This window comes from Candoia aspera, chromosome 8 (assembly GCF_035149785.1).
Source record: "Candoia aspera isolate rCanAsp1 chromosome 8, rCanAsp1.hap2, whole genome shotgun sequence".
NCBI lineage: Eukaryota > Metazoa > Chordata > Lepidosauria > Squamata > Boidae > Candoia > Candoia aspera.
In genome coordinates this window covers 28285878-28347474 of record NC_086160.1, presented here as the reverse complement: position 1 = coordinate 28347474, position 61597 = coordinate 28285878, and the positions used below count along the sequence as shown (strand labels likewise).

Below are 61597 nucleotides of genomic sequence, written 5' to 3'. Positions count from 1 at the left end.
ATTTTCTATTGTCAAAAATGTAAATAACCCAGATGGCCATTGGTGTATGATATAAAGTATTCCTAAAAAGACTAGCTTTAGTATTTTCCTGAATATTAATTCAGAAAATGAACATGAGTTGTAAAATTTCTTATTGAACAAATGCATGCTGAACAATGTTAGCACAGTGAAAATAAAGTGTGGCTGTAGACCCTACCATTCTCTTGCATATTTGCAGAAGACTAGTTTAAATATGCCCATATGACCCTGGCAGTCTTTCAGAAGAAAGAATGTTGTTGTTGTTGTTGTTAGTTTCCATCGAGTCATTTACAACTCATGGCGACCCTATGTATAATGGAATGAAATGCTGTTTGGTCTTGCACCATATGCCTGACTGTTCCAATGTTTGCATCCATTGTTGCGGTAATTGTATCAATCCATTGCATTGAAGGTCTTCCTCTTTTCCGCTGGCCCTTGATTTTACCAAACATGATGTCCTTTTCAAGCGATCGGTCTTTCCTGACAATGTGCCCAAAGTATGAGAGTCTAAGCCTAGTTATCTTCACCTCTAGGGAGCATTCTGGTTGTATTCTTTCTAAAACTGTTTGTTCTTGGCAGTCCATGGTATTTTCAACAATCTTCACCAACACCACAATTTGAATGCATCAATTCTTCTTCTATCTTCCTTTTTTAATGTCCAACTTTCACGGGCATATGTGGCAATTGAGAAGACCATGACATGAGTCAGACACACCTTTGTTTTTAAACTGACATCTTTTCTTCTGAAAACTTTAGATAGGTCTTTGATGGCAGATTTTCCCAGCATGATACGTCATTTGATTTCTTGATTACTACTTCCCTTGGCATTGATCGTTGATTTGAGTAGACTGAAATTGTTGATGACTTCAATTTCTTCTCCATTTATTGTGACATACTGTATGCAGATGATACAACTTTGCTTGCTGGAAGTGAAGAAGACTTGAAGTACTTGCTGATGATCAAAGATTGTAGTCAGCAATATGGACTACACCTGAATGTGAAGAAATGGACCAATAAGCAATGTTACAATAAATGGAGGAGAGAATACCCTGCCCCAAATGCTATTTAATGGAGTAAAAGGTCTTGATCTCTTGCTTGTGTGAATCATATTCATAGGAGAAATTTTCAGGCAGAATACAATTTGGAAGTGAACCAGCAGCTGGTTGAAGATAACACAAAAGAGACACAAGTCCCAGTCTCTGGATTTAAATTTGATAATCGTATATACTTGTTGATAAACTGAGAATTTTAGATTCCAAAATATACCCCCCAAAATTGGGTTCAGCTTATCCACAGATGGGCTTATCCATGAGTGTATATGGTAATACTTTTTTAAAGTACTTGTAGATACTCGCTGATAAGCTCATCTGCAAAGCAGCTGACCCTTAAATGTTTAACCAAAACACCATGAAAAATGCACCACCTGCGGTTAAGCCAATTGTGAAAACTAAAACGTACAAAGATTTTGATGGTTGGCTTATCCACAGGTAGCACATTTTTTCATGGTATTTTGGTTAAAAATTCAAGGTTTGTCTTACCTGCAGATGGGCTGATCCATGAGTACATATGGTAATTGCAGTTATGAAATGATCAGACAAGATTAGTGTGTATAGCACAGGAGGGGGTCATTTATTTCTCTTTGTAGCTGCCTCACCTTTATCTGTGCAGTTGCAATTAGCCTACCAGTTCTACAGGCCATAAGTAAGCCAACTGATTGCGTTGCTGCTTTATGCCTAGCCATATGGGTAATCAGAAAGGTAGGATTTATTCTCAGTAAAGTTGGATCATCCTCTGCTGTTTTATAAAGCTGCTGATTCCTGGAGCCATCTCACTTTGGGTAGCTTCCATTGGTTCTGGCTATGTCTGCCCTGGACAAGATCAGGACTGGAACTTTGACAATCTCTAGGTCTTCCTTCTCCCAGTGTTACTGTTTCACTTGCCATGGGAGTTGGTTTAGTATGACTAAAGAAAGGGAATTCTAATTGTCACAATCTTTAGGTAGAGGCTTCATCTTATCCATTCTGATTTTTCCATGTTTCTATCATGATCAAACAGTTCATTCACAAATGTAAGCCTTATTTGAAGATATTAAGGGCTGCTACCTCCATGCCTCTGAAATACTTTTGCGCAAGGTTACATCCCATAATCATCACTTCCTCCTGATCTGCAAGCCACACATGGCAAATATTCAAAACACTGAATATTTCACAGCCATGTTGCAGTTCAACTGATTAGCATAATAGTGTTTACCATGTAGGTGAATTAAAGCAACAGCTCATGGTGTAGCTTCCTGAATTGCTGCACTGAAATAGCAAAAGCAGGTGATGATCAGGTAATCTGATGGATTACGCTGCTCCAGCAAAACAATTAAATGCTTACTAAGTGCCAAACAGATTAAAGACACAGATGTATGCATTTATTGGACTCAGCATTCTGTTTCATAGGACTCTGTCAGGAAGAAATACACGGAGAACAAAATGGGAAATAATGACTTTGTAATTAATTCTAAACTACCAGTTTTTAAAGAAGTTTTGACTTACTTTTTTTCTGACCTAATATTTAGAGACAGCCTTGCAGGTAATCAATCAGCTCAAACCCATGAGCCACATATGACAGGATCTTGACAAGGTGACATAGTAAGGAAATACTGATTGGCACTTTTTCTTTGAAGCAATATAATAATAATAATAAGCCAATCATGATCATCATCCTGCTTTTTCTCTCGGAGCTAAGCAGGTATTTCTTTCCTCACAACAATCTTGCAAGGTAGGTTAGTCTGAAAGATTATGACCTGCTCAGAGTTACCCAGTGAACTCCCTGGTCAATTGAGGACTTGAACCTGAGTCTCCTAGTCTCAGTCTAACACCTTAACCAGTGTGCTACACTGCCTCTTAGCTTATCAGTTTATCATACAGTGAAGACAAATATATGCACATTCCAATTGACATAAACACAGCATACTGTATGTAGTTCATAGTTGCTCTTAACAATAAATATGGGAGTTACAGTACAAGTGATATAATAAATAAAATAAACACAACAAAAAAATGTACTTTGTATGTCTGTTTAAAAGTGAATGGGATTCTTAGGCCTAATGATAAATATGTCTGCCTATAAGCACAGCTACATTCTTGGAATTTTTAGAAAAGAATGAGCTTTACTTCCACATAAATGGGACTTATGAACAAGTGCCAGTCAGTTCCATAAATTTAAGCATAAAGAACTTTAATTGGAAGAAGTACCATTGACTGATAAGTCAGTCTCTTAGAAAAAGCAAAAATAACCCTGCAACTGCAGTACAAACCATATTTACACCCTATCAAAATCAATCAGATCTTTTCCCAAGGTTATTTAAGATCCAAGTGCCAGTTTAAAGCATTGTCAGAATAAGGTTATGCTGGCAAAATTTCACTATACAGGACTACAGTAAACTGTATGTTTGGATGGCAGTTCGCAAACTGAATGTTCTGTCTAAGTGCAGGCTTGGTGAAAAGTTATTTGGATGACAGGAAAACAGGGTGTGTATATCAGTGTGTGTTACTGACTCATCCCAAAATATGACATTTTAATAGAGTACAAATTGATGTGCTTACAGCAAATCAAAGAGGTATGTCACTCAAAAAATACAAAACTTGAGACAGCATGTTCTATGGTCCAGTTATACTACCAATATATTAATGCTACCAATGGAAAAACTGGTTGGTATCAGGTTATCCTTTAGCAGCAATGCCAGCACTAAAGGGAAGAGGGGACATAACAGTAAGGACAGCTGCTCTCATAGCTTCTTTACCATCAGAAAGACAATCAATCCTGTGGCATTCTTACTCCCAAGTATACAGTACATGAGAAAAGCAAGGGAGAACAAGTAACAAACATGCATCCCAATTTCACAATGCAAACTCCACCCCAACATATTTAGTGCCCTGTTGCAATTCAACTATAAAAGGGTGGAGTTTGTGTCATGATGTCACTGTGCACATTTCATAATCAGTGTGTCTACCTATGTCCTGTACCAATTCTGTTGCACAGTTCTTATTTCTAAGAAAAGGTAGAAAGTATACTTGGTTCCCCTTGAAGACAATCTATCTGAGTCTGGGCATATCCTTTTGCTCAGTAAAAATGTTATCAGCAAGAGGAAATGGAGGGAAAGGTTGGGCCCAAGATAAGTGAGATAACCAATGAAAAGTAAGAATCTGGCATGTACACAGCATAAACGTAATATGTGTGTAGTAAGGATGACCCCTGGGAAGATTTTAAACCAAAACAAGCTCCCATTTTATGGAGAAACAAGAGAATACTTCATCTGCAACATCTATCTGGGCTAGATTCCATTTTTACAGCCCAACACAGTTCAGCATAATTCAAATCTTGCCTATAAGTTGCACGTTATGTATGCAATAGGAGAAGAATAGGCAACTGCTTAAATAATACTTTCCTTTCTGTTATTAAGTTGCAGTTAATACATGAATTACCTCTCCTCCAGTCAAAAAAACTCTTTCTATTACACAATGTGGTATAGTTACATCCACAGAACCTTGGAATGAGGAAACAATCACTTTCTCTTTTATCTTGAAGAACAGATAAGCTTATCAGCTATAGCCCCTTGTCCTTTTTTCCTCATCGTACGTACTATAGTCCTCTTATTTCCAGCAGAGAAAGAGGAAACCTGAATTAGTATGCTAATTACTCATACTTCATGCTATGGAAGCTGATAAAAGACAGAACACCCCCCCCCAAGAGTCTACAGGTAGATAAAAGAGCTAGAGCTAAGTGCCAAAAAGGACCATGTATCAAGTAATTTAGTATTCTCATCTTATTTCAATCATACACGTGCTCTACTAGGAGAACTCTTTGTGTGTCAGTATTTTTCCTCTGTGTAAAATGAAGATGATAACATTCTACTCTCCACTATTGAGATTGAATTCATTAATACTTGCAGAACTTATTTGAGCTCTGCAAATGGAAGGCAGCATTGAAGTGCAAATCATATAATCTTAACAAAAGATGCCATCATTAGAATAATGGAAGCTAAAATGAAAGCCATACAAACTTTTTTTCATTCATTAGTACGTTGAAATTAGTATAATGTTTATGTCAAAGCATGGGAAACAATAATAATGAAAGATGGGTGATGCTAATTGTTAGGGAGAAAGAATAGCAAAATCAGCTGCACAGAAAAACAGATCTAACAGTTGGCAATTGCTCACTTGTGTTATGTTAAAACAGATTAAATTCAGTTATGCACCATCATAGTATGCTATTTGCTAAATAGGTTTGGAGAAAAAACCAAGAGAAAAGAAAGAAAATATACTTTGGCTCCAGAATTTTTCTATTCTGCTCTGAACATATTGCTGTTCACATCACTAATTTAAGATGCTTCATTCTGAACTAGATGATGTTGTTTACATCAACAAACTATGTTCTGGGAATATAGAGGCTTTCTTTTATAGAGTCACACCATTGCCCACCTAGCCCAGGAATGTACAGCTTCTGATGGCTTGAGGGATACACCAGGCTTTGCATGGCATGTCAAAGGACACACTTCAAAAGTAGATGGGAGCAGGATACAGAGAAGGATGGAAAGTCTGTGGATTTTAAGGAACGAACTGATTGACTGATTAATTGCCAACTCATGTCAACTCTTAACATCCACATAGGTAGATTTTCTCCATGATGATCTGTCACTTACCTTTCAGGTCTTCCAAAGGTGCACTCATCACTGCTGTAACTAAGCCTATCCATCTTGCTGTTGGTTATCCACTTCTCTTTCCTTCTACCTTTCCCAACATTTCCCAAGTCTTCTCCTGAGAGTAATGTCCAAAATAAGATAATTTGAGCTTGGTCATTTGTGCCTCGAATGAGAATTCTGGATTGATTTGTTCTATCATCCATTTGTTTGTTTTCTTGGCTATCAACCTGGGTAACCCTGCTGGGAATATATACTCTTGGCATACACTCCTGATGTTCTTCACTCATCCTTCCCAGGAACACACCCTATCATACAGCACAGCTCAACAGGTCTTGGAGGAGCAGAGGTTAAGGGATGAAATGGGCATCTTAAATCTCTGAAAAACTTTATTTTGTTCTTAAAACCCCACACAGATTTTCCCCAATATATAAGGTTAAAATGATTATAAGGATCTAAGAGACTTCCCCACCAAATACTGTAGATGCATATATAACAAAGCACACACCTGATCTAACTCAACATTGTTAACAGTGTCAGCAGCTCTCCATAGTAGCAGATGCCAGAATTTTGCATGCAAAACATGTGCTCTCTCCCTGGCCCTTGTTATACTCATGACAATTGCACTTTCATAAGGTTCTAATACTTTTACACCAAAACAGCTGAACATTAACAATATACTAATATTATCAAACTGTGCCATGACTGGTAATTTCACAAATCCTAACATTATTAGATATGGTTTTGGGTGAAAAAAAAAAGACTTAAAACAAAAGTCCACAAAACAAATGAATTAAATAGACTGAAATCTAAATAATAAATGAATTTACCATAGGAAAAAAAAATACTTTGCTTGGTTCGTGAAAAAATGATTTGGAAATACACTTCTTATCTGAACAAAAATAATGCCATAGGGTAAGAAGAATTATTCATTTTCTATGTTCCAAACCTAACCATGTATTTAGTTAGTGAAGCATTATTGTGAAGTAGCTATCTTCAGACTACAAAAGATAGATCTGCTCTATTCTTTATTTCCCAAATTCAAATATCACAAGTGGCAAAACACATATATGTAAATAAATCCATCTGTGGGTGTTTAGTGTTTGATCCATTAAATATTACTGAACCATAACTCCCAGAAACTCCAAACATCCATGACCCATATTTCAGATTCTTTAAACACACACACACAGACTTAACATTTCAATATTCAGTCTCCTCTTCAGAACATGTTTTGGTAAGACCCAAACAGTTCTTTTTGGTAATTTTCCGGCTTGCCCAGGAACTAAACCAGCTCAAGTTTACCAGCCCATATTGGATTGTACTAAAACCAACAACCCAACTTCAGCAGCCAGTTGCTGTCTATGCCCATTTCAGCTATTTTAGCTGTCAACACTCACCTTAATTTACAGCCTTCCCAAGCTTTTTCTTCCCAGTTTTTCTGAATGGCATGGCATCCAATTATCATATCAGTCTACCTGCAGTCTCTCCTTCTCCTATGAGAGCATTTCTGAAAGAATTTAAACTAACCCTACTCTAAACTCCTCATCAGAGAAAATAGAAACAGTTTTGCTTGGTTGTCTGCATGGATGCATAGATATAACAAAAGTCACTGAGGTGCTATGATGGAGAGCTGGCTTACCACAAATAGCTATTTATGCTGAGGTTCTTGTTTAATGTTTGTCGAATAAGGAGCAGAGCCTGTTGCTGGACCTCTGCTATAAACACCATCCTTCTAAACAAAATTCATCTGAATGGCTTGTGGAATTGCTAATGACTTCATTACAAAATTACAATGGATCAGGAGTTGAGTCTTTTGAGGTGGTAGGTAAGGAATGACAGACATTCACTGAAAATGGTTTTTTTTAAAAAACTTGAATGTTTGCAAGATTATAAAATTTTATACAATTTTGCAATCTCATCTCCAATGATTTCATGAAGAAATCCTGAAGTCTTTCAAAATTTCAACATTCTAATGCAAGATCTTATAAGACTTCATGGAACAACATTGAGGTTTTGTAAGATTTGGGCCATTTTACTTATTTAAATTAATACTGTGGTCCTGTGGATATTGTCTAAGGCTATTTCAGCAACATTATCATCTATGTGTACCATGACAGTTGATTTACAACAGATCACACCTTCTGTGGCTATCAACTGCAATACCAACTGAAAATGATTCAATGACAATCCAATCAGCCAACAAAAACTCAAAACCTTTTAGTACAGAGTTTCTGGTTTAGCAACTGTTTTTATAGCAGCAGGGGCAGAAGAAACATACGATCTATTTATTTTTTGTTCCTCAGTAAATCTTCTTCAAGTATACATAAACCAGTCCAACTTGATATTCAACCAGTATTTGTACCAATCATATCCAGCATCAGATTTCTATCTCATGGTTTGTATGATGCCTTGGGACCAAAATGCTGGTAAAAGTTACACAACTACAGCAAATGTTAAAGTGATATGAGTAAACACAAGGATACTGTATGCATGATGAGAATCTGATGTGAACTCTATTAATAAGACTTCTTTATTCAACATGTTTTAGAAGGACTATGGTTAGGCATTACTGATTGTTTGGATTAGGCTAAAGGGTTTCATTCAAGTTTCTCTATTTTGTTTTAATTACATAATTCCTAATATCCATACACATATACCTGTAATGGTATGTGGAAATGACCTTGGGAGACAGGAGGAAGAGCCACAGCCTAGACAACAATTTGATAAAGAAAATTTGACTCTGAAAGAGGAGGGGTGGAGAAAAAGTCTCAGAAGGAACCCTCTCTAGTTTTGGGGAGAGTAAAGGGACCGGAAGGTACAGTACTTTCAGACTTACCAGATTCTTTTAATGTAACCTTAAAATAAAGATATAGATAGTACTTTTGCTTTTTGTCTGGACTACCTTGAAGGGCTGTTTTGTTGTTTATTAGTTCAGTTGCTTCCGACTCTTCATGACTTCCTTGAAGGGCTAATTACCCTATCTTATCTTGAAAAAGAGAATGAACAAATTAATTAGTTTACAAGACAACTATTCAACTTAAAACACATTTCCTTGAAAGTAAATGTCTTTAACAAGTAGTCACTTTTTAAAAAAATGGAATGAGGCTGCTTGGATACCAAGGCATCATTCCTCTTATATAAAAAATCTCTTTGAGAACTGTGAAGATGGCATGATTTCATGTCACTAATTTTACAAGCAGACTTTTTCCCCCAAATGCCTCTAGCTTGGTTATAAACTGCAGTCGCAGTTAGATTAAAACTAATTATGTTAAATATGGTCCGTCATATCTTCCAGTCCCAGACTAATGGTTACCTGATGATTAGAAAGCTATTCTTCTTCCAGGGAAACAAAGATGCATCAGTGTCTCTGCTGCTCCTTTTTTGTTTTGGTTGCTTTGCTTTTTGAATGAAAGAGGTTGTGGAAAGAATTAGTCCTTTCTCATCACGTGCAGGAGATATTGACATTGTTTACACAATTTTCATTTATATGTTTTCAAACATTTTTAAAATATCAACAATTAAATTGTTGATCAATCAGCACTAATATTGTTGAGAGACTGTTAAACTACAGCTGGGTATGATTTGCTATGTTGCTTGGAGAACATTTTCTGAGTAAAATCTTTAATTATGGTTAAATGTAAGCCTGGCTTTATGTGTTACACAGTCACACCTCTAATTACTATTACAACTTTGCCCTCTTCCTGTGTTTGTGCTCCACTTAACTATTCTCAGATACAACTGCATGTGAACCCTAGGTTGATTTTTAAAATATTTTCGTACAAAGTCTTCTACATTTCAGTACAGCAATGACAACCTACATCTGAACAGAAATTATTATTTGGAGAGGAACTTTAGTTTTATTTTAAACTAAGTGGCACTCAATCACCTGAATTTAATATCAGAGATATCTGCAATAAAAAATATCCTGTAATTATAACTTCTTAATAACAAAGCTGTTCAGCTTCCCTTTTTGCTTTTCCAACTGCTACTCAAAATTCTATGGCTCCTGAGCATGGCCAGTCATCACTGGGTTATGCCTTTTTTTACGCTTTTTAAAAACTGCTTTTTTTCCTTTTGCATCTTAGCATTTCCCATAGCACGTCAAGATCTTGGTCCTGCTTTTCTGAGGCCTCATTCTGGCTATAGTCCTTTCACTGCCTGACTTTACTTTTCAGAGAAGTGATGTTACGGGAGTTGCTCCTACAAACAAGTAGCCAATGCATCAGAGAAAAGAGATTTTTTTAGCTTAATATCTCACTAACACAATGTAATCATCATTTCACAGCAATGCAGTTTAGAAGTTTTGATGCTGTGAATTTCCATAGCAAAAGCATTTACAGAAAGCATCCAAAAGTTCTTTAATAAATTTATCTGCTGAATATTTTCTACTTTCACAGCAGAACTCACATTACAAACCCCACAGTTAGTAACAGCACAGTCCTTAAGCCAAAACTATCAAAAAGCTATATGAACTCATCAATCCATTAATCTGTAATATAGCCCTGAACTTTCAAATAAAAAAACAAAAAATGGCAAAGGTTATATAATATTGCATCTGCTTTCTAAAAGTTGTATTTGTTTATTCATGTACATATTGTAAGTTTCAAGAATACTTATTATGGGTTAGCAATCACAGTTATAGTGTGAAAAACAGAATTAAAAATAATTTGATGTACATTTCCCTGTTAACACACATCTAAGTTTAAGCAAGTCACATTACTTATCCTGGGGTTTACATGATAGAAGAGTGCTTAAGACTGTGGGCCCCACCATGTGTTATCTTTGAATCAGGTCAATAAAGGTGTACAATTTTATTAACTTTCTAGTAATTCTTTGTATTCTTAGTGAGCTTCCATTAGGCTTAGCTCTTGAAAAACCTCTAGTACCTACCTTTCTTTCTTTCTTTCTTTTCCTCTTTCTTTCTTTATTGGATTAATATGGACACCCAATTTGAGCATTGTGACTAAGGTAGCTAACAACAAATTCCAGTGAAAAACTATTTATGGAGAACTTTATAATAGCATGTATGTTTTATGAAGGTTATTTCATATAGCAATTATTGTAAAGAAAAGAAATTGCCCATTATGCTGGCAAAGCTCAACAAGACGTAGAAGCAAATTAAAATTCTGCTGTCTGGATATGTCAAGTTTAACCTGTTGTCAATATTGAATTAATTTTAATTTATGATGCATATTGTTCTTCATATTTTATTTTAGAAGTAAAATAAACATTGTATCAATATGAAATTTTCATTATCAGGTACAGTGGATTTTTTTGCAACTTGTCTTGCTTGAAAAGCAGAGGATATTCTATCATAAGCTAAATATATAATGTGGAAATAGGGCAACAACAGAACAGTAGAATAATAAGATGGCATAGCTATATTTCTGATAACAGATCAATCTGACACACTGCTTCCTTATTATTGTAAAATTTGCTGCAAACCCCTTTCCCCCCAAATATCAGCTTGATTTAGAATAGAAAAAAGTAATAAAACAGGAACAATGTTTACTTTGGCAATTGCTAAGTTTTTATAAACCACTGACAATCTCTTTGATTGGTACCACTGATATTGCTACCCCACTGCTGCATTGTAAAGATCATAAATTGTAAATAACTAGGTAGAGATTCAAATGAAACCACAAGTCCATCAAAGCAGAAAAATGAAATGTTGGTTGACTTTTTAAATAAGTAGCACCATGGTACAGAACAATCAGCACCATCTCTGCTTCTAACACCATAAAATCACTGCCACACTGGCTACATTTATTTATAATTTATAGATGTAGATATTTATCTAGATCTATTGAATGTATGACTGTGTCATAGAACAGAGACCATACTGTACAGTGGAGAAAGGCAGTTGTGAAACATGTTGTTGATACCCTCACAAAATAGCTAAAGTGTAGGGAAAGGAGTCTTACCTATTCAAGAAATTTCTACTGTGACATGGATTATCACAAAACTGTCATGGCTTGGGACCAGGTTACTTGTATGACCATCACTCCCTGGTTTATCTACCTGTCCTGTTAGATCTGGCAGGACAGGCATGTTCTGGGTCCTGTGCATTGCAGTGTGGTATTTGGCAGGACCCAGGAAGAGGCCCTTTTCTGTTGTGGTGCCCGCCCTCTGGAACATCATTCCCCTGGAGATTATATTTGCCATAACCCTGCTGGCATTTCATAAGGCCTTGAAGACCTGAGTTTGTTCTCAAGCCTAGGCCGTGTGTGTGTGTGTGGTTGAGCCCTTATCATAGTTAATTGCTGTTGGTTGATTTTTATCTTGGTTGCCTAATATATTATTAGTTTTTTTTATCTTATTTGAAATATTCGTTAGCCAACCAGAGTCATGTATTTAAGATGGATGACTGTATACAATGAATAAATAAATGAAAGTTTGCTTGAAGGCAAACTAGTAATGTTGCTGCCTGCTGTCCTTTCTAGCTGCTTGGAAAGCTCAGTAATATTCTGGTTTAATTGGTATATGTAAATAAAGATGATCTGGTAGATCATCTTTGCTTTGCGGTATAACAGCTTTTTTATTTTTATTTTTTATTAATAAAATAAAAAACAAATGTAGTCATTTAGGGCTCTATATTCTTCCTGTATGAGATGGCTATGCCCTTTACACCTATGAACTATTAAATAGATTATTACAGCAATGCCCATAGGATATTTCTAAAATAAAAGGCAAACAATACATACTATAAGAATAACAAAAAGAAAGGGACTTTCAGTGGCAGCTCACAAATATTCTAAGGACTTGCCCAAAAAACAGTACCACCCCCCCCCAAAAAGGGAACAAAGAGGAGGAACTAAATTGTCAGGATTCTCCTTGATACTTTTAAGCCCCAGATGTCACTTTTATTATGAAAGATCAGTGGGCCTAAGTAGATGGTTAAACCTCTGAAGATCAAACAACACCTTCACTTGCATTCTCCCCCGCACCCCAGGAAGCTATCAACGCAATGCTTTGATTAGGGCTTTTCATTCTGCAGGCTCGAAAGACAATATGGACAGGAGGATCCCGAGTTCGCAGAGCAGAATTTGCCCATGAGAGAACTACCAGGACACTCATGTTCAGAGGTGAGTAACAATTCCTTCTAAATAATCGTTTGGGGCCTGTTTGTTTGGATAGTTCCATCATTGGCATTCTGTGTGCTGAGGCGGAAGTGCATCTGAGCTGGTACGAAGCAAGGTGAGCCGATTAGCTTGCTCCTTTCTTTCAGACAGCTACATTTACTTTTCTTCCCTCATCCTTTCCCCAATTCCTCTCCTAGGATATTAATCTCTGACAGTCTAGTAATGCTTGAACACCAGGAACATTGCGAGTCCTTTTTATGATTTCTCGGACACAGCTTTTCTTTTTGGTCGAATTTTCTCCCGTGTCAGTCCAAAGGAAGACAAAGGCGAGTTCCTAAAGAATAGGCCGACATGCTGTTCCTCCTTCCCACCTCGCCAGAGCTGGGAGAAGGAGTCCGGCATTTACACAGCTTTTGTGAGGTTACAAATCCACCTCCATTAAGGCGACGTGTCGAAGAGGAAAAAAAAGGGGCAGGAGGCAGCCTCGAGTTGTGTAGTCAACCTAAATCAAGCCCGCGGGCTGTAAACGAGCCACGTGGAGCCTTTGCTCTGGAGGTGACTTCCTGCTTCGCTTCAACAAGCTGGCCTGAAAGACTAACAAGGAAGACAGAAGGAACGAGAGCTACAGCGTATTCAAAGAGAACAGGAAAAAACCAGGCACAGCGTAGTCGGGGAGAGGAGCAAAAAAAAGTTTGCGCTTTTGCAGGGAGGGAAGCGGGCGCACAGCAAGAGGCCGGCAAGGAGAGGCGGCAACAATTGGAGAAGACTGAGGAAGGCCGAGGAGGAGGAGGAGAAGCGAAGCTGCAGGGGAGGCGAGCGAGAGCGACGACGGGGCTCGGCGCCAGGCGCCTGCCTGAGAGGGGGAGGAGAGGCAGCAGCAGCCGCTAAAGGAGGAGGGAAAGAGGAACCACGCAAAGCTCAGCTCGCAAGTGAAGAGCCTCAGCAGCAGCAGCAGCAGCAGCCGCCGGGAGGGGGGCGAAAGCGGGATCCCGGCGGCGGCGGCGGCTCGGGGAGGTGGTGTGGCCGGGGCTGAAGATGCGGCTGAAGCTGGGCTTCCTCTTGCGCGCCGTTCTCCTGCTCGGTTCCTTCCTGGGGCTGTTGCTGCTCTGGTCTTCGCTTTCCCTCCGAGCCGAGGAGCCGAGCCCGGGAGACAGGATTCGGGTAAGCGGCTGCCGCGAAAAGGAAGGGGTGTGTGCCTGCGCGGGGAAAAGTGGAGTGTGGCTCCGCGGACCGGCCGGCGGCCCTCTCCCGCTGGATGCCTAGGCGTCGGGCCGGAGCCCTCTTTTGATCTGGGTCCGGCCGAGAGGGGGCGGCGGCGGCGGCGGCTTCGGCTGGCGTTTGTGCTGTTGCCCAGGCTGCGGCCTGTGGCGTTGGCAAGGCCTGCGAAAGGGACGGCCGCGGCTTTGGACGGGGTCTGCTGCGAGCTCCCCTTGCCATTGGCGGTGGGCAAGGGGCCGCCCAGTCGTGGCAGTGGGCGGGCGGCGTTTCTCGACGCTGCCGGGCTCTTACTAGTGCATTGCCTGCTTAAGTGCTTTTCCTGCTGTATGTGAAGCGGGACTTTGCCCGTAGCAACCATCTAGTATGTCCGGAAGGGTGGGGAAACGCCGTAGGTAATATTGTAATTTGAAGGGCAGGTGTAAGATGCCTCTTCCCCCAGGTTGTGGGAATAAGTGGCATGCTTGAAGATAGATTCTTCTGACAGGTGCTTCCATCTGAAACAATGACATACAGAGATTCATAAAATATTTTTGCTCTTTAAGCATTTCTAAGTATCTTGCTATAGAGAGATACATGCACTTTAATACTTATCATCCATTAGAGGCTATTTTTGATCCACTGGAATGTGCTAGAAATTTAGAGGGATACTTGTGTCTTTAGCACTTTGTCCTTCACCCCCAAGATGGAATGCATTTAATACTTTGTCCTCTATTATCCCCACCCCAAACCATGTAAGTAGGTTGGGCTGTGAGTCAGTGACTACAAAAGTCACCACTTGATTTTCTGTGGTCAAAGGTGGACTTGAACCTGGGCCTCCCTGTTTCATCCCAGTGCAAAATTTCAAATGTAGGCAGAAAAGAAAACCTTACCCGTAGGGCTTTGCATTGTATCTCATTTAAACCAGTCAGCCTACTTCCATGTGTACTCTTACCTTACCAGGAACTTGTAGTCCAGCAGGTGGTGCATTGGTGTGCTGCCTTGCACACTTGTAGTCCAGTGCTATGTTCTTCAGTTCACTGGAGCTTATTTCTAAAAAAAGTACATGTAAAGGAGGTTCAAGGATGATGAAGCTAAAGAAATATATTCTGTGAAACTAATGGACCATGTCAGAGTGCCTGTTTTTTGTTTGTTTGTTTACTAGTCCTGCTTTTACAAGTTCTCACACAAAAAGTCTGTGGGTGGGTGTGTTTTTAAAATCTTCTTCCAAACCAAAGAAGGCTTTGCTACTAATATTTCTTTTGTCAGTTTGCTGTTAGAGATACAAGAATAGGGCTATTAATTTGGCTACCAGTTATACCTAAACTTGGCAAGGTTGGCGATTTGTCCCTATACTGTATTTGGATAAAATGTCACTTGTGTCTTTTTGAACTCAGAAGTGCATGCCTACATTTTCTTCACTCCCTTAGCTGTTCTTGAAGGCTTGAACATCAGCTGTTCAAGCCATCTATTTCTGGTAGTGTGTTTTTTTATAGTGTATATAGTGTATATAAGTAGTTTTGAGAGCCAGTTTGGTTTGGTGGTTAAGGCATCAGGCGAGAAACTGGGAGACCATGACTTCTACTCCTGCCTTAGGCACGAAGCCAGCAGGGTGACCTTGGGCCAGTCACTTTCTCTCAGCTCTAGGAAGGAGGCAATGGCAAACCACTTCTGAAAAACCTTGCCAAGAAAACTGCAGGGACTTGTCCATGCAGTCTCTGATAATTGGACACAATTGAGCAGATTAAAAAAATGTGTTTTTAATTTTAAATGTAATGGCAAAGCTTTGTCTCAAGTATATGCAAACAGCATATTAGCACTTTTAATTGCTAATAGTACGCCCACTGATCTGTGCTCCATCAACCTTAGGGTTTCTTTTGGTACTGATCTAGTACTTCCAGAATTCTGTCTGTCTAGAAATGAATCCAGAGATCCAAGTATGCAGTTGAATGGTGTAAATACAGGTAGTCCTCGCTTGATGACCATTCATTTGGCAACTGTTCAAAGTTACAGCAGCTCTGAACAAATGGTACTTACACATGGTTTCTGAAGTTATGGTTGTTGCAATGCCCCCGTGGTAAAAATTTGGGTGCTTGGTAGCTTGCCTGCACTTCCAACCTCAGGGGTGCTTCAACTCCCATCACCTGCCTATCTCCCCCACACTTCTGCCCTTTTGGCCACCCTGCACAGCAGCACTCCTCAGTGGCATCACTGGGGCTGAAGTAGCAGTGCAGGGGTGGCCAGCTGAGACTGCTGAAGACCCTGGGCCTCTACTTCAACCCCAGTGCTGCTGCCAAGGAGTGCCACTGTGCAGGGCAGCCAAAAGGGCAGATATGGGGGGGAGATAGGCAGATGGGGGAGTTGAAAAGGAGGCAGTCCCTTGCCTAATGACCAGTGGGATTTAGTTAACGACAGCAATAGGGACTGTCGGAATTGCCATCACTAAGCAATGCAGTCATACAACGTCACTCTTTACAACGGAGAAATGGAAATTCTGGTCCCAATTACTGTTGTAACTTGAAGACTACCTGTACCATGATTTGTTTGTTCTTTTTCCAGTTGAGTCTTTGCTAATTCTGTATAAGAAGCAGATTAAAATTTAAATACTGCCTTGATTTAGATTAGTCTGATGTCTAAATAAAGGATGTATGTCAAAACTATAACAAATTAGGTAAGGTGTTTCTTACTGAGAACCATCTAAAACAGTGGTGTTAGCCAAACTATTAAAGCAATTTGTGTTTAAATTATGTACATATAAGAAAGACATTTTTAATGAAAATCCGGAAGATTAACTGCAGCACTCTTGACACTATATAAACCAGAATGCTTTGACTATACAGTATCTTGTGAGATATTTTAATAGTTCTTCCTGACATATCAGGAGTCACAAATTCCTTTTCACCAAATATTCCAGCATCTTGCAGCAATAAAAAAAGTATAGATGAGCCCCCGTATTAATTAGTATAAGGCAGTTTTGCCCTAAACTGAGCTTGTAATAAGATTGAAAACAAGTTATATATTAGAATTTTTGCCCCTTGGCTTAAAAGAATTTTAAACAGATTGAATTCCTACAATAATGACATACAGTAATGATAATAATAAGACAATAATGAGCTCCACAAACTTATATTTTTAAAAATCTAAAATCTTGGAATATTAGGATGCCAGCAACACTGCAAGTTCCACAGCCTGTACTGATATGAACAGTTTTAAAATGTGTTAATGCAATTTATCTTCAGATAGAGAAATTAAGCAAGGAGGTAAATGCATATAAATTATTCTTTGATGTTAATTATGCATACACATTATTATTTGTTCATATACTGCTCCCAGATTGCTCCTGCCTGTTATGAAAAGCTGCTTCTTCAACAGCAAACAGCTTGGAGGACAGGGTTGAAGACATTTTCATATCACACATCTTAAATATGAACTTACTGGTTCTGGAAAAAGGCTCTAATCTGTATATGAAGACTATAGAAATAAAAGTTATATTGGTTTAGAACATGAATCTGTCCATCCAGTGCTATCTAATTTCCATGTCCACATTTGTTTGTTTCTTTATTTTTTAATTTATCAAGTTTATGGCAAGCGTAGATTCATTCCTATCACATGGTATGTGACCCTTCCAATTCAAAGAACAAGTGCCCCCAGAGGTGAGGCAGGTCCCTTAGCTCCCGGCCTTCTGGAAGAACTTGAAAACCTGGTTCTGCCGCCTTGTCTGTGGTGGGAGGGGCACCAGTTCTTCTTGGGGGTGGCTACTACCATAGATCTCTCCCCAGCGAATAAGATCTTTGCCTCTTGGATTTTATATCTATTTTCTCTTTATTTATTGGGTTGTGCTATTGTAATTTATATGCTTTTAAAAATTTTGATTTTATTGTAAACCGCCCAGAGTCCCCATTTTGGGAGAGATGGGTGGTAATAGAAAATTGAAAAATAAATAAATAGATAAATAAATAAAGTGACCTAACCTGAAATTCTGCATGTAAAACATGTGTACTTCCACTGAATCTCTTTCAAATAATCAAATAATCTCTTTCAAATATCCCTAGATAAGCAGCAGGGTATGTGTTTTGCATGTGAATTCATCCAAAATCTGTCACTGGTGTTTTCTTTCCTGAAGGGTAGTATAGAAGTAGAACTTCATGAATTCTCAACCCCAAAATAGTATGTACATCATTTTCTAGAGAAAATTACATGTCGTGTAAAATACTGTATTCTATGCCATTGTGCTTTTTGTCCTCTTCTGTACTATGGTAATTTGGCCATTAAAAGTAATTGGATCATTTATCACTTGAAAAGTGTCACAACACTTTAATGGAACTAGTGGCATAAAAAGGTAAGATTCTGAAGAAAACAATTACATCTGTTTTTTATGAAAATCAAAAATTGTAGACCATCAACATTGGAAAATGTGATTTTGGGTGATCTTTTCTGCTGTCTTCACTATGCTAAAGATAGCGCTGAAGAAAGAAATAGTGGAGATCAAAGCTTGAATTGCTATCATGCACCATAGCCTTCTGCTTTGTCTAATATAGGTGCTAAAAAAGCCACCCTGATTAATCATGAGCCTTCTAAAACAATTTGATGATGCTACAGAGAAACCTTTGGATTTCTATGAATAATCATAGAAATGATTTTTCTGTAGCATCTTCAAATAGTCTGTTTTAGAAGGCTCATGATTAATCAGGGTGGTGGAGTTCTTTTTAGCACCATGAATTAGACAAAGCAATCCCATGAAAAAGAATATAGCTAGACTGGTCTTTGTTGGATAATGCACAATGTGTTTAAATAAGCATTCAGTACAATACTGTTTTCTAAAAGTAATTGTTTATCAGTGAACGATCTGCTTTTGGAGCAGTGTGCCATGAAATTAGTTTGCAGTTATTTCACTGAAAAAAATAACATCCTCACCAATGTGTTGTACATAAGGGCAGAACATTGTGATACATGAGAGGTCCAATTCTAGCTATCTGGGGTAAAATTTCTGTTGATATAAGGAATATGAAGGAAGAGCAGTCCTCAAAAAGGCCATGAATCACAGCTTTTCAATACTATAGAGCTTGTGAAATCCTGGAACTCTGGATATCTTGACTGCAAAAGTCCTTCCTAAATTTGTATTGGCAGGACCTCACTCTGTGGACCCAGGCCAAGGAACTTTACACTGTGTGTACAATTATTAGGCAAGTGAGTATTTTGACCATATCATTTTTATGCATATTTTCCACCTCCAAGCTGTATAAACCTGAATGCTTATTGGATATAAGCATATCAGGTGATGTGTATTTGTGTAATGAGGGAGGGTGTGGCTTAAGGAGATCAACACCCTATATCAAGGTGTGCATAATTATTAGGCAGCTTCTTTTCCTCAGGCAAAATGGGCCAAAAAAGAGATTTAACTGACTCTGAAAAGTCAAAAATTGTAAATAGTCTTTCAGAGGGATGCAGCACTCTTGAAATTCTGAGATATTGGAGCATGACCACAGAACCATCAACCTGTTGCAAATAGTCAACAGGGTCACAAGAAACGTGTTGAGAAAAAAAGACGCAAATCAACTGCCGAAGATTTGAGAAGAATCGAACGTGAAGCTACCAGGAACCCATTATCCTCCAGTGCTGTCATATTCCAGAACAGCAACCTACCTGGAGTGACCAGGAGTACAAGGTGTTCAGTGCTGAGAGACATGGCCAAGGTAAGGAAGGCTGAAACTCGACCACCACTGAACAAGACATATAAGTTGAAACGGCAAGACTGGGCCAAAAAATATCTGAAGACAGATTTTTCAAAGGTTTTATGGACTGATGAGATGAGAGTGACTCTTGACAGACCAGATGGATGGGCCCGTGGCTGGATCAGTAACGGGCACAGAGCTCCACTTCAACTCAGAAGCCAGCAAGGTGGAGGTGGGGTACTGGTATGGGCTGGTATGATTAAAGATGAGTTAGTTGGACCTTTTCGGGTTGAAGATGGACTCAAAATCAACTTCCAAACCTACTGCTAGTTTTTAGAAGACACTTTCTTCAAGCAGTGGTACAGGAAAAAGTCTGCATCTTTCAAGAAGACCATGATGTTTCTGCAGGACAATGCTCCATCGCATGCATCGAAGTACTCCACTGCGTGGCTAGCCAGGAAAGGCCTCAAAGATGAAAGAATAATGACATGGCCCCCTTCCTCACCTGACCTAAACCTTATTGAGAACTTGTGGGCCCTTCTGAAACAGGAGATTTACAGTGAACGAAAACAGTACACCTCTCTGAACAGTGTCTGGGAGGCTGTGGTTGCTGCTGCACAAAAAGTTGGTCGTCAACAGATCAAGAAACTGACAGACTCCATGAATGGAAGGCTTATGACTGTTATTGCAAAGAAGGGTGGCTATATTGGTCACTGATTTTTTTGTTTGAAATGTCAGAAATGTTTATTTGTAACTTTTGAGTTGTTTGTTTATTGTTCTCACTTTAACAGATGAAAATAAACGAGTGAGATGGGGGAATTTTCGTTTTTCATTTAGTTGCATAATAATTCTGCACACTAATAGTTGCCCAGTAATTGTGCACACATAGATAAGCTCCTAAGAAAGCCAAAACCTCACTTTTACTTTCTTAAATATTCAGGTTTGAGGTTTATTAACATTTTGGATTGACCGAGAGCACTGTAGTTGTTCAATAATGAAATTTATCCTCACAAATACAACTTGCCTAATAATTGTGCATGCAGTGTACATAGTTTAGCTGTATTTAGAATCTTTATAAAACCAATCTGGATAATTCCAAATGAAAGATGTAATTGTCCATTATTACCAGCTTTTGTGTGATCTGCATTCACAAATAGGGAGTTCAAAAGAGGATTGTTGATTGCTCTAGTGGTTAAGGTGCTGGGCTAGAAACCAGGAGACTGAGAGTTCTAGTTCCGCCTTAGGCATGAAAGCCGGCTGGGTGACCTTGGGCCAGTCACTCTCTCTCAGCCCAACTCACCTCACAGGATTGTTGCTGTGGGGAAAAGAGGAGGAGGAGCAAGTATTCGGTATGTTCACTGCCTTGAGTTATTAATAAAAATAATAAAGGGATAGAAAATAAATAAAATAAAAATAAAAAATAAAGGTACTTTACTCATAGATAGCTTCATGTGGCACAGAGTGGTAGGCAGCAGTATTGCAACCGAAACTCTCCCCACAACCCGAGTTTGATCCCAATGGAAGCTGGAGTCTTGGGTAGCTGGCTCAGGTCGACTCAGCCTTCCATCCTTCCGAAGTTGGTAAAATGAGCACCCAGCTTGCTGGGGAAGGTGATGACTGGGGAAGGCAGTTGCAAACCACCCCGCTGTAGTTTGCCAAGAAAACGTCGCGAAAGCGGCATCCCCCCAAAGAGTCAGACATGGCTTGGTGCTTGCACAGGGAACCTTTCACCTTTCACACTTTATTCATAAAGGTGTTGCTAAGTTATGATATAAAGAAGGTTTGGGAGAAAACCTTATTATTTATTTTGTTTGTTCAGTTTATAAAGCTGCCCAATTCACATACCTTGCCTTCTCAGTGTAAATATTTGTTTATGTAAATAGATGGCATTTTTACAATTAGATAAAGTATAATTTCAACTGGAGCTTATGAGAACTATTAAGGTTGTTCAGGCTTGCATGGAAGAGAGAAAAATCATTTGTTCTTGGACTGAAGGGCAATCTGGCTGTGACAGCTGCCAGCCCCAGGTTGATTCAGCTGATCTGCCTTCTCCCTCACAGTTTCATATGTGTTCCTCTCAAAGTTGTGCACTCAGTGCAAGAGCATAACCATCCCAGATAGAAAGAATGAACCTTCTTTGGTCAAGGATTTGCTCTTGTGACATTAAGTTAGTATTAGAGTATATATTTCTGAAGGGCAGCTTTGATGAAGGCAGTAAAAGTAAGCATGTGGGAGAATTGTGTTTGAATTCCTTGCACCTTTTTCTAGTAAAGAAACAGCTATGTAGGTGCCTATTCATCTTTGGTACATTAATCCTTTTGCCTGAACTTTTTCCTATCTTCTCCATATCCTTCCAGCTTTCACTAGGTGGAAACAGAGCACAGGAATAAAATATTAACATAATTATTCCCCACTTTTCTTTTCCTCTGTTGTTTTGAAAAGTAAAAATAAATTGTCTGTTACAAAATAATTCCCATACAGCATCTAGTTTTATCCTCATCTGATTGACTGTCACTAGAAACAGTTTCTAGAGATGAGTCAAAATAAAATTGGTACTGAGTTTTTTGAAGGCAGTTGATATGTTATGAGAAGCTATTGTTGATGCTAATGAAAAGTCTTGTGGGCAGATTTACAATATTTACAAGTTGTACTAAGCTATATTTGAACTATGAGAATGCATGAATATACTATTGTTACAGAAATGAAGTATAGCATTATGAACAACTGCTAGGGCTTTTCTGGCTCTTCTCACTGCTGTCCTGGTGTTCCCCAAGCCCCAAGTATTCCTGATGATTGGATAAATATCCAGAACTATTTCGTATGGCACAAGAAGCACACCCAGAATTTACCAGTATTTTGTGTGTGTGTGCGTGCTAAAGTGTAGAGAGTAAAGATTACCTTGAAGGAGATATGCAAGATCTGTTACTAGGGTAATGAGAAATAAAAAATACTTTAAGTCCACAACAGGCAGATAATACTCATAAGCAGCTCAGTCTGATATCTCCCTAATTCACTGAACTGTAACAGGAGGAGGTACAACATAATAAGGCATGCAATATTCTGTTATTATAGGCACTTCCAATAGGGACTGTGGCACGAGCGTGGTCGGGTGCGGGAAAGGTGCTCTGGAGAGTGAAAGGGCGTGCAAGTGACTGCTGCAGCCCAGAGCAAGTGCGGCCAAGCCAGGGGTGGCCTCTGCTGGGGGTGGGAGGGCACACAAGCAGCTGCCACAGCCCAGAATGGGTGTGGGGTGGGCGCTTTGGAGGGCAGAAAAGCATACAAGTGGCTGCCGTAGTGCCGCACAAGCACAGCCGGTCTGGAGGGGGCTGCTGCTGGGGGCAGGAGGTTGCACAAACAGCTGCCATAGCGCAGCTAGGCTAGGGGTGGCTGCTGCCCAGGAGAGCAAGCAGTGGGCAAGTGGCAGGAGTGGGAGCAACTTATAGGAGCAATTTGCAACCTTCCCTGCTGGCTTCCCCAGTGACTCTGCTTGTGGGAAGCCAGCAGGGGAGTTCACAAATGGCGATCTCATGACTGTGGGACGCTACAAATGTAAGTGCAAGCCAATTGTTAAGCACCCAGGTAGCAATCATGTGACCCCAGGGGTGTTGGGAAGGCTGGAATTTTGAGGACTGGTTTTAAGTACCATTCATTCAGCGCCATCATAACTGAACAAGCTGTCCTAACAGCCAGGAACCACGCTGAGACAAGGAACTGGTCTCTAATGTTTTATTGCTTGTACATAACAGGAATCCTAACAAACTGAAGAAGCGTGGGAAAAACCCAGACATATAAACCCCAAAGGTTAAGGCGGTCCCGATCTGTGTCTCTTTGAATGGCTGCCCAATTCCTCAGTGCTATGCATGCACTTAACAGCCTGGATGGGAGCCCCCTGCTCGCCATCCTTACTCATGACACAAGCGCTTGTCAACCAATGACAACCTGTATGTGTATATGTTTGTAGCTGTAACAAATTTCATACATACACATAAAACTTGGCAGGTGAGACAGATGGAATAGACAAAAATAATTTCATTACTTTAAATAAAACAATGTGGAAAATAGAAAACACTCTCTAATATTATAACTTATTTCTATGCCATTGTTGCATTGTTTAATTTTTTCCCCAGTTGATTAGTACAACAAAATTAATATAGGTAAGCACTATAATTAACCAATTATAGGGTCCTGAGTTTTAGAGAGAGTGGCTTATTTCATGCCATACAACATAGGCAGGTTTGAACTAGGACAGATTTTCATGTGTTGGTAAAGTGCTAGTTCAAATTTCATTTCTGGAAGTTTTCTATCAGAATGGGTTCTATATGTACTGCTCTGCTAAGGGAGTAGGCTAATCTGGCTGATTCTACTTCAAAACACTCTTCTAAATAAATATTTTAATATGGAAAAATACAATTTTGATCCTGTTTCATACATTAAAATTTGCTAGCTCAATTCAGTAAATTTGTGACTCACTAATGTATGGAAAAGTTAACTAATGCTTTACTTTTGTATCGTGATGATTAGATATGCTTGGTTGTTAACTAAGTCATGGGTTTAATGTAATATATTTGCCCTGATAATTAGCATTTCCTAAAAACCATGGAATTGATATGCAACATTTGAGAATAGTTTTCTAGCTAGTTTACATTCTTGTAAGGTTTGACTATATTTTGAATATATAAGCATTTTTCAAGGATGTTGTGAACATCAAAACAAGTAAATTTTATTTGATGCTGAGAAAATTTAATAAATTAGCTATCACCAGGCTGTGGTTTATAAAGTGTTCATTTATGAAATATTTTGTACAATATTTTAAGATAGCAGAATATAAAATAATGAAATGCTTCCCAAAAGGCTTTTTGGTTTTTTGGGGGAGATTTGTCTATAAGTAATATCTCTTATTCTTCAGAGATTTCAGATAAAGATTGAAATTGAGTTTAGATATATTAAAATTGCTTTTAAATCAGTTGAATGTAAGATAAGACAGAAAGGAACTTTTGTTACTATTTTGTTTTTTACAGTGAGATTGAGTAGTACAACTGGGCCAAAACATTATTTCTAGCATAAGTAGAACTTACAGTACAGACATTGGGCAGCTTGTCTTTCCACATTTTATCAATGGAATTCTGCAGGAGTTGCAATTAGCTACTATATACAGGAGAGCCAGTTTGGTGTACTCATTAAGGCATCAGGCGAGAAACCAGGAAACTATGAGTTCTGGTCCCACCTTAGTCACAAAGCCAGCTCGGTGACCTTGAGCCAGTCACTCTTAGCCCTAGGAAGGAGGCAATGGCAAACCACTTCTGAAATCTTGCTAAGAAAACTGCAGGGACTTGTCCAGGCAGTCACCAGAAGTCAACACTGACTCAAAGGGACAAAGTAAGTACATACAGACTCAGGCTCAGGCTTTTAATATTATGTATAGTAGGACTGCATTTTGTTCCTGAATATGTTGTTTTAGTATAAATTGAAGAGGAATATTTTTGTCTTGAGTTAACATTTTTTAGTATAATAGAGCCAAGCAAAAAGGAACAAATACTGATCAAGCCATGTTGAATACAATACACGTAATTCTGAGAGTGTGCATAGAATGTTGCTGTTAGTGGTCTGTATAGAATAATACAAGACTACAGTATCGGGAGGATTAAGTAAAGTGGCATTTTCTTCATGTTTTGACAATTCACATAGCTTCAGCCCCCATGATCAATACATACATTGTAAATATTGTAGATTTTGTAAATTGTCACCCAAAACTCCTAGAAGGTAAAAGGTTACTATCTCTTCTTCAGGAACTTCAGAAAGAAGACGATATTCCAGTTTGAATTGTTATGAATAATGATTAGCTTGATTTGGCTGTTGTTTTGTTTGTTCCTTTGTTTATGGAAGAACTCGTTAAATATTAAAATTTATTACTTTTTCTTCCATGTGCAATGTATGTAAAACTGATAGATTTATACAACATTGCTCTTTGGTTATGGTTTTTCCACAGACTCTGCTGAACATATGAAATACTAATCTCTTTCGACCTCCTTCATATTATGGTCTAATAGAAAGTTTTTCTCTTGATGTATCTATATTTGCTCTGACAAGTGCATTGATCTGAAACATTTACAGCTTATTGCTGTAACTTTCTTAAAGTTACAGCAATAAGCTGTAAATGTTAAAATATTAATTATTTTATCTCATAAAAGTAAGCTCATTTTGTGGATAAAAAATCAAGAGCTTTTATAATCAAAATTTCATATGGAATAAGTCAGGACACCTCTATGAAACAATGTCACCCAGACCTTGGACCTGGGAAGTGTGCCTTCACTGTGATAATGCCTACCCTTTGGAAGACATTCCCCCCAAGATCCAAATGGCCCCATCCTTTTGAACTTTCACAAGGCCTTGAAAACCTGGGTTTCTCCCATTGGGCCAGATGAGCCTGTCCTGAAATTATTTTAGAATTGGAATATATTGTGGTTTGGCCTTTGTTACGCTGAATTGTGGTGTGTTTTGTTACTGATTCTTTTGTTGATGTTTTTAACCCTTTGTCAGCCTATTTTAATCCTATGTTGCAAATGGAGTCACCATTTGCTAGTTGAAGAGTCATATAAATAATTCAAATAAGCAAGCAAATAAATAAATCGTGCATCTGCTGGCTTCCAAGAGTTGACTAATAGTGGTGTTCAAAATGTTTAAAACATTTCAAGTCCAAAATGGGCTGTTCAAAATTCACTAGAAGGACCCAAATGTTGTTCCAAATACTCTGAAATATTCCAAGCTTGAAATGGCTCCATGAAATGGGCTGTTCCAAACAGTACATTTCCAAAACAGATGGAGCAGCATTGGAATATGTACTTCCCAAAGGTTAGAACAGCCTGTTTCGAATTTGCCTTGTACACTATCACAGTACTTTGGATTTGATTCCAAAAAGTTATTCTGAAGCAACTCTTTGAAACCATGATGCCTTCTCTCAGGATCATGCTGCTGACCTCTGCAGCACTTCGAAACATCTTTTTGGAATCAGATTCTAAGCCAGTGATGGCAAAACTATGACATGGGTGTCAGAGGTGACACACCATGACATTTTGGGTGACAAGCCGGCATTCACCAATGCCTAACAACAAGGGGCGTGCCTTGGCACGAAGGGGTGCCCTTGAGTAAAGCCAGCAAAAGCACGCCCCTTCTCCCAAAGGCGCCCTTCACATCAAGGCATGCCCCTTTGGGCCCCTTTGCGCAAATTGCAAGGGGCTTCTCCAGGAAGTAGCTTTGTGCAAAGGGGCAATAACAGTAATTATTATTCTTGCTGCCTCTTGCGCGAAGCTGGTTCCTGGGGAAGCCGCTTGCAATTTGCAAGCGGCTTCTGCAGGAACCAGCTTCACACAAGAGGGAGCAAGAATACAGCTGGCTGGAGCGGTAGAGGGCAGGGCAGCAAGGTCTCAGAGGTGGTGAGGGCGATTGCGGCTGGGACTGGGCTGGGGTGGCTGCGGCTTCCTGGGGTGTGGCAAGCAGCCCCAGAGCCACACAGTCCTGGAGCTGCTTGCCTCCCTACAAGGCAGGGTGCAGGGCGGCCAAAAGGGCAGAGTTGGGGATGGGGGGAGTTCCAGTGCCTTTTGTTCATTCAGTTTCTTTGGTAATTCAAACCACACCACACATGATTGGATTTGCAAGAATGGCAAGTGTTCAGTCATTTATGTATGTTTTGAGATTAATTAATCAAGGTCTGTTGATATGAAATGTATTTCAGTAGAAACAAATGGTAGGTCCATCTGTAAAGCCACAAATCTTAACCATGACTACAAGCAATAACCATGGACTTATACAGTATGAAGTTGATTTATTAAAATCTAATTCTGTCTTCAGTTTTCCATTATTGCTGTTACGGGTACTGTATTAAATAACTGGTTCTTTTCCCAGTTTTCATGAAGCTTATAGGCTGTCAAAATATATCTTGAAAAATATTTTTCACTTAAGACTAGAAAGCTTAAAACTGATATTTCAGTTTTTCTCCAAAAAAAGTAATCTTGTACAAATGGAAAAATAGTTTTGTAGTTGAATCCAGGTACAAAACGTATTAATTGAATGATTGTTTAATCAGTCCTCCTCTTATTTCTGAAATTTGGAAATATATCCTGCAATAATTACTATTTAAAGCATGGCAATAACATTTAGGATAAAGTTGTATATTAAATAGAATAAAGTAGTGGTGGTATTAAGTGGTTCCTTCTAGTAATTTTCACCTCCAGATTTAAAAATCTATTTTTACTAGGTGGGAAATATATGTTATTTGAGCTAGGAAATATAGTAATTATCAAAGATGTTGATATAAAATGTTATGTAAGCTAGGAAAAATACCTATTGGCCATTAATATTATAGAAAGTGGAATGAATTACCCAGAGAGGGCGGTGGGCTTCCTTTCACTAGATGTGTTTGAATAGAGCTAGTCAGCAATCTGTCTAGGATGCTTTAATTTTTTGGGACTCCCTCACAGTGCAAGATATAGAACCTGATGTCTTAAATGATCCCTTCTAATTGTATGGTTCTTTTTTTCCTATTCAGCCGTTGTATTAACATTGGAGAAAGGTTATTTTATGGTGTTACACTGTTGGAAGTAAAAAAAAAAAAAAATTAAAGTTTGAGAAATTTAAAGTAATCTCAGCATCAATACTGGATTATAAATGACTCACAATATCCCCATTCATTCCTCTTTAGATAGATAAAGTTATCAATGGTTCTTTGTGTTATAATGAATGTTTTTGGTGTCTGATGATGATATATTGTGAGGGATAAAAACTAAGATAATTGGTAAATGGTGAAAATATTCAACATACAAAGAGAGTAAACATAAGAAGTATAATGATTCTGATATTTCAGATTTTCAGAATTGACACATCATAGCAAGTGTGTGTTTTGTTTAGTTAAAATAAGTTTTGTTCAAGATACTGGTTTCCATAAAAAAAGCCACACAACTCAAAGGAATGTTATAAAAGAGAAAGATTCCTTCAAGTTGAGCTGTACTATTGATAACCTAATGGATATGACTGTGTAGTTTTCTTGGTAGCAGTGCAAGAATAGCTTTTCATTAATGCCCACATTTTTTTACTACATGGTGTAGCCTATAGGTCTGGGATTTCTTAGATATCTCCCATTCCAATACTAAACAGGTCCTGTGTTGCTTCCAAAGCTAGACACTGATAGTTATGTGCTGCCACCTGCTGAGACAAGGACTATCTTAAACACAAATATACATAAATTACATATCTAAATACAAATATTTAAGTAGTTGCTGTGGGATGAGGACTGGAGTGAAAACTTGCATCTTCCTGATTCCAAGCCTTCCATCAGACAACTTTCTAGGTAATGTTTAAACCCCCAACCAAAGTTTCTAATCCTTAAGATGTTTATGTATGCTTTATGTATTAAAAATATCACTTTCAGGATAAAAAAACGCAATACAGAGCTGAAGTACCATAAATGTATTTTTGGAAGACCTTTCTTTGTGTGTGTGTCTCTCTCTCCATCTTGGTATAATTCTAAAAATACTGCCTTCTACTGTAATATTATTTCACTATATGTTCCTCACCCATCCATGTGTCTAGTTTCTATCATTCATCATTTTGGATATGGTTGTAGAAATCAAACTGGTGCTATGTCTGGTAATATAAATAATGGCTTTGATAACTAAATATTCCTTCAATTATCCCAGTTTGGACAAATTATCCTGCTATAGTACCAAGACTCTAGAAAATAATATTACATTTGACGTTTCCTGTGATGTACAAATCTAGTGGCTTTCAGTTTCGTGCCTAAGGTGGTGACATTCGCTCTGCTTTAAAACCTGCATGAATAGATTTAAATGGTAGTCCTTCTGAATATCTACAACTTTGAGATTCGGCACAATTTTCTTCAATCTCATGATGACAAGTGGATTGTTATGGATGGCATTCACTGAAGATGTCTTCTGTTAAACATGTGGATTGGAGAACATAGTTCTGCTGACAGAAAATATTAAGATGCAGGTTCTAATAGCTAAATTGGCATTGAAGGGATGTGGAAAAATGAAATTGGAGCTGCAATCTAGTAATTTATTTTGTCTTATGTTGTTGTTTTTTGTATAGGATGACAAGGAAGCCATCAATCTAATGCCAAACTTCAGAGATAATGGTCTAATTCCAGGAAATGACAAATTCAAGCCAGTGTTACCGTGGCCTCATGTTGAAGGTGTGGAAGTAGACTTGGAATCAATTCGACGAAGGAATAAGGCCAAAAATGAGAGAATTCCTCATGCTGGAGGAAAGAATGATCAGCAAAATATTATGCAGAGACAGTATCTTACATTTAAGCCACAGACACATATCTACCATGACCCTGTATTGCGATCTGGAACTCTTGGTAATTTTGAACCCAAAGAACCTGAACCCCATGGAGTTGTTGGTGGTCCTGGTGAGGAAGCCAAGCCATATGTTTTAGGACCAGAATATAAAGAATCTGTTCAAGCCAGCATTAAAGAATTTGGGTTTAACATGGTAGCAAGTGATATGATCTCACTAGATCGGAGCATTAATGATTTACGTCAAGAAGAGTAAGTTCTTGTTCTGCTTCTATTTTATTCTTATTATTAAAGAGTAATATAATTTCAGTAAAACTGATGATACCATTATCATATTGTGTTTACTGTGAGTAAAGATGGAACAGTTTTGCAAGGCAGCATCCCTGAAAGTAGAAAAAAAAACAGAGTACTAAATATTTCCTACTACTTCTACTATTACTACTAATTTATTAAACTTGTACAACACCTGACTCTCAACAACTCTGGGAGCTCACAACAATTAAAGACATTACAATAAAATCAATAAAAGATAAAAGATAAGTATAAAAGATGGCAAATGCAACTGACCAGATAGAATGAAGTGGGAGTATCACCTTTCCTCGCCAAAGGCCTGGGTGAAGAGCCAGGTCTTTATGGCTCTTCCAGACAAGTAGGGGCCATCTGGATCTCAAATGTTAAATGGTGTGTGTGTGTGGGGGTGTGTAAGAGAGAGATAGATAAGTGATACAAAAGAAATAAATCTCTGTTTGTAATACATCAAACCAGACTCATATGTGAAGGAATTGAGAAACTTGCCTCAGTGTAGACAAAATCCAAAGTTCAGAAGCATATACAGTAATAAAATGATAAAAGCTTAAAAGAAAAAGAAATTGCTGTTAAATAGAACTTCCAGTTCAAAGAGTGAGGTTGACTGGAAGGTGTTTCAAGAGACACAATGTGTATTTTGAGCCTCTCTCCCTGTCTCCTTTCTCAGTTTTCTTTCTCCTCAAAATTTTAGCTTTTAGTGTTGTCCTTACTCATGACAAGTGTCTTTTTAATAAAACAGAGGGCAGTCTCTTTAATTCTCTTAGTTTACTACCACATATATGGTTTCTTTTTTAAAATTCTAATTTTTTGCCTGCCTGTTTCTCCTTTATAGACAGAACTGTTTAGATACGCTATTTCTTAGAGCTCACCAGATTGTGGTCCCATTTGCAATAGAACTTTAAAACATTCAGTAGCAAATTAAAAATTTAGAATTATTTTCCAAATACACTATACTTTAGATTTTTATACACAGCATTCTTTTATAAGTAAACAAAGGAATATATAATGACAAAATTTCAAGCGAAGGCTACACAACTATATTTGAATTCCTACACTGAGCAGAGAGTAGGACTTGATATCTAAATAATCCCTTCCAACTTTATTTACTTACTTACTTACTTACTATCTCGCCTTTATTATTTTTATAAATAACTCAAGGCGGCAAACAGCTAATACTCCTTCCTCTTCCTGTTTTCCCCACAACAACAATCCTGTGAGGTGGGTTGGGCTGAGAGAGAGGGGCGGGCCCAAAGTCACCCAGCTGGCTTTCACGCCTGGACTAGAACTCTCAGTCTCCTGGTTTATAGTCTGTTGCCTTAACCACTTGACCAAACTGGCTCTTCTCATTTTATGAAGTAACAAACTACACGTAAATAAAGTTTTAAAAATAAATATCACCTGTAGATTATTTTTTCCCAAATTTTCAATAGAACAATAAAATCTTTGCTTCAAATCCCTGGACATTATACAGTTTTAGTTACAATTTCAGAATTTATCTTTTCTCCCATCTCACTTTTATGTGATTTATTCCATGCCTAAAAACATACAATTTTATTATTTATCTTCCACCATACATTTACTCCAGATTTTGTTTAACAATTTTCTTCCTTCTCTATTATGCGATACAGGTATGTGCCTATGTATTTGTCATATTCAACATTTCCTTAAGTTGCTTTTTAACTAAAACAACCTAAAATATAATTTGGTTTTGACAGGTACACATACTAGTCTAGCAACAATAGATTTCCGAAGTGGTATTTAAAACTCATGTGACTCACAGTATTACATGCATAATTATAGTTATAATTTCAGTAAGAAAAAAAATTATCTATTCATAGTTCAATGTTTTCAAACTAGTATAATTTTACTAGAAAGCATGTAAATCATATGTTGAAATAATGAGACTGAAAATAGTGATCATGTCAGAGTACTACAAGTTATTTATTTAGCATAATACACATGCTAGCTTGCAAATGATGAGTAATCAATTGCTTTGGCTTAAGCCATGATTACATTAGATATAAATTTTTCATAACATGAAAAGAAGAATTGGCCTGTTCTTTTGCTAATTAAAAATAGTATATTGGGTCTTTTTAATAATTATTCAAAGCACTTTTACTTCATGTTTGTTAGGGATCAAGTCAAATCTTTATTATGCGGCAGTGTCATTAAAAAGAAGTAAAACAGATCTAAAAAATAATATAAAGAGTGAAAATGAAAATCTAAAAAATTTAAATGCTAGGAAATATAAAAGATATAGAATTGAAAAACAAAGTATATACAAAAACAGAGAATCAAAGGAAAGAGGTAGGAACATTACATGAGTGTAGGGGAGCATAATGAAGTTAGTATGTGGAAGATAATAACTATCAACTTGCAAAGCACCCTAATGTGGTAAACTAGATACTCACTAAATCTGTGGGTCAGCCTTCAAGGACAGCTGAGAGTCTTTGGGATCTGCTAATCTGTGTTGTATAAAGATCTTAATAACAATCTTGTTTCTGTATGCTTTCAGTCTAAAATATTGGCTTCCCTTTCATCTTACACTAGTCAGCTGGGAGCCTTAACATGAGAATTTCTTCATCTATATCATGAAGCCAAAGACAGGTAGCCTAAGCCTACAATTGTCGTCCTGTAGTGGAAGTTCTTTCTGTCTATATAAAGCTTTCAGACTATCAAAGCTTTTCCACTGGCAAACAACAGGAGATCCCTTCACTGATCAACCACCTGCTGTTGGAGTTTGGAACAGCAAAGGAAATAGCACTGCAATTAGCAGGAGGAGAGAGGAACTAGTAAAGCTTTGCTCCTTTCTCCTCATGCTGGTCGTGATATTCCTTTAGACAGTTGAAGAACAGTACGTTCTGACCTCATTCATTTGCCAGGAGATAGAAAGTTGCATCCTCTGTCTCTTACAAAGGGTATTATGGCATGGATGAAACCAGTTTGGTCATTTACATTAATCAGAAAAAGAACAGCTAAAGGATCTTGCTTAAACTTTTCAATTAAGAGCACCTATTAGAAATAAGACCCTCCAAACCCAGTTATCAGTCCAATATTTGTTTTTCATTTTCTCTAACATTTTATTTTTGTATTGTGACAGTTGAAATGTGTGGGCCTGTCTTGTCCTATAGTATAAACTGTTAGAAAATATTAGATGGTTCATCAGTATTCAGTAAACAATAGTAGCCTTAGAGGATGCTACTGCTGTAAGGAAGAAAGTAGGTAGAATCCATAAGGCTTATTAACAAAAAACAGGGAAGAATCTACTGTAACATGAAATTGTTACAATGTATGTTTTGTTGATGATACAGGTAGTCTTCGCTTAACAACTGCAATTGGGACCTGAATTTCAGTTGCTAAATGATGCAGTGGTTAAGCGAGACATCATTGACTGGGCCTGATTTTCGACCATTTTTATTGCGGTCATTAAGTGAATTGCGTTGTTCATTAAGTGAATCAATGGTTCCCTTTTGATTTGGCTTGTCAGAAGCCAGCTGGGAAGTTCACAAATTGTGATCACATGACACAGGACACTGCAACCGGTCATAAGTGCGAGCCAGTTGCCAAGCACCCAAATCATGATCACTTGACTGTGGGGGTGGCATGACAGTTGTAACTTTGAGGATGGATTGTAAGTAACTTTTTTTAGCCCTGTTGTATCTCTGAACTGTCATTAAATGAATGGTCATTAAGCAAGGACTATCTGTAATTCTATGCCATGTGTGTTACTTTATGACTTTAAGAATTGTTAGGGAATGATCAACTTAAATGTTTAACACATTTTTACTATCTTTTTTATAAAGCTGTCATAGTGTTGATGTGATTTATTAATGTGAGAATGACATCAACATTACTTTTTTATTGATGAAATTATGTTGTCCTTTTCTAAGTAGGTAAAATGAACAAAACAATCTTTATTATCCCTTAATGAAATATTTTATTAATAAAAGTCATTTGTAAACTTCTTGATTATACTATTGTTAGCAAGCCAAATTCTTTTCTGCAGTGTGCTTTTTATTATGACTGTGCAGTACTTTCAATTCAAAGGCAAAAATGTGCTTTGAAGTGTGTAGAAGCACAGTGTGCCACGGGTTTGCAGTTCCATAAAGCAGTTGTGTGATTCTGGCAAAAAAATGTTTGTCTGAGTCTATAACATTTGTAAAACCCATACCAAATTCTGTCTGCTGACCTGTGATTAAAAAAAACTTAAAACTTTACAGCTAGCAATATCGGAAAGTGGTCTGGGTACGTATGTATGTATGTAGTCTTGAGGATTTTTTTCCATCTCTCTCTCTCTCAGAATACAGTATGGAAGTCTGTGATACTTGACCACCTTCTGTGATTCAGTCTGGTTTGGGGTGCCATACCTGTTATAATACATAAATCCCACATAAACATAAATAGGAAGAAATATTTCAAATCCCTCTACTGCCACAAATTCAAAAATAGGCATTCAGAGATTTTCAGGGATGGTAGATTTGATCCTGAAGTAGGCTTGTGAGAAACTCTAAAATCGTGGAGGGCCGGGATAGACAGTATTATGCTAGATAAACAAATACTTTAAGTTGAGTTAAGGAAGTTTGTCTTCCTATGATAGAAATGTATTTTATTGGTATGTAAATTAGGTCCACTATTAAGGAGCTTGGCAAGTAGTGTAGAGCTTTTATTTGTTAAAAAAAATCCCTAAATTAGGATTGGCTATTGTATATAGATGAAAACATATGGAATCTTCCCTGTAGCAAATCAGTGTGATCTGTATGTAACAAAAAGGCACATCAGTAGAGCATTTGGTATGGCTTAAAAGTACCTCCCAATATGCAGACATCGAATGAAGATAAGAATATTGAATAGTGCACTGCCTTTGCTGTAGTAACTAAAGTATTCTTAAAATAGAATCTTTGTTCTCATAAAAGATTTAACAGTATGTGGCAGCAGGATGATTCTAGGTTTAATACAAAACATGCATGGCAGTGTAATTTATATCGCAACTAGCAAAATTAGTCAGTCTTAAATGTGAAATAGTTTCCAAGCACCCTTGCTCATTTTAGTATAATATTCATAAAAAGACAATTAGCAATGGCACTGAGACTTTTTATATATATATTTGTAGGCAGGGTGGTGATGGGAAAGTACAATAACATGCTTATTTTTTAAAAAAAGTTTGCTTGATGGTAGTTTACCTGCCACTAGATGTCACTGTTGTTCTATGGAATAGCAGTTGGGTTTTTATATTAAATTCTAACTGCTTGAGCACTTATTTTGATAAGTAGCAGCTATTTCAGTTTATTAACTGGGGATTTTATTTTAGAAAGGTATGCTTATGATTTATTTAAAAGGAAAAAAAAACTTGGCTGGTATAGATGTTAATCTTAATTCTTTTGCTTTAATACCCTATTTTTAAAATTCTGGATACTGTGAAGAATGGAGAGAAAGAATAAAAGTAAAATCAGTGTTTGTTTGCATTGTGTTAAACATTAAAATAAAAATCAGTGCACTGATAATATAATTTTTAAAAATGAACACATATAGAAGAGTAGAGTATTTGGGCTGAATTTTTATTCTGAATAATAAATGTGAACTTTCAGGCTTTTGAATTTGAAAGGCAGAATGTGCATATTTTTTCATTTATAAAAATAGTATTCATAAACAATATACATACACAGAGCAAATTTGGGTTTCTGCAGCACATATGTTGATGTTAAAACTACAAATCTTTTGAATAATAAGCTAGGAGTCAAGTCATTATTTGAGGGTAGCAATTTCCTGTCAAGATGCAGAAGTTGATAAGAGTTGTTTCTTGTAACACTTCTGAATTGAGTTAGAGATAGAAATATGTTAGTATGGAACTAAAACTGTGATAACTTCAGGTCAGTAAAACAAAGGCAAAGCTGAACTAGTTTGAAGTCCTTGATAATATGTTTGGCAGCTTCTATCTGACCTTGCCTTGGCTCATAAGGAAGGTCAGACCTAGTTAGAACTTGGCCATCAGAGAACACCAGAGCTGTAGGATAGACTAGGAAGGCAATGGCAAATCATTCCATATTATTGCCAAGAAAACAACAAGGATCTGTCCATACAATTACCAGTAGAACTTGACTGAAAGGAGACTTACTGTACATGGGCAGTTTTTTAAAATTTCAGTTGATTCACAATATGGTGATTAAATTAACTAATGTATAAATCTATGCTGTAAATAAAAACAAGTCTTTCCTTAATGGGATAAACTGCTTTACTGCTACAATGGGGGAAAAGGAAGCTTTGACCTATAGGTCATACGCAAGAGACATTATAAGTGTTCCCAATTGATGGATGTTACATTTTACAACTAGAACTGTTGTTCTGAATTTGTATATCTATACATTTTATTTTTTTATTGAATTAGTTTTACTGAAATTAGAATTTGGAAGTCTTGATCATAAATATTAATAAAAAATTAAAATAACAAAGTTGTCTGTTGCAGGTGCAAATACTGGCACTATGATGAAAACCTACTCACCTCCAGCGTTATCATTGTCTTCCATAATGAAGGGTGGTCTACACTCATGCGGACAGTTCACAGTGTAATTAAAAGAACTCCAAGAAAATATCTGGCTGAAATTGTTTTAATTGATGATTTTAGTAATAAAGGTAAATGCATTTAACATCAATATAATACTCAAGGCTGAGTATCATTATCCAGGAGACTTGAGGCAGCAGAAACACTGAGCTGATAACCAGCTGATTCTGTTCTTAATTAGATAGCAACTTCTAGTTGAAGAATATCGGGCTATTAATCTTTAGAAGTTGTAGAATGCTTGTCACTATAGATGCCTGTATGAATTTGTGTATTTTGCACCACACACAAAGATCATTTGGGTAGTTATCAATAAATATACCAAACTTACGTGATTAATTTGACATCCTTAATTTTTGGACAATGTAGATACTTAGTCAAATATATAATGTTTGTTTTTAATATAGATTTACTTTGTATTGTCAACTTAGCCTTAAATATTTACAACATGCATGGACACTTCTTTTTATTATTTGATAGAACACTTAAAAGAAAGACTAGAAGATTATATTAAGCAGTGGAATGGCCTTGTAAAGATTTTTCGAAATGAAAGGAGAGAAGGTTTAATTCAAGCTAGAAGCATTGGAGCCCAGAAGGCTAAACTTGGACAGGTAGAATACTGTTTGCTAAATAAAATCCTTCTTTCCATATAGTCTCAATTCTGCTATTAATGGATCTTGAACCACAATATTATAACCACAGTTCTTAATTGCAAATTTATATTTAGAAAACTCAAGTCAATATGTATTTTACAAGAAAATACAAATAATACACACACACACACACATAAAATATGATGTAAGTTGAAATCTCCTTTCTTCTTTGTTTTTTAAAGGTTTTAATTTACCTTGATGCCCACTGTGAGGTGGCGGTAAACTGGTATTCAGCACTAATAGCTCCTATATCTAAAGACAGGTAATAATTTGCTTATTTCTATCTCTCAGGAATCCTTTAAAGATTGTAATATTGTAATGTCCAAGACAGGTAATCATTTTTTATGGGTAATTTTCTAACACATTATCCCAGCTTCCTAAATAGTTGTTTGCAGGTTGGCTGATAAAACTTTGCTTTCCCCACAAGACTAATTTAGGAAAAGATAATTACATAAACAATTTTTATTTGAAGTATACTTAGAATTGTAAATAGTTTAAATTTCTGTTAATATCTAAAAACATTAATTGCATAGTTGATTTACTTGTAATGCAAACAGTTGGCAAATTAATGTCCATGTTTATACAAATGAAGGGTACTTTAAAATGAAGAGTAAAAATCTAAGAAAGCAGTCCTCAATGTGCAAAGCAGAATTGCATATAAATAGTCAGAAATAAAGGACGTTGTTTAAATTGCCTCCCTCCTTTTTAAATAATAAGGAGTTTGGGTTATTAAGGCAGGGCTCTAGTTTTGGTTTCACAGTGTTCCAGTATACATAAATGTATTTGTTAAAATAGTATATTTGCTAGTTTTAAATCAGACCTTTTTTTTTTAATTGTGGCATAGTTAAAAACTGGCAAAACCACTTGACAGTGCATTTAATAGAAGAATAATATTTTCTAAATGTAGAACATTGATTTACATCATTCCCTTTGACAATTTATTTTCAAGAATCTATACAGGAAGAGGTAAATGTGTTCTCAACAGTAATATGAATTCATTCTTTTAATTCATAAATTCTGCCCCTCACTTTCGTTTTGTAGGAAGAGTAGTATATATCTGTGCACTGTATTTATTCAGATGATATTAGAATAAGGCATCAAAGGTAGCAGGTAATCTATTGGATTAGACAGATTAACCTTGTCTCTTCCCCTTCCATAAATATTTCAGAACTACATGCACTGTGCCTCTAATAGATTACATAGATGGAAATGACTATTCCATTGAACCACAGCAAGGCGGGGATGAAGATGGCTTTGCCAGAGGGGCCTGGGACTGGAGCTTGCTATGGAAACGTATTCCATTAAGCCACAAGGAAAAAGCAAACAGAAACTATAAAACTGAGCCATATCGGTAAAGAATGCTGTTTTGTTCTACTGATTTTTGTTAATTCATGCTTACCTAAATCCTTTCATTTTTCCCCCTTTCTTTTCCATGAACCATGGTTCGTTTAAATGTGTCATATGCCTTCCTTCATCCTCACCATCATCATCCAAAATCCTGCAGAACCACATGTACTGTGCCGCTTATAGATGTCATAGATGGCAACACTTATAACATTGTACCCCAAGGGGGTGGTGACGAAGATGGGTTTGCTAGAGGAGCATGGGATTGGAGCATGCTCTGGAAGAGGGTTCCCTTGACCAAACGTGAGAAGGAAATGAGAAAGACAAAAACTGAGCCGTATCGGTAATCACTAAATGGCTTACACGTTTTTCCTTTTCTTACGGATGTACTGACCTATTAAATAATTGCATGATCTTAGTTCTTAAAAATAATGCTTTAAAAGAAGCCCTTTTTTTCACTAACTCTGGTTGAGCATTTCTAATATAACTAAATTATCCTCTTTTGCATTTCTCCATAGTATGCTTATCTATTCAGTTTTCTAAGCAAAATATGTAATACATAATTGCTGCTTCAGGTGTTTTACAAATTGCTTAGCATGTATGTTGGCGAATTGCACATTCTCCAGATTATTATCTCCTATTTCAGTGCATGGTTACTGTTCTTGTTGGCAGAACAGGCACCAACATGGGAAATAGGGCATGTGTAAGCTTGCTTCCCTTTTGACATCATGGGCCTGTTTCCAGTGTATTGTATTGCTTTATATATCATTTTATTTTGTATTGTATGTTTTAACAGATCTGAATGACACTCAGATTTGTTTCAGTTACTTGGTAGTTGTATGATAAAAATTATTCTGTGATGCTGTGCCGAGGGGGAAACCATAACAGAAAAAATTATAAATGCTTGCAACTGTTGCCCAATTTTTCCATTCAGTGCTGGGCCCTACCCCAAAAGAAGGAAGGCAAAACATGCAGCGCCAATATGTTTAACAAGTGACCCCTACAGGACAGTGCTGTGGCAGGAGAACACCTTGGCCAGACCACTCTCAAGCCTAAGGCTGGGCTGGGGTTAGGAGAAGAATTGAACTGACAAATTGAAGTATTATTAACACTGATGAGAACAAAATACATGATATTTCTATTTAGTGTAAATATTTTGATTCTGTTGATTTTTACAATTCTCTTTCATTTGCTTTCACCAATAAAATGGATATTCAAAAAGAAAATACATCTGCCTGGAAAGGAATGAGATTATTCTAATCTCCCTTTTTCCTGTCCCCAAATTAATAGGGCTACGGTTCTGCTTTGATTCAATTATTCTTCACTAACCTTGCAACCTGGCTTATTTTCTTTTCAAAGATCCTTTTCCTGTAGCTAAAGTAAATGTGTTTTTTAATCATTCACTACAATTTTAAAAAAATGGATGCATTGTTTTTATTTTACTCTTTATGATTTCATTAAGTTCAAAATATTTCAGTGAAATTATGAAGCTTTGATGAATTAATTAAACATTTTTCTCTCTAACAGAAAAATGTTGGGACCCATATTCAAAATCCCAGTATTCAACAAAGGTCTTTTAATAACTTATAGGCAGAAACTTCCAATAGCTGAGCATTCTAGTCTTTGGCCCACTAATGCCTTTTTCTCTTTAAACCCCCCCCCCCTTTTTTTTTAACAAAAAACACATTTTCATCTTTTCTAAACTGATACAAATTGGCACATTGTGGATAATGCCTCCTTGTGTAAAAATAAAACAAGCTGTAATATTTTAACTGTTTTTTTAAGCTTGGAAAAGGGACTGTTCCATCCTAGCATTTTTTTTCCTTTATGTAACTGTTTAAAACTGTTGAGAGAAAGAAATGGACAGCATTTAATCTGCTTCAGTATTCCTAAATTGTAATGATCATATTGTGATTTCAGAATCAACGCTTTATAATTTCTGCATATCTAAGTTTTCCCCTGGTTCGTTAATAAAAGAACAATTTCTTCAGATAGGCTGCATAAAAACTATTTTTGTCTATCTTCTAGATCACCTGCGATGGCTGGTGGATTATTTGCCATTGAACGTGACTTCTTTTTTGAGTTAGGTCTCTATGATCCAGGTCTACAAATCTGGGGTGGTGAAAACTTTGAAATATCCTACAAGGTAAATAGTTGTTCCAAAGAGTTCATTACCATTTTTCAAGTAAACATCTGATCACTTTTCAGACTAGTTTTCATGTTCACCTTGATTAATAAAGGGACTAACTGCCATCTTCCTTCCTAGCACTCTGCTTCTAGTTGAAGTTATATAGACCGTTATGGAATACTCTTCCAGTCCTCTATTGTGGATATTTTAAAATTTAATTTTGTTTAATTTTGTTTTGTTTTATAGCGTAAGGCCCATGTATAGCTTTTTTTCTGTAGGACTTTTAAAAATATTTCTTTTCTAATAGGACATCTAGTGGTCTTTAGTCTGTGCCTTATTTGCCTAATATTTCATGAGATTGGGTTAAAAGGAAATTCGCAAAGGTGAAGTTGGAGACCTCTTTTATATGTTTTCACATAAATAATAAGAGACTTAAGATATGGCATCTTTTTCAAGTAACAACTTCGTAATTTTGAAGTTTGAACAAGCTCAGGTTGAATAATGTTGTACAATACATGGTTGACTAGATAGACAGCTTTACAGAAGCTTTACTTGCTGTAAAGTTTGTCATTGGGTGATATTTTTGATGAAATAATACCAAAATTCATACAAGCAGAGTTCATAAAGCCAATTTATGAACTAGAAAAATCTTTGAGTAAACCCACATAGATAGAATAGCTACGAATATATTAAAATATAAAATTATCTACTCTATTAAACTATCCGGAATTATATCAAGTTTTTGGAAACAAAAGACCAATATTGGTCTAATACCTTCTAAGAAGGAAGGAAGCTTTTAGACCTCTAGCCACATCTGTGTTTATTGCAATTAAAGAGTCCAACAAAATCCTACTAATAAAGTCAGAAATTGCATTTCTTTAGTGTGCTAAAATTTAATACATCAGCTTGAAACCTAATGAGCATTTTAATATGATCTAAAAAAAAACGATCTGGTCTCAGATTTACATTGTATCCTTTTGATTTTAATATAAGACTACAAAATGAAATGAGTTTCTAAAATTACCTGGAGATATGACTTCATAATTTGGCAGAAATCCAGTTAATATATTATAATCTTGGCTATTTATTAATACTGAACACTTATATTTTTTTTCTTCCAGATAAAATGTAAGTGCTTATTAGATTTAACTAGGGAAGATAGATTTCTTTGGTCATTCTGGCAGTAATGGTAAAAGTGCAGCTCGCTTAAATGCTTACTATGGAGCATTGACATTCTAAAATCTGCTTGCAAATACATTTTTTTTTAAAAAAATGTTTTAATCCCACATATTACAATGTTCAGATTTGGCAGTGTGGAGGGAAGCTACTGTTTGTGCCTTGTTCTCGTGTTGGACACATATATCGTCTCCAGGGATGGCAAGGGAATCCACCTCCAGCTTATGTTGGATCATCACCTACTTTAAAGGTAGTGTTTCTGTCCCTAAAATATTAATAGCAATAAATGTAAATCTACATCATCATTTCATGTTAATGGTTGAAATGCTTAAAATATTTTTAAATAGAGATACATATATTTAGCCAAATCAGGGAGCAAATTGAACTGCTTCTGTGGCCCTGAAAGTTGAAAGTGTATTTTTATAAAGTCAGTTAAACAAAATCATAACAAGATGTAATAAGCTATTTGCTGTTTTTGAGCACTGCAAAAGCCAGCCAATATGTCTGCAAAAATATTACTACTTTTACATTTTCTCCAGGATGGGATAAAGATTAGAGTTGAAAACTCATTCTACCTCCCAATGCTTCCTCCTAAAGGAGGAATCATTGGGGCTGTTCATCTCAGTGCTGAGAAATGTTGAGTCCTTTCCTGCAAATGACCCTTAATTCTGTCCAAAACTAAATATTTCAGTGACATTAAAGCAGAATTGAAAGAAGATTAACTCTAAATGCCCTCCATTTCAACTTTTGCTTGTTTATTGTTCTGCTGGGCCATCCAGGAGAACCAGTTTGGTGTAGTGGTTAAGGCAGCAAGCTAGACACTGTTAGACTGTGAGTTCTACAGTAGTCCCACCTTAGGCACGAAGCCAGCTGGATGACCTTGGGCCAGTCTCTCTCTGTCAGCCCTAGGAAGAAGGCAATGGCAAACCATTACTGAAATCTTACCAAGAAAACTGCAGGGACTAGTCCAGGCAGTCTCCAGGAGTCAACACTGACTCAAAGGGACCGAAAAAAAAAGCCTCCCTAGGGTCATTGTCCTCTGAATGAGATTAACAAGTATGATTATATAAACATATTTTTATTCAGTACTCCTTGAACTCCTTGCAGCTATCGGTCAAAACTGAGAGAAGACTGACATTTATTTCTTTGACATTGGACAGGTTTCCTGTAGTTTTATTTTGTTAACAAAAAAATTAAAGCTGTTCATAGGTTCACACCTGAAATGAATAGGAATGCAAAAATGTAAGGTCAAATATACATCACATCTAGGTTAAATAGACAACTTCTGACTATTTCAGAGTCAAATCAAGCCAAATTAGACCTAATTTGAATCTTCCAGTTGGTGCACATCCATCCTAATAATTTTCTTCTAATGTCTATCCCTGTTTAGTTAATAGATGAACATTCAGTAACCCCAAGCAATTTTTTGCAGTCTCTGGAAATCCATCTATGTAAATTGCACTGATGACACTTGGCAGTAGAGTTCTAAATGCAGCCTTTAGCTGTAAAAAGCTGCTTCATCCCTAGTTTGGGTGAATAAAAAATATGTAAAAATTTATCTGTAGAATTGCTTACTAATCATCCTGTAAGTTGGTAACTGGATAATTTTGTTAAAGTCTTAGCAATGTTCTTCTATCCCAACTATCACATTGTTAAAATAGATATGACTGTGATTAAACCTTTTTTATACCAGTGATAATTCATAGAGTGAGCTACTTTAAATCTATCTTTCACTGAAGATGTAAATTAACGTCATTGTGTGAAACATTCCGTTCATTCATAATATCCTTTCCTGAATGAGAGAGTGGAATAAAATCAGTCAAGTGAGATTGTTACTTTCCCTATTTTTAAAATGTATGCATTAATTTTTTGTGTTTTTACAGAACTATGTCCGTGTTGTGGAGGTCTGGTGGGATGAATTCAAAGATTATTTCTATGCTAGTCGTCCTGAAACAAAAGCACTAGCTTACGGTGATATATCTGACCTGAAGAAATTTCGTGAAGATCACAAATGCAAAAGCTTTAAATGGTTTATGGAAGAAATAGCTTATGATATAACTTCTCATTATCCGCTGCCACCTAGAAATGTGGAGTGGGGAGAGGTAACTATTCTTCGATCTAAATCAGTATTTTACACTGTCCTGGGCTAATATTAGACTTAATCCATCTAAGAGTGTATGCTCAGTTAGGAGAAGGGTATGGAATCTTGTTAGAAATAGGTGTCTTCTTATCTGCATAAAAGGAATCACAGTATTTAAACTATTGGAATCATATTAAGTTCTAAGATTCTCAGGTCTTCTGAACAAAACTGCAGGTTTGTCAGAAAACAGTGCTGATTTTCCAGGTAGGACTTGCAAACCAATTAGTAATACATACAGTATACCATATTCTTTCATGAGCTGAAACTTAAAACTTCAAATCTTTTGTACACAATTGCAAAAAGCAGCAAGCATTCATATATTAACATCAGATTTTAGGCATTATTGACTGGGGAGAATCAAAATTTTAGCATTAGTTGTGAACAGATGATTATTATACAGGGTAAAGCACTTTAAGAATGAAAACACACACGTTTTTAAACTGTGCCAACAATGTAGTTAGAGAAGAAAAAGCAGGTGAGCTGTAATATACTGTATTAAATGTGAATGCTGTCTGTGTTGTATTTGTTTGTATTAGTCAAAAGTGACAATAGGAATACTTCAGTATAACAACTGAACAAATATTTACTATCAACAATGAATACATATTAAACTGCCGTGCTTTTCAACTGTTGGTTTTTTATACATGCATTCTAACTGTTCTGGATAGAATGGCCCTTGGGCTTTGTCCAAAGGAGAGTTCTGTGATCAGTATGTTGTAATAAATAAGCCAACAGGAGTTAAAATATGTATTCATGAAATTGAATTTAGATGCCAAAGAGAAGGATATGTAAAGAAGCTGTTTAGTCATAATGATGGTCATTGAAGAGATTGATAAGGATTGAGGCATACAGAACAGAATATGGTAGGAAAAAGTAGGAAAAAACAAGATGAAAATCCAGAAGATTTTAAAATAAAGCCGGCAATTACTGCCAAGCCCATTTTGCCATTCACTAGTCCACTGACATTTGCCAATAATAGAGCATTAAATAGAATCAATAGCCACTGAAAATGATTCAGGGGAATTACATTCTTTGCTGTATGTAAATACTATTATATCACCCATCGTTAAAGGGTTGCCTTATTTGAAATAAACTCCTTGCTTTTTTCCTGTAACAAAACAGAATTCTTATTCTTATGCAACAAATATTTTCTATAATACCTTGGGTATGAGATGTGTAAAATATATTTCACTAGACTTCATTTATTGTGATTGCTGCTGTGAGATATTATTTAATACATAATACAGTCTTGTGGCAATGATAGAGAATATTATGACAGTTTCATTTATTTATTTATTTCATTTATTGGGAAAGCATGCTTTAGAAGATCAGTGGAATTTATAAAGGGAGAGTTCTCTTTGCTGATACTTAAGTTGAAGACAAGACATGATGTATGCACAAATTCTCTTGTTTTTCACTTCGATGCTCCATAGATAAACCAGGACTAAGGAACCTGTGGCCTCTAGATGTTGGTGAGCTACAGTTCAGCAGCTTCTTCTGCTGTGACCAACAAAGAAAAAAGTTGTGGTTGTAGTTTGCCAATATTTATTTATTTATTTATTAAATTTATATCACCGCCCATCTCCCCCAATGGGGAACTCTGGGCGGTTTACAATAAATAGCATTAAAAACATAGCCACATAAAAATTACATTAAAATATACATAAAAACAAATGTAAAAACCAAGTGGAGATGGAACACAATCACTAAGAGGTGCTATGGCGCCAGCCATCCCCAGGTTGAGCTATCACTCTCCCCCTCCCAAGCAAGGTGGCAGAACCAGGTCTTAAGTTTCTTCTGGAAGTCTGAGAGCGAGGAAACCTGTCTCAACTCCGAGGGCAAGATGTTCCAAAGGGCGGGTGCCACTGCAGAGAAGGCTCGCCTCCTGGACCCCTTAGGTTATCTGGAGATCCTTAGGTTCCTCATATCTGGAGATCCTTAGGTTCCTCATATCTGAAAGGATGTTTGAGAGTGGTCACAATATGCATTAATTATAAACAAGAGTTACAGGGTTTGCTTTGAATCTTTTATTGATCTTTAATGTACTGTTTACCTTTATATATTCCACTATTATATTGAGCTGTGGATTTGCTGTAGATTACAGATAACATTTTTGCATATTATTTCTATTTCTTCCTAATTTTATATATTGAAACATTTAACAATAATACAAATCGTAAATATGTTTCAGATTAGAGGTTTTGAAACAGCATACTGCATAGACAGTATGGGTCATACCAATGGGGGCTTTGTGGAACTCGGTCCATGCCATAGAATGGGAGGAAATCAGGTAAGTAGAATCAGATCATGTTTTGAATTGTGAAGAAAGCCAAAACATCAAATATTTGCTTATGATTTTTAGATTGCTGTGAGGTGTTGAAATAAAGCTTAGGGGCTGCCCTCCTCTCCCAGTCCAAGAGACTTTTTGTGATATAAGCATTACATAAATATTGAAAGTGTTATTACAGCTACATAGGCCTTGCCCCAATAATACTATGCTACAATCTGTTTATTGTTGATTTGTTTGAAATTGTTTCTTTTTAAAGAAATAAAACTGCTTTGAGTGTAATGTGTGCAGAAAATAGGTAAAGTGATTATGATTATTGTAATTCTGCTTCAGTTTATGTGATTCTGACAAATAAGATAAAGCAGCCAAAGGGTACAGATTTTAAGTTGCTACCTTAACTATCATGCCATGTAAGCAGGAATAATATTCTCCACTCTATATTTGTGTTCACTTAAGACTTAACAGTTTAGCTTCTATGTACCCTCCCTATATTTTAGTCTTTCAAACCAAATGTTTTTTTTTCCCCTGCAAGTTTCTGAATAGAACTGGAGATTACTGTATGTTGGCTGTTTATTTGAACTAATAGTTCTATATTCAGAAGAATGTAAAGGTTTTCTGAATATAATAAAATAGTGATCCATAAAATAACCCTAGTTTCAATATATGTATCTGAGTTGTTAAAATTGTGTATATAAAGTTATAGACTGTAAGTATTACAATTGCTGCTTGTTTAATGCATTCTTAATATATTTGATATGTGCAGTATATGGGTAAGGTATTTAACTAGGAATCGATAGATACACATTCAAGTTCCTCCTCAAACTTAGTATTTAGCATATAGCTTTCCAAAAATTTTATATCTTAATTCAGTATTTAAGGATTTATTTTTGCCAATACGTATTTAAGAATGCCTCTTTAATTATATTACAATTCATAGAATAAAAGACAAAATAGGCTGATTTCAGTCTTATTTGTATGCAACAATGTTTTATAAGTTAGCATTTTTTCAATTATTAGAACAAAATATGTGTTGTTTTTAATATTCATTTTTAGCTGTTCAGAATTAATGAAGCTAACCAACTCATGCAGTATGACCAGTGCTTGACTAAAGGCCCTGATGGATCAAAAGTTATGATTACACATTGCAATCTAAATGAATTCAAGGAGTGGCAGTATTTCAAGGTATCTGATCGGTGCTCAGAATACCATTAGGATGATGTGATTAATTCTGTTTATGAATTCTAGTCAGATTTAAACTATAGCATTTCGTAGGTTGAACTAGACATGAAATATTACCTTCTGATAAATGGATTCTTCTTTGTAACTGCCTCTGGCCATCATGGAAGTCATTACTGTATATGAACAAGATTTAATGACTTCATCCACAACATACTATAGTCCTAATGTGTATGTATGTATGTATTATTTTGTGACCTGAAAGGCAAGGGGGAAGGGTAATGAAAAAGTTGCAGGCACACTAGTAGTGTGGTACTTATAGGTCTTCAATTATAAGTCATTCATCAGATCAAGTGTCTCTGTTGCCAGTTGCAGTTGTGGGTCATGGAATTATATTTCTGACTTAGAACTGGGTGTTTCTGATAAGAAAACTTGCTTTCATGTTTCCTAGTTATTTATTTATAAGATTTGTCTGCCACCTGAAATCTTACTGGACTCTAGGTGTCCTATTCTACAATACAATGCAAAATCACTATAATTAATTAAATAACAATGCATTTGGCAATTAAACAGTAAAAGTAATAAGCTAACATTCATTAGATGGAATATGGCACCACTGGTTGCATTTAATCCCCAAAGGGATTGGAAGGCCTTCAGGGTTGGGATGATCCTCACTTCCAGGGCAAGCTATTCCAGAGGAGGAGAGCTGTGACAGAGGATGCTCACTGTTTTTCCTGTATGTACTGGTAGGTGAGGACTTTTAGCAGGGGCTTCCTAGATGTTTGGGTCGAGAGGGCAAAAACTATTGGGGAAAGGCATGTCTAAGGTACCTTTGCCTTGAGCTATATAGGGTTGTGTATATAGTAACCAGAACCTTGAATTGCACTTGAAACCTATTGATAACCAGTGCAGTTCTTGTAGCAGAGAGGTAACATAGCAATATCATGGTTGAGTGCTGAACGTTAATTCCACTGCATTCTGGTCTAGCTGAAGATTCTGGGTGGTCTTCAAGTGCAGTTCCATGTACAACAAGTTACAGTAATCTAATCTAGAGATAACAAGGGCTTGAATGACCCCCTTAAGTGCATCCTGTAATAGAAGCTGTACAAAAAACCTCCTAACTATTGTCTCCACTTGCTCTTCGAAGAAGAGCTGTGAGTTGAGGAGGACTCCCAGATTGCAGGCCTCCTTTTTCTTAGGAAACACATAGCCATTAAGAGTTGGGGATGGTGCAGTCCTGGAACCTTCCAAATCAGCAGCCCCTCTTGTCTTATTTGGGTTGAGTCTGAGCCTGTTTTTCCCTGTTTACAACCAGAGTACCTGCAGATGCCAGGTCATGACTTCCACCACATCTCACATTGGGCCCAGAGTAGAGATGTATAACTGGGTATCATCTGCATATTGATACCTCATCCCAAACTAACAGATGATGTCTCCCAGAGGTTTCACATAGACCTTGAATAAGATAGAGGAAAGGACTGAACCCTGAGGTACCTCATATTGAAGTGCCTGTAGGTCTAACCTCTCTGCTCCCCAATTAGCATTTTGGCCTGCCCACCCAGGTATGAGGAGAATCACCATAACACTGGGCCTCTGATTTCCAACACTGGTAGGTGGTCCAGAATGATACTGCAGTTGACAGTATTGAAGGTTGCTGAGTGATCTAGGAGGACAAGGATGGTTGCGCTGCTTTCGTCCAAGCCTTGTCACAGGTCATCCTTGAGAGTGACCAGTGCTGTTTTCATACCATATCCAGGCCAGAACCAAGATTGCCAAGGCTTTAGATAATCTTTATCTTCCAGAACTTTCTGCAACTTCAGCTCTACCACTTACTCAGTACTCTACCCCAAAAGGGAAGGTTAAACATAGGATGGAAATTGTTTAATTCTGATGGGCCAGACCTGGCCTCTTGAATGGGAAGATGAGTGCCTCTGGCTTCTCCTCTCAAAAAAGATGTTGATTACAGCTCAGAACCAGCTCCTAGTTCCTTCCTTCCCTGCAGGAGGGCAGGAGTCCAGTCTGCAAGTGGTAGAGCCAAGAACACAGAGGACTTTGTGTACCCCCTCCTTTGAGGGAGAGTTCCTAGAGGTGAGACCCCTTGGTCCTCACTAATCCCACTAGGTTGAGTCAGAATGTGGTTGGTGGGATGGGTTGTGTGAATGAATAAAGTGGGTGGGATTGCTTTGTTAGTGTTACTGCTCTGCTTCTCGTGTTATGTGTTATGTACTGTTGTGTGGCTAGGATTGGGAAGAGGAGTCATTAATAATTATTGGTTTGACTGTGACTCGCAGGGGCTCTCAGGGACAGGGGATTTGATTGCAGATGGTTAAAAATGGAGGGAGGTATAACAGTAGGAATAGGCAAGGGAAGTTGGAACACAAGATGTAATTGTGCAAAGGCTGTCACAGCCACAGCCTTCACCTAGCAGGAACTTTGATTCCAGAACCCCCAAATTGTGAGCCAACTCCATGGTGTGATGCTTTCTAGAGTTAAAGATGAAATATTTACAGATTCAATAGGCCTTTGAACTACAGTAATTTTGTCTAGCTAGGATTCATATTGAGCCTAGCTACAATATATTTGTATTCCTTTGTATAAATATTTTTTTCTTGTAAATCTGTCTAATAGTAATTAGAAGATGTCTTTCAAAAATTCAGGATCCATAGAGCTGTTAGGCTTAGGCAGGTTGCCCTAACAAATAGTTCCTAACCTATATTCCTAGTCTGTTATTGATAAGTTAAAGAGAATAATAATGCAATTAAATTTAAATGGTCAGTTTTTAATTGGAAACTAATAGCTTATTGCTTTTGTTTTCCAGAATATTCATAGATTTACTCACATCCCATCAGGAAAATGCTTGGACCGTTCAGAGGTTCTACACCAAGTATTTATTTCAGATTGTGACTCAAATAAAGCAACACAAAAATGGGAAATGAACAATATCCTAAGTGTGTAGAAAAATAGCTGCATCTACCTACTGACAAATGTAATTTGTATAGAACTGAAAATAGCCTGAAAACTGCTGCAACTGTTAACTTGTATAGCTGGGAGCCTGGAATCTCCTTATCTGGATGAAGGACTTAGATGGACTACAATAGATTTATCATCTGCAGTTAATGTTTACAAAAACTGCTCTTACCTTAAACGTCAATAGATGTTTACATCTGTTTGTTTTGTTTTAGGATGTTGTTTTAAGATGTTCTGGCTTATCATTTAAAGTGCTTTGACTCTGTTTCACTGGAACAAAGTTAGAAGCACAGGCTTGGATCCAAAGTAGTGGGAGGTTGTTTCTTCTTGGGCAAGAGGGCATTTCGTTTTCTTGTTATGGTGACAACCCTATCCCAAAGCCCTCCTTAAGGACCTTCTGTAAACTTTCTAAATGATGTAAAGGGCTGGAAATCGGCAACTTCCCAGGTGCATATAAGTGCCTTTCACTTGGGCACAAGCAAAAGAATTGGATCCAAGTATTTGATGTCTTCTTTGGGATTACACTCAGGGGTTTGCAGTCAGTTTTTGTTTTTGTTTTTGTTCCAACACACTCACTTGAAAAAGCTTGGAGTATAATGTGGTGGTTATCAACTTGTTATATGTTATTTTGATTTTACATTTTACCAAGCACTGCCACAGGTTTATAGCCAAGGTGGCCTTCTTTCATAGTCATGCTGCTTTTTTGAAAAAGGAATCTTCAGTATATTTAGTGCCTCCTTAATTTTTCCTCCTTAGCTAACCAGAGAAAATTTGTTACAGCATGGGTATGTTGAAGTCTCTCCCTTTTTATTAGAAATAGGAATAATTAGCAATGCCCTCATTATGTTCAAATAATGTTGCTAATTTTACTAGTGTACTCTTTATTCCTGATTAGTACATTAAATAATGCATGCATAAAGCATACCAATAATGCTGTGCAAGGGCCCAAAATAGTAATCTTAAAACATCTTGAACATTTTAAATGAGGAAACTGGTGTAAAGGGTTGCACTTAAATCCATGAACCATTTGTGTAAAGTAACATTGAAACAGTTTAAGTCTCTAATTTGTTGCATCAAGTGGAAGTCAGCATGCTGAATTGCAACTAAAAGAATACAAGCACTAATTTCCCTGCTGTATTATGCCTTACATAAAAAGATACGTCAGAAATAAAAAAAATCTGCATAAAATAGAGTAGTAAAATTTATCTAGTTCAGTTCATAAAGTTGAATCCAATTTCTCAACGATTTCTGAATTATTTTACAGGCAGTATTTGGTTAGAGATCTATCCATGTAGTAGAATTGGGCAGTGGGTTTTTGTTTTCTTTGGTACATAAATGACTTCAAAACTTTGTTCTTCCAAATGATTAATTTCAAATAATCTTCCAAATGATTAATTTCAAATAATTAAGAGATGTTTTGAACAATGGGATTTGCCATAGCGTGAAGACAAAATCAAATATAGAAAATTAAATATATATATTAGGGCTGTGATGTGACTTGGTTTAAGTTTCAAGAAGGTTCTTGGGAGAATTCAGGGATGTGAACATAATATCGGTCTTCAGATTTTTAAGGCAGGCATCTTTTTTCCTGAGAACACATGAGATCTGTAGAGGGAAGATGTACGATCCAAGAAACTGCTTTAGAGTTGCACATAGGTGTTTCATTCACACTCCAGTGCTCTCTGAATCACCTTTTCCAAATTATTTTGAAGCACTTCACAGTTCTAACTAATTAAAAAAGAACATATTTTTAAAAAATGTGGGATTAATAAAACACATTTTGGGGGAAATGAAACAATGTTCAAATAAAATATTCAGTCTTAAAAAATAATCTCAATAAGCATACTATTACATTGTGGGTCTGGTGTGAAGACCTGTATTCTACTGAAATAACTTATTATGCATAAAATCAATGCCTTCAGTTTCATTTTAAAATTAAACTCTTAAATGGTTTTACTGAATTTCAAAAATAATTTCAGTAGTGCAGGTCTTTGGCCCTAATTTTTTCTACCCCTAAAAGAGAATGATGGAGATACTTCATTTAAATGGATAAATGCTGACCTTAAGACTAGTTACATGTAATTTAGTTTTACAGTGATTTTATTTTCCAGGCATCTGTCTTTTGGGGACTCCATTAAAAAGTGTCATAAATTAACTTAGAAATAAAGGTGGAAGAAGCTGGGGAAAAGGTGATAAAATATTTGGGTACATTTAGTATTTCTTTGAATGAAATTATTTCATTTGTTTTGGGATATAGATTAATTTAATCATATTACTATGCATAAGTGAAAGAGATTGCACGTTGTGCAGGTGTATGTGTGCTAAATGGGTATTGTGTGCAATTCCATTTAAAAATGATTATGTGAGAATGGATCTGTATTTTTAAGCTTAAACCTTATGACAACATAAGCCGTTACTCCTAATGACTTTTCCTACTGTAAATTGCTTTTCAAGAAATAGATCCCATATCCTTGCTCTGTAAGTTGATCACTATGCATTTCTACTCATTTTATAAATTTGATTTATGCAGATTTTGATACACTGTATGTTTCTGTAAAGATTGTATAAATCTTCAAAGTTTTACAAGAGTAACTCTGGGGATTTTCTGTATATCTTCTGGGTTGCTTGTTTTTTAGGTGAAGAAATAAATTTTAACTTGTGGGTTTATAATATATTTGCACCAATAATTGATTTTTCCCTAGTCTTGTTCATAATAATCAAAATATTTTAAATTATATTTTTTAATGCATACATGATAGAGGGGTGGATGGATGGATGGTTGTGCTGCCTCATCATGGCAGTTGGATGTGGTATTCCTGAGTGGGATGAAGAAAGAAGTATATTCCAAAAGTATATATTCCCAGCAGGGTCATCCAAGTCATGAAGGTCATCCCAGCTGCCCAGTTAAAACAAGCTGGCATTTAGATTGGGCATAAGCAATATAGGAAAATGCTAGAAGGGATTATCATTTTAGTGACAATGGCAAAGGCATCAATTTATACTACACAGGAGAAGGCAATGATAAACCACTCCTGTATTTTTATTAAGAAAACCACATGATTAGAAAATAACGATAGGGGTATACATGAAGTGAAAAATGTGTTTTGTCCTGTGCTTAGAGATAAAACATGCCTTAGAAATTTGACTGGGCCAATCCAGGTGGATTATGGTCCAGCTAATGCGAAATACAAATAATTTAGGTTGATCTCGGTTTCAACTGAGGCAAATTTGGAAGAGTCTTACAGGCAAATAGGGCAGTGCTAGGACACTTCCTTCCTCTCTCAGGTGTGGGTTATGCAGCACCCTGCTTGCTGAACTTCCCAGGACCATTCCCAGTCTGGAAGTGCAGAATCTAGCACAATGGGGTCACTGGAAGTCCATTGTTGTAGTAGCTGTGGGTGTTATTCTGTGATGCCGCTTATGGTTTTCTATCAGTTTTTGGTGGTGCCTTTCTTCAAGGCCAGTGGAGGCTTCATAGCACAGGGCTCGCCAGTGGGTTCTGTCAGTAGCCACAGTTTCTTGTTCCCTTGGCTGGATGTCACATTGGAGTAAGGTACCCTTCACAGCATTTTTGTAGTGCTTGCGTGGTCAACCTCAAGGTCTCTTCCCAGACTCCAGTACACTATAGAGCAACTGGCAAGGCATACGGTGGTTATCCATTCTGATTATGTATCCTACTCACCACATCTGAGCTCTGATAATCAGGGACTCAATGCTCGTGGACTCTGCATGATCCAAGACTTCCAAGTTGGAGACATGGTCTTGCCAGTGAATGCTGAGGATGGAGCAGAGTGCACGCATGTGAAATTTCTCCAGTTGTTTGATGTGCCTTTGGTACAGAGTCCAGGACTCTCATCCATATAGGAGAGAAGGGATAACCACAGCTCCGTAGCCTTTCAGCTTTGTGAAGATACGGATGTTGTGTTGATTGAGCACTCTAGTACGCAGCTGCCCCAGTGCCTGGCTGGCCTTGCTGATTGTGGAGTCAATTTCTTTGTCCAAAGACCCATCACTTGAGATGCTTCCCAAGTATTTGAATCTGTTTACATTTGTCAGCTGGGTGTCATCAACAGTGATTTTTGTCTCTACAGGGTTGGTATTTGGCATGGGCTGGTAAAGTACTTCAGTCTTGTTCACTCTGATAGGCCAAAAAGCATAGCAACGTCAAAATTCGTTCAGCATCAACTGTAGATCACTGCTTTTGTACACCAGGAGTGCACACTCGTCAGCAAAGAGGGTTTCTTGGATGACTGTAAGGAGGCATTTCGTCCATGTAGTCAAGCAGCGAAAGTCAGAGAGCCGTCCAAGCAGTACCTGATGTACATTTTTTTTTTGATGTACACACCTTTGGCAGAACATCCATGCTGTAGATCCATGAGCCAACAAAGCACACATGCTTTGATCCATGCACAAGCTTCCTGATACTATTCATGGAATATTTTGCATATCCCTAATACATGAATATTAAACTAGAACTAAAATGCCCATTAACAGATGTAGCATCAAATCTTATTATGAAAGGCAATAAAACTTTATTGTACCAAGCCAATTCTTACATCAATTGCCCTTGAAAATAAGTTGCTATTCGTGCTACTAAGTGTATAATGTATGTTGGTAGAAGAGAACTCATAATTTTCCAGTAAGTATTCACACCTGTTTTAAAAAGCAGTAAGAAATTAAACAAGATATGGTATTGTCAGTGTAATTTTGTGGTTTGCTGTACTATCAGAGGGGAGTTTGAAAACTTAGGAATTGCATTTCCCAATCTAGCCATTCTGAGGAAGACTCAAATTTAAATATTCTTGAATAGGAGTGGATGAAATTAAGGTTTTCCATCCAAATGTTGATTTCATTTTGAGTGTTATGCTACATATTTGTCTAATAGCAGCTAGGTTTTGATCAAAAAGCAAAATATAGCTGTTAATTTAATAACCATTATTTTCATTAGCAGACACAAAATTCAATGATTTGTGGACATTCAGCATGTGCCAAAATTGGGGTGTTTCTGCTTAGAAACAGGTATTTAATATGAGTATGGTTATGAATCAAATTCCTTATCCACCTATTTATCACCATTAAGCAAGTATACATTGAGCTGAATATGCAACCAGTTTATCCCCAAACATGCAATAATTAATAAAGTCCCTACAATGACTGTTTTCTACTAATGTATTATAAAAAGCCTGTAATTAAATCTAGAAATAGTACAGTATGTGAGGATAAGGAAGGACAGGAAAGTGCTAAAAAATCAGGGGGAGGCCTGCCAATAGAATATGCTGCCATGGTTACTGCTGAGACTAACACAATAAGAAACCAGCACACAGGCCACACAGAGGTGGCAAAGGTAGCATCGTGGAAATACATAGCCTTACCCTGCGTGGTCCATAAAGTCAGGGATCCCTCCATGTTTTATTTTGGTCAAAACTCAAAAGCATTTTGGGTTTTGGTTCTGTTGAAATGCACACACATTAAAATGGTTCAGCAGAATTTCTGGAACTTTGAAAGAGAGCTGCAAATTGGGAAAATTGAAAATTGAAAATAGCTATATTTTGCATGTGGAAAAAGAAACAATTTATTTGGACTTGCATTCTGTTAACATGAGATGTTGAAGTTCCCTTAAGCAAGTTCTATTACTGTTGCAAAGCATCGTTGAATTTAGCTGTTCTGGTTATAATTATGCTTCAAATATAAAAGTATTTTATAAGGAACTTCTTAGGTACTTTTCCCATGAGTTACTTTTTCCTTTTCAAAGTATTTGTATAAGGTAAAGAAGTCACCTAGTAAAGCAATGCACTCACATTTATTCATCTTTTTTTTTTTGTCTTAATGTTGTCTTAATGTCTACATTCTAAAAATCTTTGAATTCTAATCAGTGCTAGAAAGAGCTGAGTACTGCTAGGTTCTACCTGTAAGGAGGCAAAATTATGGCTAGTAGGCCTTAGTCTAGTCAAGGAAGCTAGTCTGCCTAAGATCTGGGTTGCATTTAAAGATAAACAAGCTGAGGAATTCAGCTTTAAGAATATGCTATTGCTGAATCTGACAAAAACTGTTTTTAGACATTGCCATGACAAATTGGAGATTTAATTTTTTAGTATATTTTACCATGTGTAAATCATGAGAGAATACATTTATGTTGTTTATTTCTAATTAATCCTTTGTTATAGAGTACCTTTTATTTTTGGTTTCTTGTTACCATATAGCTTGTGCCTGTATCATTACGAACTGAGCTTTTCAGCAGAAACCCTACTCACAGCCAGAACATCAATGACATGTTAAACCAAATCTGATAACTATGAATTACTTCCCAATTTATTGCATGCCAGACCATACAACAGTCATTATTCACTGCCAGTACTTCCTTTCCTTCACTCATTTTGTCAGTATCTCAGCACCTTTTCTATACTGGTCAACCAATGCTTTCTAGATTTTGCAACCCCTCTCTCCCAATTAACAACAGAGAGAAAAAAAGTCGTGAATTGTGATTGTAGACTTATTGGACCAGGTAAAGCAGATTTACATTCCCTTCTATGGCTTAATTTCATTTATGGGAGAGGAAGGGGAGAGAAGGCTGAAGATGAGCAGGGAGTGCAGCTGGGATGCCATTTTGCCTACAGAGGCCAGAAGGGAGGAGTTAACTATAAATTATGCATGCACACACACATGCACAGGTTTCAAACTAATTTCATAATATACAAACTACATAATAGCTTCTGAAACTGAATTGGGAATGAGGTCCTCATTGACTAGTGCTAGAGCAGTAGTTGCAAGTATCCTTTATCATCACTGTGGGTCAGGGAGCTACACTCATCTCCATTACATACTTTTAAAGTTTAGAGTTTTAGCATAAATGTACTGTACCCTTAAAAACGCTATTGGAAACTGCTGTTTCTATAAACCCAGATATTTTATATATTCATCTTTACCACATTCACATCAAGCATATATCCCAAAATTTAAAATAAGCAGCCACATCATACTCTGCCTAAGTTTAGACACAATTCAGAATGTGCTTATAGCTATGGTCATTCAAAACTTAAGAGGCAGAGTCACTCTATCCACACAGGAGGCGGTGAAATACCAACAAAATGGTTATGAAACAGCAAATACAAATGAGGATTGTAAATTGCCTTCAGACTGAAAGCTAGTACATTAATCTTTCATTAAAAAAATAAAATTCTGAGAGAAAAATTTAAGGTAGATAATAGGACATTTGGTACTGAGCATCAGAAGACAGAATTTGAACTCTGTGTACAAATGATGCACATATAATTGCTAACTTCTACTGAAATCTGAAACAGAAGAACAAGTGAAAGAGTGTATGATGAAATGGGCTAAGTACTTTGGACCCAACATACTGATGGAACAGTGAGAAAATACATGGTTAAAAGGATTGAAATTTACATTATAATTTCCATTATAACTTAAAAGAGAATTTTTTATAAAACAACATACTTATGACCCCATAAAAATTGTCTAGAATGTATAAAGTTACTTCAAATTTATGTTGGAAATATGAATAACATTAAGGGTCATTTTATCTTGCCTGGTGGACTTGTAAAAAAGCCATACATTTCTGGGTTCAAACACATATAATGATACAAAGAATTTTAAACATCAACATTCAACTGAAACCAGAATTTTTCTTGCTGGGATTAATGGACAATTAGAAAAGAGTCATAGAAGATAATTTTCATTTTACTGCTGCAAGAATATTGTATGTGTAAAAATGGAAAGACTCTGAAATACCCACAATGGAGGAATGGTTGGTGAATATGACAGAACTAGCAAAGATGGCAAAATTAACCTCTTTTATTAGAGAAAGGTCAACAACTACATTTACTAGTGATTGAAAACCCCTTATGGACTTTTTGCTGAAAGAGAAAAATGAACTTGTGATTTATGGGTTTGAAGACAGAAGGAGTAGCTTATGGAAAAGAAAAGATGATGTAACCTTAGAGACCAAGGTAAAAATGTATTCGTAACTGTTGTCAATAAGATTGAAAGCTACTTCTTTATAACTTTTTTCACTATTTACTATTTTTATCACCTTTATTTTCTCTTATGGTTTTTACCTTAAAATTTTAAAAATTATATATAAAAAAATTCTGACATCTTATCTGGTAGAAGATAAATCCTGATTTTAATACATTTTGGAATTCACTGAAACAAAAGTAGTGATAAAAGTGTAGTTGTGCTTGCATGACACACTAATAAAAGTGGTTTACTCAGTGCTTTGGACTTTATGCCACACACCAAATCATTTACTAAAAAAACCAGACTGAACTTGTACAACATACCAAGCTAAAGTGTAGTCAGTTCAATATACTGTGTGAACAGTCTATTAAGAGAATTAAAAGCACAACCAAGAACATAAGGCTGAGTTTAGCTTACATGTTTTAAACCACTGGAAATCCAATTCTCAGTCACCAGCTCTTCATCTTTTCTGTTAGTCTAGCAAATTCAAGCCAAATTATTCCAGAGTTAACCTCAAGAAAGCATATAAAGATAGTCTTTCTCCCTCTACTTCTTTAATGGTACTTGATCATTAGAAAGAAAATGTATATTGTGCAATTCAGAGATAGAAGGGGAAAAAAATAACCCATCTATCATTTTAAAGTTGGACACCAGTATTCGTGTGCTAGCAGGAAAAACAAACCACACTTCAGTAGCAGAGGCAATTATTTTCTCATTTGGAATCAGAATTTCAGAAATGATGTATAAGGAACTTCTCATACCTTCCACACATTTCCACTTGCATAAAAAAGCAACAAATTGATCTTAAGTGACGAAGCAGAAAGCCAGGTTCCTACTGAAGCTGCATTTATTTTTAGTGAAAGTGGTACATTGCAGAATTTTGTGTCTTCCAACCTTAGTCCTATGCTTACTCATTTTTCAGGTCAAAGTGTTGTAGTATATTATTAGCCAATTATGTACAATATTTGTACATAATTCAAACAGCACTTGTAACTTTTCCTCTGCCAAGTGGCAAAAAAAAATATTTTACATTGCAAATATTCTTAACGATATGGATTACAGTTATGTACATTAATTTACAAATTGTTTTAACTGAGTCAATTAACACTATAGTAGGGGGACTTCCAGCTGAATGCCTCCCACTTGCAACGTTTTGTAATGAGCTCCTCTAACAAGTTCCTTTTATTTCTATTTTATCACATTTTAAACTCACCATTCAACTTCAGATAGTTTTTTATCCTACTACGGAGCCTCCCTTGCTTATTTATATTTTACTTATACTTTTTCTCTCTTGATATGGGGAAAAGGAGGAAGAGACAAAGGACTCCCTTGGCAACGCAACCCTCTTCTAAACTGCTGAAACAACAGAAGGTGGACAGATTTGTTAAAGTAAGCGAACCTCGTCAGTAAACTATGACTCCCCAACTTACTTACTGAATAGAAAGGATTCTTTGAAGTGGGACTTACAGGCTGAGATAGAGAGTCAGCAATTGTTGGAGTTTTCTTCATCATTGATAGAAAATGCTTCTTCCCCAGAGACTGTTGCTGTCTGCACAGCTGCTGAACAATTAAATAAGGAAGGACTCCTTGATCATAAAAGCTTGGAAGCCCAAAACTTGTTGGAATTTATAACCAGACACAGTCTATTGACGGCACAGACAGTTCTCTCAATCTTTGATTTACTGACTACAATCAAAACTCAAGTTGATTCTTTAAGAGACTCCCTGGTTGAATTTGGCACGAGTCTTGCAAATTAAACTGAGGCCTCTGATAAAGCTAAGGGCTTACACCTGCACCGCTCCTCTCAGGCTGCGGAGGAAAGGAAGTTTCAGCCTCTGAAGTTAACCCTATATTAGGAGCTAAAAAGGAAGATAAGAAAATGACAAACATCTGTATAGAAATGGATGAAAAGGGTAAAAAACCTGTATTAGGTAAATGTTACTTACAACCCAATAAGATAGCCCTTCAAATACAAACTAATAGAATTAATGGAGGGAAATGGGAGTCGAAAAGAGCTATACTACAATCATTAAGTCAGTTACTATGATGTGAGAAACGATTTGTGGATTTACAAAAGATAGACTGGCTACCAGCCAGAGGCAGCTTTAGACGGATTCTCTTGACTTTTGGTCTTTTTGTGATACCAAATATGCTTCTAAACATGAAACCTTTTCTGAATACTTTCTCAATATTCCCAATTCAAGTTCTTCATTCAGAGGAAGTTAGTCCCCTTATAATTCAGCATAATCAAGAGAGTGTTAGAAATTTAACTCATAGTAGAAATACTCCTGCAGATAAATCCAAGGACACCTCATTAATGGAGACTATGCCAAGGAACAATAATAGTAAACATTCTCTCCACCCGATAACAATTCAGTTGCCTTCTGTTCCTTTAAAACGGAACTTAATTAACTTATCCAGTGTTCCACCAGATAATAGACAAGTTGATACACTTAAGAAATTAAATGACTTAAAAGGAGCTTTAATGGCAACTTGCCACACAGTGAACCCTCTATTAAATTTAACACTTCAAACAATGCAAGAAGAAAATCCTCACTTGGGACAACAGTATGAACTGAAAAGAGAGAGCAAACTAGCTGTAGGCAGAAAGCTGTCAATGAGAACGATGAACTACAAAATCCAGATGTAATGTCTGAGATAGAGGAGCCTTTTGTTCTCACTACAAGTATTAATATCACACAGAAGCAAGTGGAAACAACTAAAGCAAAAATTATTACAGTGGCCCAAGTTCACGAGCAACCCGTAGAAATTTCCAACCTTGGCTCTTTAGAAGATGGGGATATGGATGGGACCCATTTGGGTCATAAAGAGGGTTTGTCTAGATCAAGGATATTAACGCATATGGCCTGGCGGTACACAGACCAGTGTAAGATAAATCCCCTGAAAATTATTTTGTAGAATATA

General features: G+C 36.8%; 1 protein-coding gene across 2 annotated transcripts; it reads left to right on the top strand.

Moving 5' to 3' along the window:
* The first annotated feature begins 13725 nt into the window (after positions 1 to 13725).
* On the top strand, positions 13726 to 53370 carry GALNT7 (polypeptide N-acetylgalactosaminyltransferase 7). Of its 2 annotated transcripts, none has more exons than XM_063310680.1 (12): positions 13726 to 13950; positions 29757 to 30220; positions 36735 to 36901; positions 37308 to 37438; positions 37663 to 37742; positions 38649 to 38831; positions 40853 to 40970; positions 42256 to 42378; positions 44012 to 44230; positions 46460 to 46558; positions 47609 to 47737; positions 50550 to 53370. In XM_063310680.1, exons 1-12 carry the CDS (start codon positions 13825 to 13827, stop codon positions 50685 to 50687), a joined length of 1977 nt encoding a protein of 658 aa, XP_063166750.1. In that variant the 5' UTR covers positions 13726 to 13824; the 3' UTR covers positions 50688 to 53370. The 2 variants fall into 2 exon arrangements, with proteins under 2 accessions (XP_063166750.1, XP_063166749.1); XM_063310679.1 differs by lacking the exon at positions 38649 to 38831 and adding an exon at positions 38985 to 39167 and having other exon boundaries at positions 13728 to 13950.
* Positions 53371 to 61597: the final 8227 nt, after the last annotated feature.

Excerpts from the sequence above, each read along its gene's own strand:
- GALNT7 (XM_063310680.1), top strand. The coding sequence starts at position 13,825 with ATGCGGCTGAAGCTGGGCTTCCTCTTGCGCGCCGTTCTCCTGCTCGGT. Across the intron at positions 37,743-38,648 it reads GCTCCTATATCTAAAGACAG|AACTACATGCACTGTGCCTC; the intron begins GTAATAATTTGC and ends TAAATATTTCAG. Across the intron at positions 44,231-46,459 it reads GAAATGTGGAGTGGGGAGAG|ATTAGAGGTTTTGAAACAGC; the intron begins GTAACTATTCTT and ends AATATGTTTCAG.